Source organism: Emydura macquarii, unplaced genomic scaffold, assembly GCF_026122565.2.
Source record: "Emydura macquarii macquarii isolate MOO-44397 ecotype Brisbane River unplaced genomic scaffold, CSIRO-AGI_Emac_v2 contig_1002, whole genome shotgun sequence".
NCBI classification, from domain to species: Eukaryota; Metazoa; Chordata; order Testudines; family Chelidae; genus Emydura; species Emydura macquarii.
This window is the reverse complement of record NW_027131139.1, coordinates 178,284-247,721: the sequence shown is the minus strand read 5'-3', so window position 1 is coordinate 247,721 and position 69,438 is coordinate 178,284. Positions and strand designations below refer to the sequence as shown.

Sequence of the window (69,438 nt, the reverse complement as noted above, 5' to 3'; positions counted from 1 at the left end):
CTGTGGCCAGGCCTACGCACCCGATTCACCAACCTCCATGGCACAAAAGAGTTGTGAGGCAATGCTGACTCTCCCAGCCCTGCACCTCATGGGCAATTTACCCCCATTTACAGTAGGTGTAAGACACAACCCAATCAAAACTCATCACTCACACCTGTCCGTTTGCACACACTGGGTGCACCAATGGTTTGCACACTTTTCCTGGTGCCAATAACACAGCAGGGGCTAGGTAGGGGGGACTCAGGCCCATCGTTACTGGTGTTTGGCCGAAGCAGAGAGGGCAAAGCTTTGCCAGGGCCATGGCAGAGAGGCTGGATTTAGAGTCTTGCTCTCTGCACTTGGCACCTCAAGGGTTCTCAGGGTGGCAACTCCAGGGGACCTCCAGTGCTTACACCCCATCCTGTGCCGTGCTGAGTCACTGGGCAGAGAGCACGTGAGCCCAGAGCAGAGCCACTGCCGATGGTGACGACATGCAGGAGTAAAGCATGCCAGCCCTCTGCATCCCAGGCGTGCTGGGGCAGCCGCCCCCTCCCCTTCAGCCCCTAGATGGGTCTCTCCGGTGCAGTCCTAGAACCTGCTCTGCTGCTGTCCACTCTGCACTAAGGGCTCAGTCCCAGCAGCAGAGTCCTTCCCTCAGGTCCCAGAGCAGCTGTGCTCTGAGGTGGCCGCGCTGGCCACTTGCTTCACGACTGCATGTGGATGGAGGATGTCTCCTCACCCAGCTAGTTCAGAGCTGTCAGCTTTGTTCACAGCAGGACATGGGGCTGGGCTCTGAATGCCGCGCCTCTCCCTAGTGTCAGTGTCAATGTCCCACTCACCTGGACCCTCTCCCAACTCCCACAGTGGCAGAGCCTCTTTCCTCACAGGTGCCTCAATTCCCCTGCGCCTGGAGGTGGGTTGGGTGATGTTATCCCCCCTCGCCTCTTTGTCTGACCCTCGTGAAAACCTGGAAGTGACATTGCGTCCCCTGGTTTGGTTTCCCCGCTTGTCAACTGACCACCCCTTTCCCTGACCATCCCCCTCCCTGACCGTCCCCCTGCCTGACCCTCTCTGTGTCCAGTGACCAGAAAGAAACCACTTGTCTGTGCCCAGTCTTTGTGGCTGGTGTCACAAAACCAATGGCCACCCAGAGACAACTGGAGTATGCAGTGCTGAGAAAAACACTAGGTGCAGCTTGTGAGCCAGCAGGGGACATGCAGAGGGGTCACAGCATTGTTTTTGTGGAGGCCCTGTAGAAAGCTTGTTCACTGTTGCATTGGTTTTGGGCTTGCTCCAGCACTGTGGAGGGGTAGTTCTCTGTTTAATGTGGATGTTACAGGGTCTGATTCTCCTTTCCAGCTTTACAGGTGTGACAGTAGTTTGAATAGAGTTACTCCCATTTACACCAGGAGAATTTGGACCATTGATGTCAACAGAGTCACTCCTGATTTACACCAGAGTAGGCCAAAGGTGAATCAGGCAGAGACCAGCCTTGTCAGCCTCTGTCAAGGTGCCTCTGTGGCCATATGGCTGCAGAATCCAAGAGCTTCGTGGGCACTAAGGAATTTATGCTCATGAGAGCCTATGGAGCATGGAGGGAAGTATCATGCCCGTGATACAGCTGGACACGGAGGCCCAAAGAGATGCAGTGACTTGCCCAGGATCACACAAGGAGCCTGTGACAGAGCCAGGAATTGAATCTGGATCTCTTGCGTTCCAGCCCAGCACCTTATCCACCAGAACATCCTTCCCATCATCCAGGCTTGCAAAGTTGGTGCCACCTTGGACTCGCCTCCCCCATTCCTGTCTCAGCCCGAGGCCCTTCCCAAATCCTATCCTTACTCCCTTTCCAAGACTTGCTCTCTCAGCTCCATCTTTGCTGCTAAGACATGAGTCCATACTCAGGGAATTTCCCACCTTCACTATGGCTGGCTCCTCCAGACCTGGGCAAAACCAGCTCCCTGGACCCCATGGGTCAAGCTGATTGTTCTTGGCCTGGAGAGGCGGCAGAGGAGGCAGAGTTGTGGGGAGGAGATTTTCAGAGTTGGAAGTTTCAGGGATCAGAGAGTTCAGGGAACGAGGAACATTTTGTGTGATTAATAACGTTGTTTAATGCTCCAAATATAACATTAGAAGGAAAGCATGAGTTACGGGCTGGGGGACGATGCTGGGAGATCAGCTGGATCTCTGTGGGGGGGGGGGGTGTGTGTGCATGTGCAAGGGCCCAAGAGCCAAGGTACAACTGCAGAACCAAGAAATTGGGACTTCTGTGCTGATTCCTATACCATCCTCCAGTCTCATCCTTTTGCTGCAGGGGCTTCAATTTAACCTTCATGGGGCTTCAGCCAGGGAGACTGAAGCAACAGCATCAAGAGCTATGTGATCTGCTCTGCTTTCACCTCAGAGCCTAAATGCCAACAAGGTATCGCACTTAACTGTGGGACAAATTACCAGCTCCCTCCAGCAGGTTCCTGTGTCAGTGTGCAGATTCCTGCCTTCCTGCAGCCTCACCCACCCCATGGCTCTGTCGTGGCCCACCCAGAATTGCGGCCACATTCTGCCCAGATGTTGTTACGGGTCAGTGGTGGGTGAGTGATAGATGCAGCCTATGACATGCACTGAGATCCAGGAATCCTTCAGGACTAATGAATGCCAGGAATGTACATGGATCTGCTCCTTAAAGGGATGCACAGTGAAGACAATGACACAGCGGTCATGGGCTTTTGACTCAGATGTCCCAGATAAAATGACTGCACAAGGAGCAGAATCCAGATCTGGTGCAAGAAGGCGCAGGGTCTCTGGGCAAGGTTATGCAGAGGCGTAATTGACAGCCCTTACCATTGGTGGTTGTTGGCGCCAGGTGCTTCACAGACACAGTGAGAGGCAGTCCCTGTCCCGAAGAACTCACACTCTAAATAGACAAGACGGACTGACAGTGGGAGAAGGAAGTGTATAGTCCCCATTTTACAAAGCAGGCGGTGACTTGCCAGTGGTCACGCTGGGAGTCTGTGGCGGAGCTGGAACTGTCCGATATCTGGTGTAAACTGGTAATGAAAGGGCTGTAATCAGCAAAGCGGAGTAGCGTGCCCAGAGATGGCATTTTCTGGGTGTGCAAAATTATCATAAATCACATGCCAGGAAAACAGAAGGGCGCAGCAGGACACACTATGGTCAGGAAGGAGTGAAATGTGGCAGCCCTCATCCAGACAATGTGCTTGGGGCTGTATGAGGGAGGGTCTGCCCTGAGGGAGGAGCAGACTACAACCTCATCACGCAGTCAGAGATAAACAAGGCCCACTGGCCCACGTGCTGGCCCTTCCCTGTGTATCACCCTCCGCTCAGTGATCTGTGCTGCTCTCCTTTGCGCTGCACTTTCAGGGCCCATCTGCCTCCCACTCACATGGGTGTACATTGGGAATGGCTGCACGGATGTCACTGGGGTGATTCAGACGTAAACCAGGTGCAAGTGAGATCAGAAGCAGGCCCTCGGCTGGCATGTGCATTGCACTCTCTCGACAGCGAGGAGGCCAAAACCAGCCTCTGTGATCCCGTCCGGCAGTGCAGGGGCCCAGAAAGTAGCTTCTCAGTCAGGATTCTAGATACTGAAGTGATGGGGATCGAGTCAGATCCATGGATGGATTCCTGCGTGGCAGGGAGACAGGGCTGCTGGCTGCTACGTTCCTAGCCTTCGGCTTAGAGCGCACATTGTGCCTCTTACCAGGAGCAAGGGGGCGTGCGCTAACAATCTCGGTCACAGAACTGGCTCCAGGATTAGGGAGGCACAAATAGACCCTTTGCTCCCACCGCTGAGAATCTGGGTCTTAATGTCACTTGGCTACTTTATCATATCAGTGGTTAGCTCCCATTTGCAGCGGGAAGTTGTCCTTGGTACAGTTCTACCCGTGTAAAGTGCAGCCAGACAGGCCAGTGATGAGAGCCCCGCAAGCACTCGGGTGAGTCCATGCATTGAATTAAAAGCGTGGAGTGCAATAGATTTAACCAATGAGTTGTCCCTGTGGAGCTGCTTCCACTCAGCACTGGGAGTGCTCAGTCACTAGCAGAGCTGCTCACAACAGACCAGTTATTTTTCATGGGAAAGTATGTTTTGTTTTGTTTTGTTTTTTATTTCAAAGAAAAAATGTAATGGCAGAAATGGAAACTGAAAGTGTTTGGTTTTTGAAAAGTGTTTTTTGGTAACTTTCAGGTTTTGCTGGTTCACGGAAACACAAGAACATTTTGACCAAGATGAAAGTTTTTACATTTTTCTGGTCAAAACACTTTAGAGGGAGCAATGTCAAGTGGCGCTAATCACTAGTTCTGGGATCATTTTGTATCCTTAGGGGCATGTGCAGCTCAAGGTGTTTTTCAGTTTTGGCCAGGACAGGAGGAATTTCACCTCCAGTGCCCTGCAAATAAGGCCCATCAGTGATGGGGGGCAATGTACTTCCCAGTCCATGGGTCATGGTTCCAGTCTAATCTCATCTGTTTTGTGCTGCTAAGAATCAGGGCTCAATGTGGCTTCCTTAGGCCAGGTCCACACTTGGAAAATTGCCAGAGGGGTATTCTGGAGTAATTGTATCTCCTGTTGCAGACTAGCTCTGTGGTGAGTGGGCAAGGGGAGCCGAGCCCCTGGGCGCTGAATGCTAGCCCAGGGCAGCCCAGGCAGCAGCAATAGGTCATTGTTTGGGGAGGAAACATTTTTTCCCTTGAAAATCCCCTTGTTAGATGACAGCTCTTCTTTCTTTTGAGGTTCTTTTTGGCCTAATGATCTCGGTTTTAGGGGTGGGTTTCCGGGTTTCCCTCCCCAGCCTGGAGCGGTGCCTTAGCCCACGATGGGGGGAGGAGGCGGGTGGGCTATTTTCAAAGTAAAACACATGCCCTGTAGTGGGAACGTTTCATTCCCAGAGCTGCCAGGTTCTTGGTATTTTAATTCATGGGGGGCACCCCCCAGCCGAGCCCGGGGCGCTGTGAGCGCATCTCGCCCTGCCCGGAGGTGTGTCCTGACTCCCTCCCTGCCCAGGGACAGCTCCAGCGAGGGGAGCGCGCCGGCTGGCCTCTACCCTGGGCCCCAGTCCCCCAGAGGGGCGCCACATCCTGGGCATCACCTTGGGCGAGCCAAGAGAGAGCCCCGCAGATGGGGCCAAGGAGGCGCTCCCCTCCCCCGGGCTCAGCCTGGCCCCAGCGCCCGCTCGGTCCCTGTGCGCTCCGCGCAGCGCAGCGCAGCGTTGGGAGGTTTTACCCGGGCTCGGGGGCGTGGCGCGGCGCGGCGCTCGCAGGCAGCCCGGGCTGAGGCTTCTCCAGCGGAGGAGTTGCGGGTCCTGTGCCAAGCGCTGGAGCGTCTCCTGCGGTCGCTCCCAGGCCCCGCGGAGGGCAAGCGCAGCCGCCCGGCACGGAGCGTGTCTCCAGAGCAGGAAGCCGGAGCTAGCGCTCAGGGAGCGGGATCCCGGCTCCCCCGGTGCCCGGGGGGAGCTATGCCTTTGCCCAGGGCACTCGCGGGCCCCTGAGCACCCGGCCCCAGCGCGCCAGCCGGGCTGCTCCTGGCACGGCCGCACCGGCGGGCGCAGCCGCGGGACATGCAGGTCGGTGAGTGAGGCGCCGGCGGGTCGGACGGAGCGAGCCCGCTGCCGGCGGCCTTTCGGGCGGGGAGGCGGAGGGAGAGAGCGGAAAGGTCGCTGCGGAGTTTGCGGGGGACTGAGCAGAGCAGAGCCGCCCCGCGCCGGGCCCGGCTGAACGCCCGGGGTTTCTCTCCGCGCAGGTGGCCTGGAGCGGGCAGGGCCGGTGGCATGTCGGACCTCACCTCGGAGACTCGCCAACGCCTCCCCGCGAGCCGGGGGACCCCGCTCCTGACGGGCCTCGGCTCGACCTGCCCCTGAAGAAGATGCACCTGTTCCGGAGCTACAGCTACCAGATCCCGCTGCAGGACGGCGCGGGCAGCCTGCCCAGGGTACAGGGCATCCGCTGGGTAACTACTGCGGCTTTGCGCGGTGCTTGTGCTTGTGAGAGCTGCGGGTGTCCGTGCCCAGGCGCTAGCAGCGCTCTGCTGGGGGGAAGGGCAGGGAGGGAGGTGGTTTCTTGTGACAGGGTGGCCCTGGGTGCAGGGAGCTGGCAGGAGAAACGCAGATTAGTCGGGTCGGAGCAAGGCTTTGTTACCGGCTAGAGCCACTGCTGGAGCAATAACTCACCCGGCAACTGACTAGCAGAGCAAACCGACCCGGACATCGGCAAGTTCTTGGTGCCGGTGGAAAGCAGGTTCCGAGGAGTCTGTCTGAACAGCCGGGAGGGATCCTCTGAGAGGTGTTTGCCTGTGAGATACCTCTAGGGTTCCTAGGCCAGTCCCATTCCACCCAGCTGGAAATGTTGCAGAGTTCAAAGGGAATTGAACCTTGGGGGAAGGTGCTGGGGTGGCACTCTGCGTCCACCCCTCCCCAGAACAGACACGAGGGCTGCCGTGGTATAGACTGTCTCCTTCCTGGGCTGGGATTCTGTATTGCCCTGCAGTTTGGGGAGCTGTTTACACCGCCAGTGCACAGTGAGGGCGGAGGTGTAAACACGTTCTAATTTGGTGGTATCTGACATTCACGTGGCAATTGCTTTGTATGGCTGCACCTGACTGTGCCAGGGGCCAGGCAATGGGGAACTGGCCCTGATCCAGCAGGGAGAAAGAAGTTAGTCTCCATGAACCAGTCAAGGCTTGGCTCCTCTGCTGAGACAGCCAGTGAGGGGCCAGTTAATATCAGTTGTTATCAGTGACAACCAGCTAGGAACCCAACTGAGACCCAGCAAACTCAGCACACAGAGGGGGCCTCCAAATTGGGAGTCAAAAGTAATTTGTGGCAGTTTCCACTGCTGCATCCTTCATAGTCTGTTGGGGTCCAGGAGCTGGTGCCTGAGGGCAGATAGCACGGGCTGGGAGGGTGGGAGGGGCAAGGCTGGTGGGGAGCAAGCAGGAGGCAATCTGTGCTAGGAGCAAAGGGAATAAACCTCTGGAAGGAAGCCTGCAGAGTGAAATGTCAGCCACATACCCAGGATCCCTCAGCCAGATTCAATGCTTGCCCATGTAACTGGCCCCCTTCTCAGCAGAGTGCTCCAGCTGGAGCTGCTCCTCGGTCTCTGTCAGACTCAGCGGGATTCTTGTGCTTGCTACTCCTGGAAGCCTTGCGAGAGTGCCAACTCCGGGGGAGCAAGGGGTTTGTCCAGTACCATTGCCAGGTCTGCGAGGTGCCAAACGGTCAGTGCAGGGGGATGTGCAGGGTCTCTGCGGGCAGAATCTGGCCTGCAGAACCTTAACTCTTGATGATGGTGCCAGACAAGGCAAGATCCCTGGTGTGACTCTCTGGTCTCAGGATGCGGCTGCAGGGCTGGCAGTCAGGGAAACCAGCCTTCACTTGTACACTGAGCACAAGTGAGATAAGCAAGGAGCCCTAAGGTGTCCACTGGCTGCACTGACATTTGCAAAGGCAGTCTGATCTCTGGGCTGGACTGGCCGTGCGGCATGGCACTCACTCCCTGTGACTTGTTTAGTACAGGGTGATTTGGAGCAGAGCAAGGGACACCTCAGCAGACATGGCTCAGCTGTTAGTGAAAGCATTTCCCAGGTGATTGCCCTGGCTTGTTCTCCAGGTTCAGTCTCCACTGAGGCATGAAATCAGACCTGTGCTATTGTGCTTCAGTGCACAGCAGCTGTGCTGAGTATTTAAGCAATGTACTTGCCCATACCTTAGATTAGATTTAAGCCCTGAGCATGTGAACTGGGAACACTTCTACACCAATCTCTGCACCAGCAAAAACCCACACCATCTCTGCCACACAAGATGTTTCATGGGTGGGATTTCCCTTGAGTTTCAGCTTTTTCCCCCTTAAATTAAAACTGCTCCAACCTTTGCTCTGTCTCCCATTGTCCTCTCTGGGCTCTGGGAAGCAGAGAATAGCCCTAGGTAGTGCAGTGTGCCCCATTCCTGGCCGGTCCCTCTATGCAAGCGGCTGGGAGCAGGGCTGTACTCTAGCAGGGAGGACCCCTGTGCAGGAGGCATTCTTGGCATATCAGGTGTTTTCCTGAGTACAGTGACCACGGTGAGTTAGGGGCAGCATTTACGGTGGCCTGGAAGGTAGATGCTCAGAACACATGCTGTGTTAGCTGGCCCATCTCTCAGGTGTGTCCATGTCTGGATTTCTTTGCTCCAGGTTCCTCCCCCAGCAATGTCTCAGTAAGAGCATGTGACATTTTTCAAACAAAAATTTTTAATTGAAAAATGGCTATTTTTCAAATATAATTCTTTTTTGTGGAAAATTGTCCATTTTTGTTATTTTAAAAAAGTGATTTAAAAATCTTTTTCCTTCTTTCTTTCTTTCTTTCTTTCTTTCTTTCTTTATTTCCCCAAGACCTTTTAGAAAATACATACAAAAAGATGGGGTCTAAATTAACTGTTACCACTGTTAGGGTATTAACACTATTAACTGTTAGGGGGCTGGAGCACAGGACTTATGAGGAGAGGCTGAGGGAACTGGGCTTGTTTAGTCTGCAAAAGAGAAGAGTGAGGGGGGATTTGATAGCGGCCTTTAACTACCTGAAAGGGGGTTCTAGGGAGGATGGGGCTAGGCTGTTCTCGGTGGTGGCAGATGACAGAACAAGGAGCAACGGTCTCAAGTTGCAGGGAGGGAGGTCTAGGTTGGACATTAGGAAAAAGTTTTTTACTAGGAGGGTGGTGAAGCACTGGAATGGGTTACCTAGGGAGGTGGTGGAATCTCCATCCTTAGAGGTTTTTAAGCTGCGGCTTGACAAAGCCCTGGTTGGGATGATATAGCAGAGGTTAGTCCTGCTTTGAGCAGGGGGTTGGACTAGATGACCTCCTGAGGTCCCTTCCAACTCTAATATTCTATGATTCTATGATTCTATGATTCTAAGAAAGAGATCTTGGAGTCATTGTGGATAGTTCTCTGAAAACATCCACTCAATGTGCAACGGCAGTCAAAAAAGTTAACAGAATGTTAGCAACCATTAGGAAAGGGATAGAAAATAAGACAAAAAATAACATAATGCCACTATATAAATCCTTGGTATGCCCACACCTTGTATACTTCCTGCAGTTCTGGTCATCCCATCTCAGAAAGATATATTAGAAATGGAAAAGGTACAGAGAAGGGCAACAAAATTATTTGGGGTATGAAACAGCTTCAATATGAGGAGAGATTAAAAAGACAGAGATTGTTCAGCTTGGAAAAGAGACGACTAAGGGTATATGACAGAAGTCTATAAAATCATGAATGGTGTGGAGAAAGTGCATAAAGAAGTGTTATTTACCCCATCACATAACACGAGAACCAGAGGTCATCCAATGAAATTAACAGGCAGCAGATTTAAAGCAGACAAAAGGAAGTACTTATTCACACAATGCACTGTCACCACGTGGAACTTATTGCCAGGGGATGTTGTGAAGGCCAAAAGAATAAATGGGCTCAAAAAAGAATGAGATAAGTTCAGGGAGAATAGGTCCATCAATGGCTATTAGTTAAGATGGTCAGGGATGCAACCCCATGCTGTGGGTGATCCTAAGCCTCTGACTGTCAGAAGCTGGGAGTGGACGACGGGGGATGGATCACTTGATAATTGCTCTCTTCTGCTCATTCCCACTGAGGCACCTCACCTGGCACTGGCCATTGTGGGAAGACAGAACACGCTGCCAGATGGACCATGGTCTGACTCAGTGTGGCCCTTCTCATGTTCTTAAAATCATTCTTCACCCACCTCCGAAAATACCTGCATGGGGGAGAATGGCAAGAGGGGGAATAAGATGGTGCTTGATAAGTTTAGGAAGGCAATGATATGATGGGCTTGCCTGTGATAGCAGGGGACTGGACTTGATGACCCAGTCCTATGTTCCCAAAAGAAAATAAGGAAAAAACAAAAAATGAAAACAATGAATGAAAAAAGTTGAGGTCATTTTAAAAAACGCATTTTCCCTAAAAATTGCAGACAAAGAAATGGAAAATAAAATTCAGAATGGTTGAATCTGTCGAAATGGAAACAACTTGGGGATTTCCAGTATCGGTAGCAAATCACTGTTAGATCCCTGGCCTGACACAGATCTCAGCCCCTTTTGGTCCGGGTTCTGCTGCACCGGCACATGCCGGGCTGCGGGTCATCCCCTGAAAGGGTGCCAGAGTCTTCTTTCTTTAAACCTCCAGCACGTGGCCCAGCCCAGACCGAAGGGGTGGGTCTGCCCTTAATTTAAGACAAAACTGTGCCTGGCCTTTCACGGGGGGAGTGGTGGGGAGGCCTACAGGAGCTTTCCCTACCACACACCAGGGCTAATGCCAACAGCACCCCCAGCGCACACAATGGGGAGGAGGCAGGGGGAGAAGGTGGCCATGCATTGCTGCCTAAGGAGCTGACTCCCCTGTGCTCTCGGAGACCCACCCCTCATGGCTCTGGGTAAACAGCACAGTCTCACCCTCTCTCTGGGCCAGATTTCGCAGCTTTGAGTGTTTGCAGTTGAGCACCTCCTGCCTGTATGCTTTGCTGCACCAGGGCTGCAATGCATGTCATTGTGTGTGTGTGGAGGGGGGAAGGGGGAAAGGGAAGTCATTTCAGAGCATCCTGCCAGGCTCTGGGGGTCTGAGATCCCCCCCCCTGCCCCCACTTGTATGTTTCTTGCTGTGGCCTGGAGTCCCTGAACTCTGGGGTTGTTTGCTGCCCCAGCAAGAGCCTGGAGCCCTGGTTGCAGGTTCTAGGGAGGGGCCAGTGGCCAGGGCTGCAGAGGAAGGCATGGGTGGGCCTGACACTGGCTTCTTGCCATCATATTTGGGCTGCGGAAGGGCGAGGGCTTTCACAAGAGCCATAAGGACTGAAATAGCTTTGTTGTTGTCCCTGGGATCCCAAACAAAGGCCAGTGGGAAAGCAGAGCCACGGTCCCAGGGCTTGGCCAGTTGCCCAGTGCTGCCGGATTTCTGGAGACAGACAGGATCTTGAGGCCCTTGTAGCCAGTCAGCAGGAAGATGGAAAAAGGTGACTCCTTAGGAAGCTGTCTGGAGACAGCAGCTGAGTTGTTTGGACAAATTGGTCTGGGGCCAGGTGGGGATGCTCAGCAGATCAGGCAGGGAGCAGGCAAGTGGAGCAGCAGTCCTTACAGAGAAAGCTGGGTCGGGCTGGGCCTGGTCAGCTGGCTGGACAGCACTGGAGCACCCAGGCCCTGAGCAGGAGAGTGTGGGCAGTGTCATGGCAGAAAAAGGAGTGCAGCACAAACCTGCTTCGGACACAAAGGTCCCTTTGAGCCGTCTAGGGAAACCACTCACTAGGGATGTAACTAGTGGACCTGGGGGATCCAAAATATTTCTATGAGTCTAAGTGCCCAGTTCCTTTCCTTGTTCCTTGCCGGGTTGCAGATGGCTGCCAGGCACTGGTGAAAACATTTGTGAGTCATGAAAAGTATCATTGGTTTTAGCACTAGTGCTGCAGTGTGTGAAAACCCATGTTGGAAAGTGTGTTAGTTGCGCTTGTCTTTAAAATGGTTTCAGCTGGTTTGGAAAGGAGGGAGTGACTTGATCAGTGTCTGGGAGCCAGGACTCCTGGCTTTGGGGAAGACACGTCGCCTCTATGTGCCTCATCTCTTACATGAAGATAATGCTTTCCAGCCTTAGAGGACGGGCTATGTGTGATGCAGTACTGACCCTCTGATGAGCAGCGCTAGCGCCAGGCAGAGCATTGCTCTGTTTATGGGGCTTAGCTGCTGTTTCTTATCCCTCCTGCTGCCACCTGGGGTAACTCCCCACCTAGCCACAAGCCTGCCGCTTGTTTGTAAACATGTGCTCCACAATTACAGGTGCATTCCCTGCTTCATAGATCACTCACGAGTCTCAGGAATGTTTGTACAGGGAGTGACAGTCTCAGGACCCAGGAAGCAACTCAGGGGCTTGAGAGGACAGGAGGGTTTGGGGAACTGCTAAACCTGGGGGTGCTTGGGGCCATCTTTCCATGTGCCTTACCCAGGCCAGCTGAGGGGGAGAGCTAGCATCCATCCCCAAGACTTTGTAAAACATTTTTAAAGAGCTCAAGTTTTTGCTGTCCATGAGCCCTTTTGCTCCACCCCTGAGCAGAGGCAGCAAGGGCTGTTTGGCTCCTGTTTGTGGATTCCCTGTGGCTCGCTGGAGGAGTGGGCTCAGTTTTGTTGCATTTGATGATGCAGCATTTACCACCCACAGCCATGGCAGGGGTTAAACCCAGCCATCCAGGCCAGGCAAGGGAGGGCAAGAAGGAAGGAAAGGGTCTTTGGCTAATTATATTCCCCTTTGGACATCATTAATTGGAGGATCCTGTGACCCCGCCCCCATTTGCCTGCTGCTTGCTCTCTCTCCCCCTGTCCTTTGGGCACCCCCAGGACAGTCTAACACAGTTGTTCCCAGCCTGTTGGAGGTCAGGAGCCATTTGTAAATGTTTATGGCCTGTCTCAACCCAGTAAATAGCCTGGGGTGGAGGCCCTGCAGTGATTTCAGGATCTTGCACCTTGGGGAGGGTTGCATCCTGCCTGGCAGTCACCCGACAGTGGCGGTTTCTGCAGCTCCGGTGCTGTGGGGCTGGTTGGGCTTGGGCGTTGCAACCTACAATCTCTGGGGTTGCAGCGCCGCTCAGGTTTGGCCCCGACCCCCTGACTGGACCAGACTGGTGTGCGTGAAGTTGGGATCTGTCTCATGGGGTTGAGTGCCATTCACTCAGTTTTGGCCTACCCAGACTCCAGTCATCCTAGCGGCTGGGCCAGACTTGAGTGGTGCTGGAACCCCAGAGGTTGCAGTGCCTGGAGCAGGGAGGTGAGGCCGGCCAGTCCTATGGGACAGCAGCTACAGGAGCTGCTACACGACCCTTTGAAACATTCTGGCGACCCAGTTTGGGGTCCCAACCCACAGGTTGAGAAACCTGGGTCTAACGAACGGGTGAAGGGTTGGTGTGTTGCTTTTCCTGGAGAAGGTCGGACCCACGGACAATGGAACTGTCCCTGGGAGGGGAGTGGTGGAATGGCCATAGCTGGAAGGGTGAAAGGTGACAGGACAGGGGACAGGGCAGGGCAATCTCTTAGCCCTGCCAGCACTGCCCTGGAAAAGGGCTAGATGGGTCAGGAGCTGCTCACCCACCCCGGAGATGGGAAAGGTCCATGAAGCCATTTTCTCCTTCCCCTAAATGAATTTTGAACTTGAAATACAATGATGACGTGAGTTCCAGATTCTGCCTAGCCCAGTGCCTGCCCGCAGACCCCGGGCCTGTGCTGGGTGCAGCTCAGCTGCTGCAACGGCCTCTCTCGTTAGCGTGAGAGACAAGGTGGGTGAGGTAATGGCCGTCAGTGAGCACCAGGGAGTTAAGGAGGAGGCTAGCGTGTCGCCTGTGTGAACCCCTCCCTAGGCTGGGGAGCACTCTTGCTCTCTCACTCTCTGGGTTATTAGAAGCTCACTCCTGTCTCGTCTAATACAACACACAGAAAACCGGTCTGACAGGTCCCTTCAGCTCCGCTCAGGCCCTGGTTTACTCAGCACACGTGGCGCCAGCTGGCAGTAGATGAAAGATGGTATTTTTGCAGGATACGCCGGTGTTCAGCAGGGATAAGCCATGGCCGTGCAGGTTAGTGTGGTAGTGCTGCCCCTGGAGAGCCCTTCCCACCTCCCTGGGTCTGATTCTCCTTTCAGTCCCATCATCTCTACGTGAGTGCAGCTCCACTGACTCCAGAAGGGCTGCTCCGGATTTCCTCCAAGAGAAGCTGTCTGCATTTCTAGGGGCCTTGTGCAAACTGGATTCCCTGAGTTTGGTCTGTTTTTATTAAATCCCTCAAATCTCTCCTAAGCCTCTTCAATTTTATTGGGCAAACAGCTTCCACATGGGGTCCAGCCTCCTGGGCTGTGCCATGGAGATGGGACTTGTCCTGGAAACACTCAGGGTCAGAGAGGAAGCTGTTCTAGGAATGAACCCTAACCCCTGTGAACCATTACTGGGCAGTGAGGAACCAAGCCGAAGGTCTTGGAGACTGAACCGTAACCTACAGCCAGGCCTTGCAGCCCAGGGGCTTGCTACACAGCCGAAGAGCCTCAGTCACCCTTGAGCCCAGTGTGGTGTTTCCACTTCCCTGAGTGCGCCCGCTCTGAATCTGCCCCCCTGGTGCTGGGCAGCGGCAGGCGGTGCTGTCAGACATCAGGAGGTGCAGTAGCTAGTCCTGCTGGAGCTGCTCAGATTCAGGAATTGCACTGGCCAGGTGGGGAATCTCCCACTAGTGACTGGAGACATCGTTGAGCCAGTGCACCAGGCCCCATAAGGCCCCGTGAGGATCTACACAACGGCCTCACCTCTGAGCCAGGTACAGAGGAGTTCTGGAAGTGCACCAGGAACCAAGGGTAGAAATGGCCCTAAAATATTTGGGACTGTGTTGTGAGCTCCCTGGGCACATCGATGAGCACTGCCTTCCCTGGGACTCATGGCAGGAGTAACTGCCCCCCACTCCTCCGGGCCCAGACTGTGCCCAGCTCAGCCCTGTGTGGGCCAGCACAGTCCCCGCCCCTCTGCTCTGGGGCAGGAGTACATCACTTCCCCCTTTGCGGGGCACAGTTTACTGCCCCTGCAGGCCTGGCCAGCTCTTGCGGGGGAGGCTGCTGTGACAGAAGGCCACAAGCGTGAAGATGGCCTCACCCGAGGGGGATAGAGAGAGCCAGAGTTCCGCTCAGCATTCCCCCCCCATATGTTCCCACAAGGCTCTGGAGCCTGGGCATGGCTGGGGAGATCCAGCGTCATGTAAACTGCACAGAAGCTAGGCCAGTATTGCAGCTACCACCTGCAGTGCCTGTGGCAGACGGGAGGCAGCAGATAACAGATAACGATTTCTGAGTCATCACGATGTTCCTGGGCTACGCCCGCTCTGCTCACACCATGCTGCATGGGCTGAGTCAGCAGAACCGATGCTCTCACACCACACATGGGTCTGCGGGATCACGCGGTGCAGCTGCTGCCGGGAGCCTCATGTGTCGGGAGGTAGTGAGGGATAACGCTGTGCCTGATGCAGGTTGCAGTGATTTGCATTTTGCAGGGATGGTCAGAGACCGGGCTTGATGGGATCATGTGTGCGGAGCCTGCTTTTGCAGTGGAATTCCAGGCCAACTTGGATTATTCTGCACGTGATTTCAGTGCCAACGGCGAAGCAATGGTGGGCTTTGTCTTGGGCAGGCCTCACTCTTCACCAGCGTCATATCCCCCCAACCTGCATCTGGGCAGCACCAGAGCCCACTGGCCCCATTTTCTGTGCTGGGGCCCTGTGCAGCTGCCTGGAGAGTCCCCAGGGAGCAGGAGCCAGTTCTGCGGGCTGCTTTGTGCTGTGGCTGGGAGGGAGCGCAGGGGAGTCTGTGTTTAGAAGCTGTTGTTACTATGCAACATGTTTGTGTCTGGGAGGGCCCACAGGGTGCTGGGTCTCTCCAGGCTGACAAGGAATGTCTCCAGTCTCTGGGCCACTGAGCCCGGGCGGATTTTAGATTTATCCCATTAATTACACATGGAAACAGCCTCCTCTCTCAGTCAGCTCCCTGCCCCCACCCGTCAGCATCGTGTTGGACAAACAAACTGCTCCCCGCTGTCCGGTGCAGGAGCCTAAGGGACAGCCAGTCAGCACAGCTGCCCCACTGAGGGTGGAGGTGAGAGTCCGGCCCAGAGCGGGCTGAGGGCTCCACAGGGTAGCAGTGAAGACAGCCAGCCACCTGCCCCAGGGCAGGAATGATGGAGACCTTGAGGCCTCATGTAGGGCTCAGTGGTTTGGGAACTGAACTACTTGTCCCAGCCAGCAGCTGGAGAAATAGAGGGTGTAGGGGTGGACAGGGAGGGAAGGGGAGGAGACCCGTGAGCCTCCTGCCCCCGTAGATGGGAAGGCTGACTCTTACCCCAGCACCCAGGGGCAGGGCAGGGCAGCAGCTACACGTAACACTGAAATATCGAGGAAAGGAAATGGAAACTGTCTCCCAGCACTAGCTGTTGTCAGGGCAGAGAAGCAGCTCTGCATTGTCTGCACTTCTAGGGCAGAACTTCCTTCTGCGCCTCAGGCGGCCGCTGAGAAGCTCTCCTCTCGGGAATCCAAGAAGGGCTCCTGGCAGGGAACCTCCGCCTTGTGCCAGCGATGTCCTGGGTGCCAGGTAGGCTCAGCCTGACTCTGTGCCCGAGAACCCAGGAGGGAGTGGATATTGCAGAGCAAAACCGATGACCGCTAACAACACGCCAATCATTCATTTCTTAATCATTAGAGCTGCGCAACAATCTTCAGCCAAAGCTTTTGTTCGCAGAAGAATAGAGATTCAGTTTGAGTGGAACGCAGCAGGAAGTCACATCAATTCCAGAGAATTGTTTTGGACGAAACGAAAATAATGTAATTGACATGATACATTTCAGCGTTTTGGGCTAGAATCACCAAGGCTGGTAGGTGCTGGTCACAAAAACCTAGGAGAAGGTAGCAATGCTGCCTGTAAGCCCACTAGCCCAGTGCTTAGGGCACTTACCTGGGGTGTGGGAGACCCAGCTTCGAAATTCCTGCTCTGGAGCATGAACATGAACCCAGGTCTCCCACGTCCCAGGTAAGTTAGGGTGCTTACCTGGGGGGCACTTGGCTTCCGTCTCTGCTCCAATGATAATGGAACAGCTTCAGCAGGAGCGAACAGCAAATAGCCCCGTGATTAGGGCACTCACATGCAGTGTGGGAGACCCGTGTTCAGCTCAGCTCTGTCAAGTTTCTGGATAAGCAGTTAGAATATAAGAGCAAAGCATTTGTCTGTGTTCAGGTTTTATCCTACTGCCTAGCCCCATAGCCATGAAAGGAGTAGCAATAGCCATGTCCCTAGTGGACGTCATGGAAACTCTGGGCCTTCTCTCTGCAGGAGTCAAAACTCTGCTGGTGGGGAGGGGCTGTATATATTAATTATTGGTTGGTCAGGGTACGGGCAGAAGGGGGGAGTCCGGGTCTAGGGTTGGGGTCAGAAGCAGGGAGTTGGGGTTTGGGGAGTGAGGGGAGTCAGGGCTGGGAGTTTGGGGGGCAGAAGTGAAGAGCCAGGGTCAGCGTCAGGTTTTAGGCGTTGTAGCTAAACCTAAGCCTATGGCATCTCAGTATGTCTACCCGTGGTCTCCTGTAGATATTGAAGAGAAGAGAGGATAGTGGGGATCCCAGGGGGACCCCACAGGCTAGGACCTTTGGAGAAGGGGAGCAGCCAGTTACCCATCCCTGCTCTCTGCTCTGCTGGGGAGGAATGACTGAAGCGGCCGTCGTGCTGGGCCATTGACTGCTGCTGTGTCGTGTAGCTGGGTTAGCAGTGCCTTGTGGGCCACTTGCCAAAGGCTGTCGAGAGGCCCAGCAGTGTGAGCATGGGAATCTTGCCCGAGCTCGTGGCCATGAGGAGGCTGTCTTTGAGTGCCCCCAGAGCTGCACTGTGTCCTGGTCTGTGAGACATCTGGGATGTTGGCTGACATCCCAGTGGTTGGAGCTTGGTGGTCCCTACTTTCTGAGTAGCAATTGAGGTTGCCGGTGGGACTGTAGCTGGCCAGGCCTCAGAGTGGAGTGTTGTGTTGCTGAGCACAGGGCAAACTATTAGTTCCCCAGGAGCGTGGCAGGCTCCTGCAAGGCAGGCAGTCACTGTTCCCGTTAGGAGTGGGCATAGCTGTTCTGCGCCTCTTTTCACCAGCCAGGAGGGGCCTGGATCCGTTTCACAGGTTGTGGCTCTCATATTTTGCAGGGCTTCTTGAGCTCCGACACGTGATGGGGCCAAACTCAGCCGGGGTGGTGGGGCGGAGAACACTGGCTGGTGCGTGATGAAGAGTGGAATTTCCTTTCCCCGGGAGCTCCGTTCATGTTCTTTTGCTCTTGCCAGTGAGCTACCATGACAGCTCTTCCCCGGGGCTGAGCTCTGGGCTGGGCACGCAGGTTTGATTCGCTCTGCTGGCCGTGACTGTGCTGCGTTGGCAGTGGAGCAGTAGAGGGCTTGTTTTGCCGCAGTGGCAAGTCCTGTTAGAGTTGGTCGTGCTGCTGGCGCAGGGATCCAAGGTGAGATTTGGGCCTCAGCTCTTCCAGCTTTCTGCATGCGCATGTCATCGCTGTAGCTCACCTGTGAACCGCCTGTAACAGCCGCTAATACTTCTTTAAAAGCCAGATGAAACACTGGTGCCAAACAAAGTGGCGTGACTGGAGCCGGCTTCCAGAGCACAGGCAGTGCTTACTTCCAGGCACGGACTGTGGCTGTTGGTTAGTGCTGTTGGGAATCGGCAGGGTCCCTGCAGCTTTCTGAGAGAGGAGTGGGTGCCGTTCTAGATGGCGTCTCTTGCCCAGTGACAGGCTGGTGGTGCCAGTGCCCCTTCCGCTCCAGAGGGACTCTCCCACTCTCAGTAACTCTCTGACATACGTCCTGTGGTGAGTCTCAAACCAGACCTCCAAGAAATGTGAACTTTTCCAGAAAGAAGTGGGCTGTGTGGGCTGTGCCATCACCAAGCGTAGAGCAAACTGCAGGGGTTCATGGATCTGCGGGTGTCCTGTCCCCACTACGGCCTGTTCTGTATATTGCCTGTGTGCTGTGCTAACTCATGGAAAAGGGACAGCTTTGGGACTGAAGCAAAGAATGGGAAAATGTTTTCCAGCAACTGAACTCAGTGCTTCCTTCACCAGCTGAGACATATTCTGACCCCACTGCCACTCCAGCACTGTCCTGGAAACTAGGAGGCCGAGAAAGAGTATTTGTGACAGTCAGATTCTCTCTGCTGAAGAGGCACATGATGGTGTCATATGAGGCGATCTCTTGGCCACGACTCCTCTTGTCGTTTCCTCTTTGAGGAAGAATGCATCTTTCAGATCAACTGGACGGCTCGAAAGTGACTCAGGTCCCTGCAAGATAACAGGCCTTGCACTCACATCATTTCATCCTCATCTCAGAGATCTGGGGAACTCTGATGCCTTATTGAGAGGGCCATGTGTGGGGTCTGACTGTAAGGCCTGTTTAGGGAGGGAGGGGCGAAAACATCTGCATCGTGGCAGCACTGCCATGTGGCTTGCCTAGACTTGGTCAATCGGAGAACTAAGAAATCACATGACCATTTGCACTGCTGCTTCTGAAGTGCATGCTTCAGCCCCACAAAAGTGGGGTGTTTGAGAGCTTCCCGATGACAGTAAATGTCCCGTAGCATTGTTTGCAGCCATATGGAAAGGTGCTAGGGACAGAGCTGAGCTCCTGGTAATGGAATCACTCTTCCCAGCACCACTGATGGGTTGCAGGTCCGATGGGCCAGATCTTGCCCTGTGGTGCAGCAGCAGCAAAGATTCTGGCCATGGAGGTTGAGTATCTGGCGCCAAGATGATATCACAGTGCTGAGGGGATCATTCAGTCACATAGTGCCAGTGTAGAGATTCCTGCACCACCAGGCTCTATGCTGCCAATGGAGGGGTCATACTACACTGTTCTGGTCCTTGGCTGAGATTTTGGCCCCATCAGCCTAAGGGCTTCTCTAAGTTATGCAGGGGGGACTGGTCTGGTTCCCAGTGGTCCCAAGGCTGAGGAGAGCAGAGGTGAGTGGTGAGCTCCATGATTTGTGCACGAGTGGGTCTAATTATCCCCTGCCCTGTCACTCACACCTGTGCACATCAGGTGTAAAACACCACCGGACTGCAACGATGCTCTCTCTTGCACCAGCCCCTGCATTTCACATGCACTGTGCACAGGTGTGAATGGGGACACTCAGGTCCACTGGCTCTCGAGACACGACAGAGAGAAGGGAAAACCCCACCTGGTGCTAGTGTAAAGCTGCCATGAAGGAAGTGGAGGATCTCCCACCTCTGAGTCACAAGTTAAAACTACCAGCCACCTGGGAATCAGTAAAACGCTAGCAACGCTGCACTGAACTGATGATTGTCCTTCAGCTCGAGTACCCTGGTGATGTGCCGGTCAATGCTGCAATGCCCAGTCCAGGAACTGACGGAGTCACTTCTTTCTTACACTGGTTTTCCACTGGGCCAGATCCTCCTCAGCTGGTGTAAATAAGTTAAGCCTAGTGAGGAGAGTGGCGCTAGGGTGACTTACACAGCTGGGGATCTCGCCTGCTGCTTTTCTCTGGGAGATGAGAATCCAGCCATCAATGACCAGGCTGGTTGTAGTGCAAGGTGCTCCCCCTTCCCCATTGCAGTGAGTGAAAAGCAGATAAACCTTGTTACTGGCTCAGTGGGTGACATGAGCCAGCAGAGACACCGAGCCGATTGTGCAGAGCGTGAAGCCAGTGTCTGAAGTTGTTGCGGGGTCGCCATGGGAACTTGAGATTGACTCGCCTTTCTCTGCTCTTTCCCCTTTGCTCCTCATGCTGGCTACGTGGGAGCAGGGTGCGCTGTGTCAGGGCATGAGCTTTGCTGTCTTTTGGGGCAGTTATAAGCTGAGGCGTGTGCCCAGGGCCAGTCTGATGTGTTATGCCTGGTTTGTTCAGAGGCGGAGGGTCTGTCTCCACTGCAGCTGGGAGCATAGACAGACACACTGCCTGAGCTCCCGCACTAACAATAGCAATGGGGACGTTGAGGTGTGGGCTGTGGCTTGGACTAGCCACCCGAGTACATACCAGGGAGTCAGGCGGGCTTGGACTCAGATGACTAGCCTGTGCCGCAGTATCCCACTGCTGTTTTCAGCACACTAGCTCAAGCAGAACCACTGTGTGGCTGTCTGCCCAGGCTGGGAAACTCGCTTCCGTCTGCAGTGTAGACGTGTGTGGGGGCTGTGGGTATTGAGCTATCCCAAGACAGCCAGGCTATAAAATGTCACATGCTCAATCCATGTTACTTCAGCCAGAAGTTGTGGGCTGGGAGCAGGGACCCTGGGTGAGATTGTCTGGAGGGGGAAGAGGTGGAACTCCCAGGGGTGATCACTACAGTCCTTTCTGGCCTCAAACGCTGTGAATCTGTACAGAAATGCAGCAGGAGCCCCACGTCAGTACTGTAGCTTTGGGTTTCTCTGCACTGGGCACATTGCGGAAGGTCTTTAAAAGCTTATCTGTCGGCTTGGACATGTAGCCCTTCTACTGGTGGAGTTGGCAGCAACAGGGGCTGGGTTCAATATCTAGGGGTTCCTCTCAGCAATACCGAACAGAACATTGCTCAAACCCCACCCCCTACCCAGAAATCTGGGAAACTTAAACCCCACCCCTGGGCACCTCTAGGTGGCAATACTTCCCCACGCGCAAGCACTGAGTCTGTGCATAACATAAGGAAACTTTGATAGGAAAGGGAAAGGGAACCCAGCATGAATCTGGCAAAACACCACAGCCACGTTCAAAAGCCGTAACCATAGGCAAACACTCACCCCAGAGTACGTTGGGCAGGGTCCCTTGCTTCAATTTCCCAGAGCTGCATTTTGAGGTTCCCCATTTAGCCCAGCTCTTAATGATTTCACTGGGTAGTGGGGAACCTCTTTGCAGCTGCCTCTTCACTGGTTTTCACTGCAGCCCATCCCAGGGCTAAGGCTTAGCCCGGTTTGTCAGTGATGACAACACTGGCAAACACTGGGCAGAAACTAGCACCCTCCATTGAGTCCAGCCAGTTCTCTCTTCAAACACTAGAGAGCTCAGAAAGTATCTAAGACTCTTTCAGCAGCATCTGTCAGGCCTAGGCCCCGCCCGCTCTTATCATCACTGGATCCCTACCCCCTGCTTAGCGAGTGAGGTTCAGTTTAAAGTGACCCCTTCAATCAGTGCGGGCTTAGTCCAGTTCTGCTGCCCTTTACCCCTACAATAAGGAACAAGAACATTTCATTACCCTGCACTCAACACTAACGTGCATTATAACCCAGCACCAGCTGCAGCTGATCACTTTGGCACTGACTCGGCCTAGGATCACTCACAGCAGGAGCAGCCTGGCCTCAGCTCCTTGTGCTACCCCCTGCAGACCAGGAAACGGCACCTGGCTCATGGCTGGAGGAGCCAGACTTTATACCTGAGATAGCAGAGCAGTGAGCAATCTGGTTCCTGGGCCTGCACGGATTTCACAGGGCAGCATCCAAGCTGACTGTGGGGTTTTCCCACGCTGGGTCACAGGCCCTCCGTCTTCAGCAGGCACACTTCCGGGGGCAGAGCAGAGCCAGGCAGGGGCTGTGTCCGTGGGAGGCCGCAGGAAGCTGGGGTAGGGATAGTGTCCTGGAGGGGAACTGGCCCGACATTGTTTTCAGCCATGCACTACGAAGACTTGCAGCAAAGAGCCAGTGCGAGAGCCTGGTGCAGGGTTTGCAGCCAGACTCCACCTTTTAACATGGGTGTGAAAAATTGGAGGATGCAGAGAAGAGCCACAAAAATGATTTAAGGGCTGGAGAACGTGTGATAAGGAGAGAGTGACCGAGCTCAGGTTGTTGAGCTTGTCCCAAAGAGGACTGAGCGGTCACCTGAAATGGTGGACAGTAAGAGGCTGTTGAACTGAGCAGGCAGCCGAAGAACAAGAACCACTGGCTGAAGCGGAAGCAGACAAATTCCAGTGAGGTACAGCTGTTTAACAGGGAGAGTGATTAGCCACAGGACCAAAAACCTGCCAGGGCGGGGCTGCAGTTTCTATCTCTTGCTGTTGTCACATGCAGACCAGGTGCCTTTCTGGAAGAGGCTTTAGCCAAATGCAGGTTATGGGGCTCAGCACAGGGGGACTGGGAGACATTCTTTGGCCTGTGTTCTACGCGAGGTTAGTCTAGATGATCTAATGGTCCCTTCTGGACTTACACTCAGCACAGGGCAGGCCCTAGGGGCGGGCAGGCGGTGCAGTTGCCTTGGTCGCCACCTTCTAAGAGTCAGACTATAGCAGAGGGGAGGGGCCCGTCCCAGAGCTGGTGGGAGTCAGGCTGTAGCGAGGGGGAGGAGCCTGTTTTGAGGTCTGTTGGTCTGGGTGTGGAGGCCTCTGAAAACTGTTCTCTGACGTGGGTGTCAAAAATGGTGAGACGCCTTGGGCCAGCCAGCCCTGACTCAGTGGATCTATGAATAAACCCACTTTCCTGGCGCGTTTGAATGTTGATCAGGTTTTGGATTTCATCAGATCCTGGCTGTGAGTCTGGCCTCTGGCGCAGCCCGTGGGACGCTGCGGGAAATTTCCCTAGTCAGGAGAGTGGTTCAGCACCAGCCTGGCCAGCCCTGTCCCAGCCAGAGGTCTCCATCCATTCATCCCAGCTGGACAGCCTGCCATTGGTCCAGCCCCCAAGGCAGTGTGTGTCGTCACCTTGCCACTGATGTCGTGCTATCGTGGCAGCCAGTGTGTGACAGGCTTTGGGAGGCCTAATTCCTCAGCAGAGGCCGGGTGCTCTGTGGGTTGCAGCAAGACAGCGGCTGTGTGCGGGGAGCTGTTCTATGATCACTCCCCGGCCACGCCAGGCCAAGCCACGCAGCTGTGTCCGAACCACTGGCCCTGCCCACGGGGCTCTGCCACCGCTGTGAGCTGGGGCATGTGCAGAGCTAGCAACAAATGATAAAAGGGACTCTCCCCCCCCCCCCTTCCTTGGTACAATCTGATTCCAAGCAGCCCTAGGATGAGCCCCTCCCCCTCGCTACAGTCTGACTCCCACTGGACCCAGGATGGGCCCCCCCACACACACACAATCGTCTGGCTCCTGCTGGTCCCGGGATGGGCCCTACCCCCTGGTGCAGGTGTCTGGCTACCCTCCCTCTGGACACAGGCTAGCACCAGGACAGGTCCCTCCCCCTGGACTATCTCAGGCAAGGACGGCCCCTACCCCAGAATGCTGGTGACTAGCTCCCACGGGTGCCTGTGGTGCCCCTTGCCCAGTCAGTGTCAGTGCTGAACTCCCTTCTGGCTCAGGTCACCCAGATGCCATTTTCTCTCTGCACTGGAGCTCTCTGACTGCGCCCCTGCAAGGAGTGCCTGACTCCCTGCAATGTTCCTGGGACCCCTTCCTCCCTCCCTGTGTGTGATTACCTCTCCATGCCTGTTACTACACAGCACACCCCCTGCTTTTACTTAGCACCTCACAAATCAGCCCCCTGCAAACTGCAGCTCCTCCCCAGGACCTGGCACCACAGAAGCATAAAGTCACAGAAATGTCGGTCATCAAGTCCAAAGCCCTGCACTGAGGCAGGATCAGGTAAACTTAGACCGTCCCTGACAGGAATTTGTCCAGCCTGTCCTTAAACTCCAGTGACCGGGATTCCACAACCCCTGGGAAGCCTGTTCCAGAGCTTAACTATCCCAAGAGTTAGGAAGCTTTTCCTATGATCTAACCTCCGTCTCTCTTGCTGCGAGCTGAGCTGATTCTTTCTTGCCCTCCCATCGGTGCACATGGAGAACACTTGATCATCGTCCTCTTCGTAACAGCCCTTCAGAGATTTGAGGACTGTTATCAGATTGCCCAACCGTCTTCTTTTCTCAGAACTAAGCATACCAAGTTTTTAACCTTTCCTCTGAAGTCAGGTTTTCTAAACCTTTTGTCATTTTTCTTGCTCTCCTTCGGACTCTCTCCAATTTGTCCACATCTCTTCTACAGTGTGTCACTGTGATGAATTGGGAATTATTGTCATCTTTTTATGAATCCTATGTGTGCCTCCATTTCCCCTCTGTGCTGCAGGGTTACCCTAGGGCAGGGGTCGTCAATTATTTTTTGTCAAGCTCCAAAATTCTTGATTAAGGTATGGTCAAGGTCCAGACTCCAGAGAAAACAATCATAAAAAATAACAATAATAATGATGATAATAAGTAAACAAAAAAGATTTGGGGTCCGTTCAGGAGCGTCTGGCAGTCCAGATTTGGCCCGCAGTCCACCTATTGAGTACCCCTGCCCTAGGAGGTAGAAAGGGTGGTTTGCTCCTTGCAGAGGCTCAGAGACTCGGGGGCGGGGTGTGTGAATGGCTGTAGCCCTCTGGATCTTCGGCCCCATATCTATGGAGGTTTTGAGAAGACAATGAGCCCCCAATGAGGGCTGTGATACCTAGCAACCAACCACTTTGGATGGCCCAGCTCTCAGCAGGAAGCCAAGCAGTGTTTGCCCAGCTAGGGAACAAAGGCCTGTGGAGGTGCCAGGGGATGGTTGAGCATTGGCTGCTGAGGGCTTGTGGGCACACGTGAACTGGGACAAAGAGAGGTCAGAGGCCAGGGCTTTGGGCTCCGTGCTGACCAGGATGGACTCTGCTGTGTCTTTCTTTCTCTGTGCTAACTTCCTATGCTGTGTTCCAGTTGACTAATAAACTCTTCTGTTTTACAACGCTGGTTGGGTGTCATTGCAAAGGCGGATGGAGGAGGTGCACTGCTCCCTAAGATCATTCAGGTCTCCTGCAGGGCTCTGTCTCAGGTGATCTCGCTGAACAGAGCCATGGTGTGAAGCAGAGGTACTGACGGCCCAGATTCAGCCTAAGGAGACAGTGAAGCTGCGTGACTTACTCTGGAGGAAGAGTGAGACCCGTAGGGACTCTGGCACACTGAAGGGGTCCTCCCAGAGATTGTTCCAAAGCTGGGACTATAGCTCTGGTCCTGTGGATCTGTGACAGGCACCCAGAACTGGACCCAGTATTCCATCTGAGGCCTCACCAGTGCCAAGTAGAGTGGGACAATTACTTTCCGTGTCTTACATACAGCATTCCTTTTAATACACGCCAGAGTGATATTAGCCTTGTTCACAACTTCATCACATTGCTGACTCATATTCGATGTATGATCCACTATAACCTCCAGATCCATTTCAGCAGTACTACCACCTTGCCAGTGATGCCCCATTTTGTATTTCTGCATTTGATTTTTCCTTCCTAAGTATAGTAATTTGCACTTGTCTTTATTGAATTTCATCTTCTTGATTTCAGACTAATTTTCCAATTTGTCAAGGTCATTTTGAATTTTAATCCTGTCCTCCAAAGTGCTTGCAACCCCTCCCATCTTGGTGTCATCTGCAAATTTTATAGGGATACTCTCTATTGCATTGTCCAAGTCATTAATGAACATATTGAATAGTACTGGACCTAGGACTGGCCCCTGCAGGAACCCACTCGATACGCCCTCCCAGTTTGACAGCAAACATTGATAACTGTTCTTTGAGTACTATCATTGAACTAGTTGTGTACCGGCTTTATGGTAATTTCATCTAGACCACATTTCCCTAGTTTGCTAATGTGGGACTGTGTCAAAAGCCTTACTAAAATCAAGACCTATCATGTGTACAGCTTCCCTTCTATCCACTTGGCCAGTAACGCTGTCAAAGAAGGAATTTGATTGGTTTGACATGATTTGTTTTTGACTAATCCATTCTGGCTATTCCTTATAATCCTATGGTGCTCTAAGTGTTTATAAATTGATTGTTTAATAATTTGTTCCAGTATCTTTCCAGATATCGAAGTTAGGTTGACTGGTCTGTAATTTCCTGCATCCTCCTTGTTCCCCTTTTTAAAGATAGATACTATGTTTGCCCTTCTCCAGTCCTCTGGGATCTCACCCATCCTCCAGGAGTTCTCAAAGATAATTGCTAACTGTTCCAAGAGTGCTTCAACTAGTTCCTTAAGTACCCTACGTTGAATTTCATCAGGCCCTGCTGACTTGAATATATCTAATTTAGCTAAGTATTCTTTAACCTGTTCTCTCCCTAGTTTGGCTTGTGTTCCTTCCCTCTTGTTGTTAATACTGTGTTGATTATCTGATCACCATTAATCCTTTTAGTAAAGACTGCAACAAAATAGGGCTTAAACCATCAGCCTTCTTGATGTAATCTGTTATTATCTCTCCTTCCCCACTAAGCAGAGAACTTTCCTTCATTTTTCATGGTCCTTGTTAGGTATAACTCATTTTGTGCCTTAGGCTTTCTGATTTTGTCCCAGTTGCTATTCTTTTGTTCTCCTCCTTAGCAATTCATCCATATTTCTTCTTTTTGTAGGATTCCTTTTTGATTTTCAGGTCATTAAAGAGCTCATGATGGAGCCATATTGGCTTCTTACTATTCTTCTGATCTTTCCTTTGCATTGGAATAGTTGGCAGTTGTGTGTTTAATATTGTCTCATTGAGAAACTGCCAGCTCTCCTGAACTCCTTTATCCCATAGATTTTCTTCCCATGGGACCTTACCTACCAGTTCTCTGAGTTTCTTACAATCTGCTTTTTTGAAGCCCACTGTCCTTATTCTGCTGCGCTCACTCCTTCCTTTCCTTACAATCATGAAATCTATCATTTCCTGATCACTTTCACCAAGATTGCCTTCTACCGTCAGGTTCTCAACCAGTTCCTCCCTGTTGGTGAGAATTACTTCCTCCACTTTCTGAAAAAAATGTTATCCCCAATACATTCCAGGAGCTTACTGGAAATGTTGTGTTTTGCTGTATTCCTTTTCCCACAGATATCTGCATAGTTAAAGTCCCCAATTACTACCAGGTCTTGTGCTTCGGATATTTCTGTTATTTGTCTTAGAAATACCTTGTCCACTTCCTCTTCCTGATTTGGTGGTCCATAGTAGACCTCTACCATGACATCACCCCTATTTTTCCCCTTTTTATCTTTACCCAGAGACTTGCAACTGCTCTACCTCTCACCTCCTTCTGGATCTCAGAGCAGTGTACGTGCTCCCCCATTTCCCCGCTGCCTATCCTTCCTGAACAAGCTATGTCCCTCTCTGCCAATATTCCAGTCATGACATTTATTCCACCCAGTCTCTGTGATGGTAATTAAGACATAATTTAGCTTCTGTACTAAACTTCCCATTGTTCCTGTTTATTTCCCATACTCTTTACATTTGTGTATAGACAGCTGAGATGTTTAGTAGATCCCTCCCCTCATTTCCCTCTTGTTGCTCCTATGACCCTATAGTAATTTTCCATGTCTTCCCCTACATAGAGCCCTTTGTTAAGGCTGCCTTTCTTATGCTTACTTGTGGGCTTTTGTCACTTTCCCCCTTTAAACCTAGTTCAAAACCCTCCTTGCTAGGTTGGCGAGTTGGTGCGCAAAGTTGCTCTTCCCCTTCTTGGTCAGGTGGATCCCATATCTGTCCAGCAGACCTCCTTCTTGGAACAGCATCCCATGGTTGAGAAACCTGAAGCCCTCCTGTTGACATAATCTGTTCAGCCTTGCATTCATCTCCAAGCTGCACGTGTCCCTGCCTGGGCTCTTACCCTTAACTGGGAGGATGGACAAGGACACAACCTGTGTCCCCAGTCGTTGCACCATGGAGGAGCTCGGCAAGTCTATGCCACTGGAATGAAAACACTCGATCTGAGCACATCCTGCCTCGGCCCTTCTGAGGCTGGCCTGGGAGGAAGCTTCATCTACTCCCACTGGCCTCTGCATGGAAGGATGGTCCAGTGGTCATGGTACTAGTCTGGGAGACCTGGGTTCATGTCCCTGCTCTGCTGCAGATTCCCTGTGCATCCTTGGGTATGCCTAAGCCACTCACTCTGTCTGGCCCTCAATTCCCATCTGTAAAGCTGGGACAACAGCCCTGCCCCGCCACACACAGGATGCCGGGATAAGAACATAAGAACAGCCATACTGGATCAAGTCAATGGTCCATCTAGCCTAGTATCCTTTCTCTGACACGGTCGGTACCAGACGCTTCAGTGGGAGTGAACAGAACAGAGCAATTATAGAGTGATCCATCCCACTGTCCAATCCTAGGGTCTGGCAGTCAGAGAATTTAGGGATACACAGAGCATGAGGTTATGTCCCTGATTATCTTGGCTAATAGCCATTGATGGACCTTTCCTTCATGAACTTATCTCATTCTTTTTTGAACCCAGTTATACTTTTGCCTTTCACAACATCCCCTGGCAATGAGTTCCACAGGTTGATTGTATGTTGTGTGAAGAAGTACTTGCTTCTGTTTGTTTTAAACCTGCTGCCTGTTAATTTCATTGGGTGATCCCTGGTTCTCATGTTACATGAAGGGGTAAATAGCACTTCTTTATGCACTTTCTCCTCACCATTCATGATTTTATAGACAAGGGATCGGCAACCTGTGACATACGTCCCAAAGGTGGCCCGCGCAATGATTTTGAGCAGCATGCAGCGCCACTCTGGGCCTCAAGCAATGCAGCTCCCTCCTTCTGGCCCCGACCCTCTTCCATGTGGGCCCAGCGGGGTGCCCCAGCTGGAGCAGTGCAGCGCTACAGCCGCTCCCCATTCCAGCCCCACCCCTCTCCCAGATGGGCCCTGGCTGGAGCTGCGCCGCTCCCAGTGCAAAGCAGGCAGGGGCTGGGAGAGGTTCCTGGCCAGTGCCAGTGGCACGCCGACATGGCCCCTCAGCGCATTTAGGGAGCCGTGTGAGCCTTGGGTGTAGAGGGGCCAGGCAGCCCGGGAGGATCTGCCCCCGCCAGAGGGCCGCCAGGGATGTCAGTGGGTGGGCAGCTCCTCAGGGGAGGGCCTGGCCGGTGCCCCTTCCCAGGCTGGCACCTGGGGTCATGGCCCCCTGAGTACGCCACTGCCACCGCACCCCAGCGGCACCCGCCACCCCCGCAACGGGGGGGGGGGGAGGGAAAGGGGAGAGCAGGAAACAGTTCTGCAGGACCCCCCGCCACTGACAGAGGGACGCGAATACAAATAGTGGCCCCCAGGCACCAGAAACCCCATGAGCTACTGGCCAAGGCACTGGACCCACAACATGTGGGGGAGGGGCAGGGGAAGACTTGGCACGCCCCGTCCCAAAGGCTGCTGTTATCGACCCGTGTCATAGCCCCTCAGTCGTCTCTTTTTCAGGCTGAACAGTCCCAGTCTTTTTAACCCCTCCTCATACGGGAGCTGTTTCATGCCCTTAATCATCTTTGTTGCCATTCTCTGTGCCTTTTTCAATTCTAATATATCTCTTCTGAGATGGGGCGACCAGAATGAGGCCCGCTGACAGCAGTTCTGGACCCCAGAGCAGAACAGTCAATGGCCCCCCGAGGAAGGGATGGCTGAGGTCTGAGTGGGCTTCCTCCAGAAGCTTTTACTCAATTATTACACACCATGCAGGTTCTCGGGCGGCGGAGGAGGTGGTGGTATCTGCTACTCAGCTTCCTGGTTCCCTTGGACTCCCCAGGGAGTTACTGATGAACCCGGGAGGCTGAGTAGCCGATACCACCTCCTCAGCCGCCCGGGAACCTGCATGGCACATAATAAATAAGCTGGGCTCAGGGGAGGGGCAGACAGTGCGAGCGGTGGGGGCTGTGGGGCAAGGGGAGGTGTGGAGGAGAAGAGGGTATGTATCTATCCTTCCATGCGCCTCGGCCCTTTTTAATCCCTGGGCCCCTTGGCAATTACCCCCTTCCGCCGCCAACCCATTGGCGGGCCTGATCAGAATTGTATGCAATATTCAAAGTGTGGGCCTATCATGCATTTATATAGTGTCATTATGATATTTTCTGGGTTTTTTATCTGTTCCTTCTCCTTTGAGGGACGGTCCCTATCTGCATTCCACACATGGGTGTGCATGCGCCTCATGTGCCTGAGTCCAGATGTTTTTTCAAGCAGTTGACCCATTGACCCCCACATGCACAATAGCTTTCCTCGTACTCCCGAGCGAGGGTGTCGGGGTGGTGCCAGTCGATGCCACTCCAGTTCCTCCTCAGCAGAACTCCAGTTCTGCATAGCTAACTATCAGGCTCTGCTAGCTGAGTGTGACTTCAACATGTACAGCAGGCTGGCATAGTTTAAGGACAAGCTCCCTGCAGATGACCAGGTCCAGTTCCAAGCCTTAGTGGACGTGAGGAAATTGGTGGTGAAGGTGGCTCTCTAGGTAGCGGTGGAAGCAGCTGACAATGCATCCTGTTCCTTGGCCACGGGACTCACGATGCGCAGAGACTCATGGCTTCAGTCTTGAGGACCTCCCTTTGATGAAGCCAATCTTTTCAATGACAAAATGGATGATTCCCTGCACTCCCTGAAGTACTCACACTCCACTCTGCGGTCCCTGTGAATCTGTATCCCAGCACCCAGGGTGCCTACTGCCTACCAGGTACCAACCCTACTACCAATGGCCACCAGAACCCTCTTGGAAATGGCAGAGCGCTTCCCAGCACTGGCCTCTGCTACTTCCTCGACCCTCTTCCAGCCACAGGCCAAGGGTCACTTTTGGCATGTGGGTTGAGACCTGCGAGCCACTTTCGATGCCAACTATCTCGCCGCCTGCCATCTTCGGCAGCTGCCTTGCCCTCTTTGCCCACAGTTGGGGCAAGATCACCACAGACAGTTAGGTACGGGAGATCATCCGTCATCGATACTCCTTAGAGTTTCTTTTCTTTCCGTGTCATCACCCTCCCACCCAACCCCCTTTGGGGGATCCTCCCACCAGTTGATTCTTCAACAGGAAGATGACTCCCTGCTCCTCAGAGGTGTGATAAAAGGCATCTCTCCACAGTACTGGGGGATGGAATTCTACTCACCATATTTCCTCATTCTGAAAAAGGGCGAAGGATGGAGACCCAACCTAGATCTCTGTCAGCTAAATAGGAAGGTGAAATTCTGAATGATCACATTGGCATTGATAGTTTGCTCCTTAGGAAGGGAGCATGGCTCGCAGCTCTCGACATGCAAGATGCATAGTTCCATGTGGGCACCCACTTGTCTCACAGGAAGTTTCTCCATGTCATAGTAGGACACTGACACTACCAGTTTCACATCCTTCTCTTCAGCTTAGCGACAGCACCTGGGGTTTTTACGAAGATGTTCACAATTGTAGCAGCCCAGATGAGATGCCAGGGACACATGGCATTCCCTTACCTGGACAGCTGCTCCTACTGCAGCAAGAAGTTGTCTCTGCAATCCAGTCTTTGACGCCTCCTGGCCTCCCTCAGGATTTGTGTGAATGAAGACAAGTGCCTTTTGACACCCACACAGACGATACATTTTATAGAGGCAAGACTGCATGGGCCTTCCTCCTGGCAAACTGCGTCTCTGCAATCGCCTGATCGCCCACATTTGCTGCAGGCCCCACACCAAAGTCTTCCAATGCCTCTCTGTCTTGGGGCACATGGCAGCCTGCACCTACATGACACCCCTTGTAAGACTACACCTGCAGTGAGTACAGGCCTAGCTCCAGGGACCCCATCGACTCCAGATTCACCATTCTCACCCACATTCTGGCCTCTCTTGCTTGGTGGTCTGATCTGTCCAAGGTCATGGTTGGGACCCCCTTCAATGCTCCCACACTGAAGGCCACCATTGTAACAGATGGGGTGCCCATCTAAACCACCACACGGCATAAGGTACATGGTCTCTGCGGTAAACCGGGCTACATGTAAACACCCTGGAACTCAGGGTGATCTGTCTCACCTGTAAAGTCTTCCTTTTCCTCATACGCTCTTTCCATGTACAGATCCTGTCAGTCAACATCACCACGGTGGTCTACATCAACAAGCAGGAGGGGAGGGGGCAGATCTCACTCCCTTTGCTCTGAGTCAATTAGGCTGTGCAATTGGTGCATCAGAAACCAGGTGACCATACAGGCTGCGTGCCTCCCGGGAGCTCAGAATTCCCTAGCAGACACACAGAGAAGGACTTTCTGTGCTCCACTTACAACTAAATCATGAATCGCCTTTCCCCTTGTGGGTTCCAGGACTAGCTGCTCTAAGAAGCAGTCATTAATGATGTCTAGAAATTTTATCTCTGCATCCCCTCTTGAGGTGACATGTACCCAGTCAATATGGGAATAGTGGAAATCCCTCGTTATTATTGAGTTTTCTCTTATTGTAGCCTCTCTAATCTCCCTGAGCATTTCACAGTCACCATCAGCATTCTGGGCATGTGGTTAGTAGTATATTCTTACTGCTTTACTCTTATTATTCAGGCCTGGAATTTCTATCTATAGAGATTCTATGGTATAATTTTATTAATTTACCATTTTTACTGTATTTGATTCTATGCTTTATTTCACATATAGTGCCACTCCTCCACCAGCGTGACCTATTCTGTCATTCCTGTACATTCTGCATCCTCATCTTACCATGTCCCAGTGATTTATCATTGGTTCACCAAGTTTCTGCGATGCCTGTTATATCATTATCCTCATTTCATACCAGGCACTCAAACTCACCCATCTTCGTATAGTAGAACCTTGCGGACAAGAACACCAGAGTTATGAACTGACCAGTCAACCACCCACGGACATAGCTGGGGGTGTCACTGCCCCCCCAAACAGAGTTGAGGTGGGGGAAACATGCAGAGTCATATACCACTGCCCCACCCTCTGCCTGATTTCTATGAGTGCTGAGCTGCCCAGGGCTTGCTTTGCTCATCCTGCTGGGGGGCTCGGTTGTTCCCACATTGCACCTTCCCTGGGCATATTTCTGGCTCGCTTGGGCCAGGGCAGGCGGGGAGCAGAGGAAATGAAACAGAGCCGCTGCTCCTGTCGGGTAAAGGAGGGTGGCCACTTTGGCTTGCTGCCTCTGCAGCTGGATGCCATCTCCTGGGTCCTAGGGCTGGACCCCGGTCATCTCCCTTTCTATGGCCATCATCCTGGCCCCTGTACAATGATGAATGCCCGCGGTGGGGCAGGGCAAGGGGGTAGGGTTTTTACCTGGACAGTCTGGTTTTTGGCTTCAGTATCCAGGTGCCATGTAGGGTTACCCGGTGCCTGGTTTTTGGGGACCTGGCAACCCTAAATGGCACCCAAAGCAAAAGCCTGGTTACCGCGGTGGGAGGAGGGGCGGGGTCATTAACCTGCACCAGCCCCTGCTCAATGGCGGGGAAAGGAGCAGGGCCTTGGGGGAAGAGGTGGAGCAGGGGGCAGGGCCTCGAGGGCTGGTTACCAGCAATTAGAAAGGTGGCAACCCTAGGGTGGAGCAGGGAAAATGGGGGAAGGGGGCTAGGGTAGAGGGAAGAGGTAGTGGGGAAGGAAGGGGTATGGGATAGGGCAGAGAGAAGAAAAGGTGATAGGGGAATGGGGTGGGGGAGGGGGATGTGGAAGGGGATAGAGGCAGGGGACAGTGGGGAGACAGGTGATAGAGGAAGTGAGGGGAGTGGGAGGCTGGCATGAGGCATCCCCTTGGCAGCAGCAGCAGCTGGTCTCCCCCTTTAAACTGGCCCAACCCCTCTCCCAGCACTGGCAACCCAGCTAGCACTCCAGGTGGGTGGAGAGAGCCAGTGTGCCTCTGGGAGTGGCTTCAGCCCCCCAGATATCGCAGTCAAACTACACCTATGGGCGCACACCTCATTTGGAACTGGACATATGCAATCAGGCAGCAGCAGAGACCAAATAAAACAAATACTGTATGGCTAAGCAAGAGGGCAAGCAGCCGGAAATGCAAACGTGTCACACTTTCAATTGACACAAAGCTAGGAATATTTCAAAAAACTCGACAATGATGTTAGCCTCAGCAACAAAGCAGTAGAATGTGGTATTGGGAAATCAGCTGGCACTGATATTCAGAAAAGCCAGGAAAAAATAAAGCAATTTGCAAAAGAAGCCAAGGACAGCCGAGCAGTAGAAAGCAGGTGTATTGTATGCAAAGCTGCTGCTACTGCTTTTGATAAGGCAATGCGTCTGTGGTTTACACAAGAGAGATCAAAGGCACTCCTGTAAGTGGTGTGATGGTTACAGAAAAGGCAAAGTTACTCTACCGGGAAATGTATGCAGACAAAGATGAGGAGCATTTTAAAGCAAGCACAGGGTGGCTCTGTCGGTTCAAAAATCAGCATGGAATATGGCAATTGGGGATGCAAGGAGAGTCTCTGACAGCTGACGTGAATGCCGCCAGTGAATTTAAAACCACTTTCCAATCATTTATTGAACAGCATGGACTTACCTGGGACCAAGTGTGTAACTGCAAGGAGACGGGCCTGTACTAGTGCCTGCTTCCAAACAGGACTATGGCAGACAGTTCAGAAAAACAGGCGAAGAATTCAAATCCAGTAAAGATCAGGTCACGCTGATGGTACTGCTAACGCAAGTGGGGATTTCTGTCTCCCTTTGGTGTTCATTCACAGAAGTGTGAAAGCTCGCTGCTTTGCAAACGCACTATGTCAGCTCTACCTGGCCATTACTACCGCCAGCACACTGCTAAAATGGATAACGGCATTTTCTCCAACTGGTTTTTTAAACACTTTGTTCCACTTGTGAAAGACTACCTTATGTCCAGATCTTTACCTCACTGAGCTGTGCTGCCGATGGATAATGCTCCATCTCTCCCTGCCAATGAAAATCTATTGACGGAAGGAAGAATTTGGTGTTTGTTTTTACCATCAAATGTCACAAGCCTCATTCAGCCAATGGACAGAGGCTGTCTGGAAAACATGAAACCTCAGTACAAGCAAAACCTCTTACAGCAATTATTATTGGGATCAATGCAATCGGGATCTCACACAGCTCTTTGTAAATAGCTGACAACCAAAGATGCTGTCTACATGTGTGCCGAGTCACGGAGTCAGGTTGGTTTTGTCTTTGAGACGCTCGTGGAATACACTTTGGCCAGGTATTGATAACACTGAATCAGATAATTTGGAAAACAATGATCAGACGGAAATAAATCAACTACATTTTTCTGAAGAGCGACTGCTTTTGGATCTCACCCCAGAGGAATGGAGGAATAGCTAAATGTGGATAGACATGAGAACGGACTCCCTATTCTTAGTGGCTATGAGGTAATTGAATTGGTGCAAGGGACAACACAACAGTGACATTGATAGTGACAGTGATGACAAGAAGGGGGAGAATGCCAAGGAGATCCCACACATGCAAGCAGAAGAATGTTTCACTTCCTGTCTTCAATGGCTTGATGCTACACCCATGGATCTAATGATGCTTCAAGAGCCATGCACACTGGCAGCAAAAAAGTGTGTTAGCCGTCTCAAGCAGAGTACCATTCAAGATTTTTTCAAGTTTTATCCTGTAGTACTTAAGCAAGAAAGTTGTTTGGACAATTTTTTTTAAATTGTCATTATAAAGACTAGTGCTGGTACATTTTGCTGCAGCATTTGTTTAGTGCTATTGAATGGACATTTAAATTAGTAGGCTTTTGTGTTGGCTTTTTTTTTTCATGGATAACAAACACTAAAAAGAAGCACGAGAAATTACTTAAAGTTGAAATACAGTAGTGTGTTAAGTGTAAACTGCTAAACAAATAAAGGGAGGGTTAGAAAAAAGATTTGGTAAGGCAAAGAAACTGTTTCTGTGCTTCCTTCATTTATATTAAGATGGTTAAAAGCAGCATTTTTCTTCTGCACAGTAAAGTGTCAAGGTGTATTAGGTCAATGTTGAGTTGTAAACGTTTGAAAGAACACCCGTAACGTTTGTTCAGTGCTCCGAACGTGTCAGAGTTAGGAACAACCTCCGTTCCTAAGTGTTCGTAACTGAGGTTCTGCTGCAGTTAGACGGCTCGCGTTTGTCTGCAAGTGCTTATAAAATGTCTCCATATTTAGTTGTCTGCCTTCATGTGATGTAATTGGATGAGACTTTCTTTTCTTTGAGTGTTTGTCTTCAGTTTCCACCTGTCCTATATCTACTTCTATCCTCTCCTCTTTACTAGGATATCGAGTATCCCCTTTCATAAATCCTCCCTTAAGGGATGTCTCTGTCTGAATTACATGCCCCTCCACACCTGTCGGCTTTCCCCCAGCCCTTAGTTTAAAAACTGCTCTATGGCCTGGACTTTGCTCTCTTACCTTGCAGCCTAAATCTGGCCTCCAAATGCATTAGATTATGAGGTGCTCAGATATCACAACGGTGGGGACTGGATAAGCCCCTTAGACAGACAGGCCCTGGGATAAGCAGAGGAGAAGGAGCTGGCAGGTACACCACAGCTGTTGAGAGTGACAGAAGCAGCAGAGCCTGCCTGTTCCTGTGTGGACTCCGTACAGCTGTGGCACTGGGCAGCGGGCTCACAGCTCTACCGACAGCCCACACTGGACTACTTTGGGGGTGGGGGCTCCCAGAAGTAGCTGGCTGTAAGGATGGAGCTGCCACAAGCACAAGGTTCGGGTTGAACCCTCTAGTAAATGTGTACGAAGCAGATAAGGATCTCTGCAGGCAGCCCTGGGCACTAGCCCCTTGGCATTAACAGGAGGATGCCGAGTTAATGTTTGCAGAGATCTGGGGCTGCAAAAAATTGCTTCCGTTCCCCTGCCCTGCAGCTCTTGTGTCTCTCACTGCTGTGCATAGAGGTGTCGGATGCCAGCTTAGGCCCTTTCGTGGTATGCACCCGCTCCGCCCAGCTGGAGGAGTCACTGCGTGGTCTGCAAAAGGCGAGAGTCGGGCCCTGACTGTTGTCACCTGAGTGCCGGAACCCCATGCAGGGGCCAGGAATGCTCCCACAGAGCCACGCTGTAGTGGGATTGGCTAATCCAGCAGCCTTTGCTTTGCCCAGTCGCTGCCAGCACCATGTGCTGTCAATGCAGGCTCTGCCAGGCCTCAGAGTACAAGAGCCAAAGTCTCTGCTGGTGTAAATTGGCACAAAGAATTTGTCCCAGAGAGTCTCCTGCTGCTAAAAGTGAGCTGGTCCCACAGACATGAGCCCTGCCCACCCCCAGCTGGCACTGGCAGAGGCTGCTCTGCACAGGGACGTGTTTGTTCCTCCCCCCAAGCCAGGGTCTAGAGATGCATGTCAGAGCAGCACACTGGAAGCAGGGCCTTGTCTGCAATCTGGCGTAGGGTGAAACTCTGGACTTTACCCATGAAATGGGGCCTTTTGCCCATGCTGCTCAGGCAGCTGGACAGGGCCAGGGCTGAGGGGAGGCCTGGGAAGCAGAGAGCGTCTGCGATAGAGTGGGTTAATTATCCCTTGCCCATCACTGTGGTGTCTGACTTGCAGGGCTGGGGCCCTGGTGCTGCTGGCCCTTCTGCAGCCCCAGTGTTCTGGGGGGAAGGCCACCACGGACCCTCTCCAAGTCCGCACAGGATGGGATGTGCTTGCTCCAGGGTGCAGAGAAGCATCCAGGCCCCTGTGGCACCTAAGTCTTCTGCCCAGGGGCACTGGCACCTCCACAACACCACCTCAGTGCAGCTAGTTTTGCTCTTTGCTAGTGCACTGCTGGATTGGCTCTGCAGGTCTTGGCCTCACTTCACTCCCGGTGCCTGACTGGCCTGTCTCCCTGCAGGCACCGGGAGGCCAGCTCAGACTGCGATGCCCTGCACTGGGTCTCCATTGCCGGGAGCTGAGCGCACCATGCCCGCAGCGCCCCTGGCAGCCAGCACACTTGTGGTGTTTGCTGTGTAAACACACCGGTCAGGTGGTTTGGGGAAGCGGGAGCCCTGGCGAGTAACCTTGCACAAGGCTGGGAGGATGTATGAGGCCTGTCCTCAGCAGAGGAACAGTGATGCTTCCTGCCCATCACCTTGAGTGGTGACGAACTGTCTAGCAAAGGGACCTCCCCATTCCCTATATTCCCATGGGAACAGATGGGGAGCACTATCCTTCAGCAGCATGGGGCTTCCATGCTTGGGTCTGGCTGGGCACAGCCCCTCTGGAACATCCTATTACCCCCAAATTTGCCCAGTCCACCTTGCCCGGTTTGTTCCTGTAGGACCCAGCTCCCTAGATATTGTTTAGCTGATGGATGTCCTAGGTCCCTCAGCAAACCCTCATGAGCCAGGCTGGAAAGAGTTCAGTGTCCGGGTGCCATGTAGCAGGGTGGGTTTCCCCAAGGAGATTCTGTCTGACCATGGGTCAAACTTTATGTCCCGGCTGTTCACCGAGCTGTGGACGTTATGTGGGGTGAAGCAATTAAAGACCACCCCATATCGCCCAGAAGCCAACGGATTGGTAAAGAGATTCAATGGGACTCTAAAATCCATGCTAGGGATGTATGCATGCAAGAGAGGGCAGAACTGGGACAAATTATTGCCATTCCTGTTGTTTGCATACAGAGAGGTGCCTCAGGAGTCCACGGGATTTTCCCCATTTGATCTTTTCATATGGGAGGAAGGTGAGGGGGTCCCTAGACCTCATTAGAGACTCCTGGGAGGGAGGCACAGAGATAAGGAAGGGCCAGTGACTGAATATGTGCAGAAGTTCAGGAAGGAGTCGAAAGATATGATGGATATGGTCCAGGTGAACTTCGAAGACAGTCAGGCAAAACAAAAGGCGTGGTATGATAAAAATACTTGTAAACGCTCTTTTGTAATGGGCGACCTGGTCCTGGTGTTGAACCCTATGAGGACATGTAAGATGCAAAATATATGGGATGGACTTATGAGGTGATAGAGGTGTCTGAGGACACCTACTCCGTTAAGAAACCCCAGGACAGCGCTGTTCCCCAATGGGTGCATGTAGAATCATAGAATCATAGAATATTAGAGTTGGAAGGGACCTCAGGAGGTCATCTAGTCCAACCGCCTGCTCAGAGCAGGACTAACCTCAGCTATATCATCCCAACTAGGGCTTTGTCAAGCCTCAGCTTAAAAACCTCTAAGGATGGAGATTCCACCACCTCCCTAGGTAACCCATTCCAGTGCTTCACCACCCTCCTAGTAAAAAACGTTTTCCTAATGTCCAACCTAGACCTCCCGCCCTGCAACTTGAGACCGTTGCTCCTTGTTCTGTCATCTGCCACCACCGAGAACAGCCTAGCCCCATCCTCCCTGGAACCCCCTTTCAGGTAGTTAAAGGCCGCTATCAAATCCCCCCTCACTCTTCTCTTCTGCAGACTAAACAAGCCCAGTTCCCTCAGCCTCTCCTCATAAGTCCTGTGCTCCAGCCCCCTAATCATTTTTGTTGCCCTCCGCTGAACTCTCTCCAACTTGTCCACATCCTTTTTGTAGTGGGGGGCCCAAAACTGGACACAATATTCTAAATGCAGCCTCACCAATGCCGAATAGAGGGGAATAATCACTTCCCGTGACCTGCTGGCAATGCTCCTCCTAATGCAGCCTAATATGCTATTAGCCTTCTTGACAACCAGGGCATACTGCTGACTCATATCCAGCTTTTTATCCACCATTACCCCCAGGTCCCTTTCTGCAGAGCTGCTGCCCAGCTCGTCGGTCCCCAGTCTATAGCTGTGCATGGGATTCTTCCTTCCTAAGTGGAGGACTCTGCACTTATCTTTGTTGAACCTCATTAGATTTCTTTTGGCCCAATCCTCCAGTTTGTTTAGGTCACTCTGTATCCTATCCCTACCTTGCAGGGTATCTACCACTCCCCACAGCTTAGTGTCGTCCGCAAACTTACTGAGGGTGCAATCTACCCCATCCTCCAGATCATTAATAAAGATGTTGAACAAAACCGGCCCCAGGACCGACCCCTGGGGAACTCCGCTTGTGACCGGTTGCCAGCTAGACATGGAGCCATTGATCACTACTCGTTGAGCCCTATGCCCTAGCCAGTTCTCTATCCATTTTATAGTCCATTCATCCAACCCATACTTCTTTAACTTGCCGATAAGAATACCGTGAGAGACCGTATCAAAAGCTTTGCTAAAGTCAAGGTATATCACGTCCACCGCCTTCCCTACATCCACAGAGCCAGTCACCTCATCATAGAAAGCAATCAGGTTGGTCAGGCATGACTTTCCCTTGGTGAATCCGTGCTGACTGTTCCTGATCACCTTCCTCTCTGCCAAGTGCCTTAAAATGGATTCCTTAAGGACCTGCTCCATGATTTTTCCAGGGATTGAGGTGAGGCTGACCGGTCTGTAGTTCCCTGGATCCTCTTTCCTCCCTTTTCAATAGGTTTAAGGCTTATCACAGCAGGGAGGCCATGGTAAAGATAATCTGCTGTGCAGAGGGGGAAGCTGAGGCATCAGGCCTCATTGACCTGTTGGCAGAATGTCAGTGACTCAACCCTAGAGGATATTGACATCTGCAGTGATTTGACCGCAAGCGAGAGGGCGGAAGTGGTGTTGGTGCTGCAGGAACACAAAGAAGCGTTTTCTAATAAACCAGGAAAACACCCCTGCTGAGCCATAAGATTGTCACAAACAGGCCAAAACCCCTTCCCAGCAGACCCTACCGGGCCACTGGCTAGGTACAGGAGCAAATCAAGGCAGAGGTGCAAAATATGCTAGACCTGGCGTGATCAGAGTCTGACAGCTCATGGGCATCGCCTGTGGTGCTGGTCCCAAAAAGGGACAACACTGTAAGGTTTTGTGTTGATTACAGGAAACTCAACGCTGTTACAGTGCCTGACGTGTACCCCGTGCCTGGGATCGACGACACGCTGGATACTTTAAGCAGGGCCAAATACCTCAGTTCTTTTGATTTGACTCGGAGATATTGGCAGATCCCCCTGGATGCGGATGCTCAAAAGAAAACCTCTTTTGTTCCCGGTACAGGACTTCATGAGTGCACAGCGCTGCCCTTTGGTTTAATCAATGTAGGCGCTAGTTCTCGGGTGCTGACCGGATAGCAAAGCTTTGGAAGGGCACACGCGACTGACATTGCTGTATTCAGCGATACTTGGGCTGAGCACAGGGAACAGCTGGCGACCGTGCTGTCATAGCTCAGGGAATCAGGCCTGACCATACAACCCACCAAGTGTAAAGTGGGGGCAGCCAAAGTGCCAAGTCTCCCCTGACCCTGTAAAGGTAGAGGCTATAGTGGAATGGCTGCGCCCCGAACTAAGAAGCAGGGTCAGTCTTTCATTGGTCTAGCAAATTATTCCAGAAGGTTTGTGTGGGTTCAGGGATATTGTGTCCCCGAGCACAGATTTGTGTAAAAAGAATAAGCCAAACAGGATTGACTGGACCAAGACATGCCAGGGGGCATTTGATAAGGTGACGAAAATCTTATCGGAGGGGCCTGTCCTAGCTAGCCCTGGCTTTGATAGGATGTTTTGAACTGTGCACGGACGCCTCCAGGACTGCATTAAGTGCTGTGTTGATGCAGTCAGGGGAAAATGGCAAGAAACACCCAATTGCTTTTCTAAGCAAGAAGCTGACTCCAACTGAACAGAATTATTTGGCTGTAGAAAAGAAATGTTATGCCATAGTATGGGCAGGTAAGCAACTGAGGCCCTATCTGTTCAACAGGAAATTCAGGACCCTGACTGAGCTTTCCCCACTAATCTGGCTAAGTAAAACCAAGGACTCCAACTCCAAACTCCAGTGCTGGAGCATCACACTTCAGGAATTTGAAATGGGAATTGTGCATGTTAAGGGGACAGAGAATGTTGTAGCCGATGCACTGTCCAGGAGGGAGGACTCTGGTTTACTGCCTCCGGATTAGCCAGTGGCTAGCCCTCCTGTAGTGCTGTAAGAGGGGAGTGTGACACGCTGTGCCCTATGTACACCCCTGTAGTGTAACCGGGTACTGTCTCCTGCAAAATATGTCATGTGAGGTGTTTTTGGAGCGCTCGTGACATACTGAACACTATTGTTATGGTGGCATGTTTCCTCTGCTGTGTCATATCCCCGAATGTGTGTCTCGCATGGCGTGAACAGATGCAGACAAACACAAGCTGTGTTTCCACAGCAGAGGCATGCATACAGGAACAATGGTCTGGCCTAAGCACCTGTGAGCACTTTGGCTCAAGCGAAAGAAATCGTGGCCATTTCCGGACATGCCCGATACCTGACCCCAGGGGGTGTTGAGGAAACTTGTTAAAAGCTCAGACGTCTTTGTCTCAGGTCACTCCCCTGGAATCTATCTTCCAAGCAACCTCAAAGACTGGTAACTACCATGGGGGGTGGGGGAGATTGGTTGCCAGATGCATTGCAACCAGCCGGTGTGGTAAACTAATGTCATAGATTGAAAGAGACTGGAATATTAATCTTCGTTTAGGATCTGAGTTATCTTTTAGTTAATTGTGATTAACTCCTTGACTCATTATTAATCTTTGGATTTATATTAATCTGACTTGGATTCACTTAAAATCTTGCTGTAGTCAATAAATTTATTTGTTTGTTTTATCTAAAACAGTACATGTGGATTGAGAGGGTGCAGAGACCTCACTTAGAGTGACAGAGCTGGTGCATAGCAATTTCTTTGATAAATTGATGGACCAATGTAAATGAGTTTGCAGGGTGCAGTGTACAGCACTGAATCCTGCAAGATGGCAGTTCCCGTGGTTGCATCTGGGACTGGGGTGTTTGCTGGGAGTCTATCCCATGAGTGGCTGGCCGGAAGTGCTCCTTCACTAGGTCAGAGACTGATTACTCGCAGGAGGCTGGGCGTGGACTGACCCAGGAGTTCACATAGCAAAGTGGGGTTAGTTGGGGCCCAGGAGTGAGGAATCGGGGTGACACCGCTACACACCAGTCCAGATAGCAGGGGGGGAACGTCATACTGAACAACAGGGTTTCCACCCTGTCACTGTCTGGTCCGTTCCACTGACAAATAGGCCTTACCTCAGTGAATGTTTCCTGAATCTTGCGGCTGGAACAATTAAAGAGCCAGGGAATTCGCCCAGGCTTTGATGGCACTCAGGAGCACCTGAGTTGGCCCTGCAAACCTGAGCAGGAGATGGGGGAAAGCTGAACAGCTGAACCCATGGCCAGGTGCTGTAGGCAAAGGTAGCGGTGCCATGGTGCACGTGGGCACGGCTCACAGATTTCATACTTCAAAGTTATTCGGAGATTTTGGGGCCTGCAGACAAACATCGCACAAATACACCGTCCGCAACATTCCATGTGTTGGTTACTGTCATCAGCCAGTCAGGGAATAGAAACCATATTTGTGATGTAGAGCAGGAAATGGTAATACCAGACCCAAATAGACCATTAAAAACAGGCACTTCATTGGACGGGGACACAAGACACATGCTGTTGTTTCTGCTGTCTGCTTGGATGTCTAATGTAAGTTGCCAGCCTTCTATGAATTGCACATTTTAGGATCACACATACTTTCTGTGAATGAGATTGGCAGAGACCCTGGGGGGTTTTCGCCTTCCTCAGCAACATGGGGCATGGCTCACTTTGCAGGTTTAAACAAGAGTAAATGGTGGATTCTCCGTAACTGGAAGTCTTTAAATCCTGCTTTGAGGACGTCAGTAACTCAGTCAGAGGTTAGGGGTCTGTTGCAGGAGTGGGCGGGCGCGGTTCTGTGGCCTGCAACGTGCAGGAGGTCAGACTAGGTGATCATGATGGTCCTTTCTGGCCTCAAAGTCTATGAGATATCAGCGTTCCGCACGTATAGCGCAAGCAAAACCTGCATGCTCAAATGCACATGGAAAGTGAGTGTGAAGGCTCATGAATGCTGCTGAGACACGACTCAGGTTTGACCCCCAGCAAATATAAGTATGTGTGGGAGGTGGGGGACCGGAGGAGGAAAGGTCTGGGAGAGGATGGCAGGGCAGGGCTGTGATCGAGGTGCACGTGCCTCTTGCTCAGGATGAGAGGGCTGGTGCCAATCTCTGCTTCAACTGCTTCTTGCAAAATATCTTTGCAAGTGGTGGGATCTTTCCAGAGCTGAACGAGCCGGGGCGGGGCAGGGCAGGGCAGGGCCAGGCTAGGGCTGGGAACAGAAATGCTGAGGGTTCCCACACGGCCTTGTCCCAGAGAATTGCCTGCTCATTCCATTCTTAGCCACGGGAAGAAGCTCCTTGACCCGCAGTGCCCACGACAGGCAGGCCAGGCTCAGCTGGGATTCCCTGGCCTCGGCAGCACTTTGTATTGCGACCCGGTTTCCCTTCCCCGGCAGGTCTGGAGGCTGCCAAGGCTAGCGGGACCGAGCAGCTGGCCCACAAGAGAGATTGGGTTCTGCTCTGATTGAAGCCGTGGCATGGTGCCAGTTTGCAGCACCCTGGCTGCAAGGGGGCAATGCACTGCTCTCGCTGTTGCTCCGAGCTCTGAGCACTGGGACCTTTCACAGCTTTCCCTGCTGTTTCTTTTGCTTCCTAGAGCTGTACCGGAGACTGATAAGCCTGGCCAGATCCCTGCACAGCTGGGGTATTTGTGAGCCAGCTGGAAGCCAGGCTAGGACCAAAGATCCCATGGCCCAGAGACTGGCCAGCAGCAGCACCAAACCCCCCATAGCCAGAGAACTAACTTCATAGCCCCAGGCCTCACGTAGGGGTCCGTGCACAGTGCTGAGCACTGGGCTAAGCCCTGCTCACAGGTCCCCAGGCAGCTCCCTGAGTTGAGAGCAGAGCAACAGACAGAATTGGCTGTAGCCATGCACCACGCTGGCTAACAAGCAAAGCTCTGTCCCAGCTGGGATGGGGCTAGAGGGCAGCTCCTACACTACGGGGCTGGGTGGACTAGGTAGATTGTGTTTGGGGTCAGGCGGTCGTGACTTCTAATCCTGGTTTTTCCTCAGGTAAATCACATAAGTATCCTGTGCACCAATGCTCCAATCAGATGAAAACAGGCTGCTTACCTTGTATTTAAGTGGGGAAAAAGCCCAAAGAGGCTGTTTGCAAAATTGTTACCAATAGCAGCACAGTGAGCAAAGGAGCAAACGGCACCTGTCTGGTGGCTGGGTGACTGATCTGATACCAGCAACAATGGGCTGTTCTAAAGTTCATTCTCCTGCCAGTGCATTGCTCTCCAATCAGAAGTAATTGCCCACTTCACCCACCACACATGCAGCTGCTGCGGGGTGGGAAATGGCAGCTGTTTAACAGGGAATCCCCACGGGGAGCAGCCTTGCTTGGCATCTGCAAGGACCTCTGCAGGTCTGGCTCTCCAGATGTAACTCAGGAGTCGAGTCAGTCAGGAAAGGCCCCTCTGCCCCCCAGGGTAGGGCTGGGCGAGCTCTGCTCTCAGCACGTGAACCCTGCCTTTTCCAGCAAGTGGCTGCAGGCTCTTGAGACCGCGCTAGGGATGGGATGTGGTGCTGAGACCCGGCTGGCCCCTTCAGCAACAGGGCTCCGAGGGCGGGGTGTGGAGGGGCCCGTTTTCCATTGACTGAGGAACGTTTCTGTCCTGTTGCTTTCCAGACCCCGCTCACTGACAGCGAATCAGTCCCAGACTGTGGGCAGAGCCTGACGCAGGTGAGTGGGGCCATCCTGGCTTTGGGGTGCCACCCCCCATCACTGGGGGGGTAGTTCTCCCCTGCGCAAAGAAAGCAGCTCAAAGGGCCCTTGCTGCCTGTTGGTCTGGGAATGCCCCTCCGCTCCTGCAGGGTATCACATGCCATCCCTGGGCTCATTTCATCTTGCTGGTCTCCCATGCAAGCTGTGAGCACGACGGGCGAGCCGACGTGGAGTGATGCTAGCGATGCCGAGTGCCCGGCCCTGTGCCCAGCTGCCTGACTGCTGCCGCTTGTTCACCCCCAGGCACACGCAGAGAAGATTTGGAGAGCGGGCAGACTCCTGTACAGCCACCTTGTGAGCTCCTGCTCCGGCCTGATCCGCGATCACAAGCACCATCTCAGGCACCACAGGTGGGACGGCCCCGCCTTGCGCCCATGGCAGTGCCTAGCTATGAGGCAACCTCGCGGGGCGGCTTCTGGGGGCCGGGGACGGAAAGACAGGTGGGACGTCACGGCCCTATCCCCACTGCCAGAGAGGGAGAGACAAGCACGGACCCCCCAGGCCTGGTGCTTCCTACCTGAGAGAATTTAATGTCGTTCAGTGTCTGTGTCCTCCACGCAGCCCTGCCCTCCTACCACAGCGCCTGCTATCCCAGCCCTGCCCCCACCCCCAGCTCTGCTGATGCCCCCTCAGCCCCCTGCTATCTCAGCCCTGGACTCTCCCTGCCCCCAGCTCTGCTGGTGCCCCTCAATCCTGACCCACATCCCTTATATTCCACAAATGCCGCACAAAACTCTTTGCACCTTTTCTCCTGCCCAGGCTGGCTATGCCAACCCTGGATTCCCCAGGTCACTAGTCCCATGTCACCCATCCATCACCCTTTTCCCCCCTGCAGGCAGTGCTGCTCCGGGAAGGAGCTGGTGGACTGGCTGCTCAGCTCAGGGCTCTCCATCCAAGCGCGGGGCCAGGCCATTGGGGTTTGCCAGGTGCTGGTGGATGGAGGAATCCTGACTCACGGTGAGAACCACAAAGGATCTGGGTGCTTCCAGGACTCCAGCCACCTCTGCAGTGCCAGGCTGGGAGCCCGGTGGAGCAGGCTGGAGAACATATGGAATCTGGGTGTGCCGGGGCCTGCGTGGTGTCTGGAGGTGCAGGATGGAGCTGGGAGCCATGTGGAGTTTGTCAGGTTGGGCCAGGACCCAGCAGGGCAAGATAGGCCAGGGGCTGTGAGGGCCCGGTGGGTAGGCTGGGGGCATGCGGTGGGGTGGGCTGGGGCATGGTTGGCCAGGATGCAGCAGTAGAGGTGTGCCAAGGCCTGCCGGGGTCCTGGTGGGGTAGGGTGACCATATTTCCTAAAGGGAAACAGGACACCACGTGGGGCTCTCCCGAGCCAGGCCCCGTCTCCCTCGGGTGCGGCTTGCCTGAGCCGTCCCCTCCCTCCTCCGTGTGGAGCTGGCCCACGCCACTCTCCTGAGGGCTCCCCGCACCCATCCCCGTGCGGAGCTGGCCCCAGCTGCTTGCCTGAAGCTCCCCCTTGCAAGGCTGGCTGGAGATGCCTGAGCCCTGCCATGTGGGGCTGTTGTTGCCACTTGCCCTTCCCCCAAATGTTCCTCCGCACCCTACTTTTTTGGCAAAATTGGCCATTTGCCCCATGTGCTCTCGCCATGCCCATGCCAGCTGATCCATTGGGAAGAGCAAATGGGACAAAAAAGTCAGGGCATCCGGGACAGGGCTTAAAAAGGGGACAGTCCCAGCCAAAACGGGACATATGGTCACCTATGGTGGGGCCACGTGGTGTCAGGCAGAGAGGAGGGGCTGGTGGCTGTGCCAGGTGGGCCAAGACCCGGTGGGGTGGGGTGGGGTATGTCAGGAGCTGCTGGAGGCATAGTGAGCAGGGCAGGCTGGGAGATGCACAGGTCCTGGAGGTGAAGGGTAGGCCAGGGACTGCCAGGGGCCTGGTGGGGCAGGTTGGCATCACGTGGAGTCTGACAGGGTGGGCTGGGGGCTGGGCAGGGTATGGTGGGCAGGGGTGCCAGGAGCCTGGTGGGGCAGGCTGGGGCCATGTGGGCTCTGCCTGGGCACGCGTGGCTGAGGGATGCAGGGGGGGGGCTGGGAACCCCGTGGATGTGTCAGGATGTGGTGGGCCAGGATCCGGCAGCTGGGGTGTGACAGGAGCTGAGGGGCTGGTGAGATGGGCAGAGGCTGCATGGGTGTGTCAGGCTAACGCCCTCACCGAGCTCTGACTCCATGACTGGGCTCTGTGCTATGGGGCCAGGCACCTCTCAGTTGTCAGGCCATGACAAGGAGAGCAAGGGGGGAATTGCCTGTGCACACGCATCCCTCACGCCTACACGCATGGCATGCGCCATGACCCTAGTGCCTGTTCCCCCCAGCTCACGCTTGCCCTTGCTCTCACACGGGCTCACAGCAGCTCGTGACCTGGCCAGGCACTTTGCCGGCCAGGCCCATGCCCACGCACGGTATCTCACATGGGCTGATACTGCCATGTGGCTCTTTCCCCAGTGAAGCAGGAGTGGCATTTCCAGGACAAGGAGGCCCAGTTTTACCGCTTTGCTGGGGGGGAGCTGAGTCCGGAGCCTGGCACCCGGGACGCCGAGGAGCTGCTGGAGGCGCTGGCCTTTCTGGCCCAGCTGGGCCCTGATGCACTGCTCGCCATGGCCCTGCGCAAGCCGTGAGTGTGCCACATGTGCCCCCCATGCTGGGGGAGGGCTGGCTGCCCACCAAGAGCCCAGCCCCTGTGCCACGCCCTCCCCAGAGCTGAGCTGCCTGCCACGAGCAGCTGGGCTCAGTGGGCCAGACTCCGGGTGAGATGCAGAGGGCGCTGAGTGGGCCATCTCAGCCCATTCCTGCCAGGCCCCTGTGGTCTGCCTAGATCCTGGAATTGTCCTGCCAGGCTGGGTACATGCAGGGGGTCAGTGCCTCAGCTCCAGATCCTAGACACACAGGCACCCCTAGACAGCACCTCGGGAACGGGGCTTGGACTGAGACCCACCCCACTGGCTGGCCAGGGCTGCCCTCGGGTCAGGGGGTTGCCCTCTGCATGGGACCATGCGTCAGGGGGCTGCCCTCGTGTGAGGCTGTGCCCTGGCTGGGGGAGCTGCTCTCGTGGGGGGGTGCCCAGCTCAGGGGGCTGCCCACAGTGTGGGGCCCTACCCGGGATGGGGGTCTGTGCCCAAGCAGGGCCAGTGCCAGGCTAACACGTTACCCCCTGTCTCCACCCCAGCCCCGCCCAGCGCACACAGGACGAGCTGGAGCTCATCTTCGAGGAGCTGCTGCACATCAAAGCTGTGGCTCATCTTTCCCACTCGGTGAGTGCTGCTCCCCCAGCCAGCCTCTGCTCCCCCACCCCCTCCCCCCCGCCAGCCTCTGCTCCCCTCCCCCCGCCAGCCTCTGCTCCCCTCCGCTCCCCTCCCCTCCCCACCACCAGCCCCTGTTTCCCCCACCACCTGCTACCTCTACCCAGCCCCAGCCTGCTTCCAGTCATGGGAACCCTGTGCCTCTGCCATGCCTTCTTGCCCCCTGTGCTTCCCCCGTCCCCCCTACCCCAGCACTCTCTGCCCTCTTGGCCCCCTGGAGATCCCCTACCCAACCCCCCAGGCATCTCACTGGGCACCCCCTGTTCCTCCTGCCCTGTTCTGCCAGGCATGCCCGGTCCCTCAGCACACCCTCCCTCCCACTGACCCCCAGCCCAGCCCCAATATGCTCATCTCGCTCACCCCAGGCCACAGCCCTCCCCTGTGCCGGCGCAGCGCTAAGGGGTGTCTCTCATTGCAGGTGAAGCGGGAGCTGGCCTCCGTGCTGCTGTTTGAGTCACACCCCAAAGCGGGCACCGTATGTGAGTAGCACAGCCTGCCCCAGCCAGTTCCTAGCAGCCTGGCCCCACGAGGGGGGTGTCCTGCGCTCTGCCAGTGCCACCCCCTGGGCTTCCAGGGCGGGGTGGGCAGGATGGCTTTGCATATCAGTCCTGATTCCTGGGGCACCATCATGCCCAGCCTGGTGCTTGGCATCCTCTGACCAGGGAGTTACACCTTGGAGATGCAGGAGCAACCCATTGCAGCACCAGGCACTGCCCCGTCGTGTGCCATTGCCTGGCACCGACCTCAGGGCAGACTGACCAGCACCAGCGAGGGCAGTGACTTCCCCTGACGCCCACTGCAGGGCTCCAATCCCCGGGGCCCCCTTTGCCCAGCAGGCCCTGCAGGAAGGGGAGGGAGGAGCCCTGTGGCTGTTTGCTGAGGTGCAGGTCCTGAGCACTGCGCTCTCCAGGTTCCTGAGTGCTCAGCGGGGGCGTGGCTGGACACGCTGGCATTCGGCACTTGGCACAGCCCAATCCAGCTGTGCTGTCCCACAGACCCTCATGGCTTGGGGGATGGAGTTGGCCAAAGCACCGGCCCTCCCCATATCTTCATGCCCCCAGGGCTGGGCTGGGCTGGGCTGGGCAGCTCCCCTGTGACACAAACAGCCCCTGCGAGGCTGGGATGTGCTGTCCGGATCCCTGCCGAGGGTTCCCTGGACAAACAGTGGCTTCTTTGCAGTGTTCAGCCAAGGAGACAAAGGCACCTCATGGTACATCATCTGGAAGGGCTCAGTGAACGTGGTCACCCATGGCAAGGTATGTGCTCCCCCACACGCCTACTGGGTCTCACCGCCGGGATAGAACCGGACCTCCAGGCTCCTCCCCCTACAATCCCACCGGGCCTAGGGTGACCAGGCAGAGTGTGGAAAAGCGGGACGGGGGGGGGGGGGGGGCGGGTAATAGGTGCCGATATAAGACAAAGCCCCTGACATCGGGACGTCTGGTCACCCTGAGTGGGCCCCACTGCTGGGACAGAACCAGGACCTCCAGGCTCCGTCCCTTGAGAGCAGCCAGTGGAGCCTGTGCATCTGGGCCAGCGTGCACAGCACCTCCTGGGCTCCCTGCACCCCAGCCGGCAGCTGACGGTGTGGGAAGCTGGCTTCTGACCCAGCTGCCACTCCAGGGCCTGGTGACCACCCTGCACGAGGGGGACGACTTTGGACAGCTGGCGCTGGTGAACGATGCCCCCCGAGCTGCCACCATCATTCTTCGGGAGGACAACTGTCATTTCCTGCGTGTGGACAAGCGAGACTTCAACCGCATCCTCAAGGTGGGCCCAGCCCCCGAGCCATGGGGCCCATACCCCACCCCAGGGGCCCAGCCCCCGAGCCATGATGCCTAACCCCCACCCCAGGGGCCCAGCCATGGGGCCCAGCCACCTGCAGAGGGCAGTTCTCCTGGGTTCCCCTTGCTGCTGCCCCCGTCAGGCTGGCTGTGGGCATCAGGGCTGGCGCCTCTTTGGTCTGTGGGTGACACCCATCTCCCATCACCAGAGCCCGATGGCCCTGTGTCCATGCCACACCAGCTTGGGTCTCTGTGCAGCAGGGAGGTGTGTGTGTGGGGGGGGTTGGCTGACACCATGGCTATCCCCGGAGCTCTGCCCTGCCCCACTGAGTCCTTGCTGCAGGCACATCTGCAGTGCAGCCCCAGCTGCAAGGAGGCTGTGTCCATTCCCTGCTGTGTGGCCCTGGCCATCCGTGCCCTTGTGCCCTGGGCCTGGAGTCAGGGATCCAAAGCCCAGTACTCTGGAACAGTCCCTGGGAGGACCCCTTTAGTGCGTCAGCCCCTTGGGGACACGCTGTCACTGGGGTAAGCCCCTTGGCTTCACTGCCTCCTGGGACTGAACCTGGAGCCTTCAGCACCCCTGCGTCATGCCATGAGCTCCCTGCAGCGAGGCCGCCCAGCCTGGACACCAGAGGGAGACTTCGACCTTGTCTTCACTTAAAAATAAATCGAGCTAATATAGGTTGACTAACAGCCACTGCTGCAATCCCTGCGGAGGCTGATGTCCACACTGCTTTTCTTGGGTTAGCGCAGTGCATCTTCACCAGGAGCACTTCCACCAACCTAAGGGGCAGTGTAGAGAGCTGAGAGCCCCGACTCTCAGATCCCTGCCAGGAGCACACAGGCTCCCTGAGGGCTGTCCCGCACTCCCGGGTTCTAGCCGGGAGCCAGGGAAGCGGCCTGGGCCTTCTCTATTACCTGCTCTCTGCCAGAACAGCCATGTCAATTTCACGGCTCAGCTGTGTGACTGACAAGGCTGGCTGGGCTGGGAGCAGGTGGAGTTCGGGACAGAGAGTGGAGACCAGCAGCTCTGGCTTCTTGTCCTGCTCCCAGCCGGGTAGTGGGCTTCAGCCTCTCGCGGCTCGGCCAGTCCTGGCTCACTGCTGGAAGGTGGGCACCAGCATCCTGGGCTTGCAGCAGCCCTGGGCTTCTTGCCCTGTTGTCAGCTGGGAGCTGGAACCAGCTGCCCCACAGCTTTCTTGTCAATTTCCACCCCTCCCTGCAGTGTTGAAATTGACAAGAATGACAGCCCCACCAGCAGTGTAAGGGAAGGCAGTGTCTACATTGACAGTGCATCACCCCAGCTCTGCCGACCAAAGCCCTACACCTCTGGTCCAGGCGGTTTTACTTTGTTGTAAAAGCAGGCAGTTTTGTCGGCAGGGGTGGGGGTGCTTGCAGTGTGTACACCAGCACTGTTTTGTCAACAAAACTCTAGTGTAGACCAGGCCTTTACACCCAAAGGGAGCATTGCATCCCCAACTTCCTTAATCTGGAGTGACTCTCAGCCAGCAGTGTAGAAGCAGAGGCATTTATTAGATGTCTGGAACACAGCGTAGAAAGTCCTTCGTTAACACAGAGAACAGAAAGTTACAACAAAGTCCATCTGGGGCAGATGGCCAGAGCCTGCTCTGACCCCTCTTTAGTCCCAGTCCAGCAGCCTCTCCTCCCTCCACCAGCCCACACTTACCACCACCACCTGGCCCCTCCTCAGTCCTTTTGTCCTTGTTCCCTTCCCAGGCAAACATTGTCACCTGGCCTCCTCTTTAGCCCTGTGTTCTCCAGCTGGTCTCACCCAGTTGCTTCCTGTGGAGGACTCCACCATCCATGGTCCTTAGTTGCTAGGTACCAAATGCCCGGGCGACTGGAGTAGTCATTGTCTTCTCAGCCCATGCCCCAGCCAGCCAAGCCTCAGTCACAGCAGGTTCTCTGCAACCAGTAAATGGCCTTTCTCCCCACCTAGTTAACTATGCACCACATAGGGGAAACTGAGGCTCACACAGCAGTCATCCAAAATATTATGAAAACATCCCACTCCATCACACATGGGCACTGATGCATGGGTGCCCACCTATGGCCTGCCTGTCACCCCACTCCCTTGGCTCTGTCCATCATCGCTGATGTTCTCCCTGGGCAGGGACGAGCCATGTCCAGCCACAGACCGAGCGGGAGCCGCCCATGTCCGCTCTGTTATCCATGTTGGGTGATCAGGCAGCTCAGTCTCATGGTCCATTTTCTGCTGACTCTGGCTCTCACTGGCTCAAATCCATGGAGCTCCTGGGCCTGATGCGGGTGTCACCAGAAACCGCTGCTGGCAGAGAGCAACAACCAGGGAACCAGACTCGATGTCTTCCCGCGTGGGGCTGCCTGATGCTCCTGCCCATTCTACCCTCATTGACCACCACCCCACCCCGGGACAGGGCAGGGCAATCACCAGTGCGAGCGGATCCTAGTGCAGGGACCACCTGTCACAGGGACAAGCTGGGACCTGGGGGTCCTGCTGCATCTCCTCCCCAGGAAGGAGGTGGACCTTCCTTCCTGCCCCCACTCCCACCCCTCCCCAGTCCTTGCACTGCCCATCTCGGCTCCTGCCCCAGACCTTGCTCCGTTCCTGCCCCACTGCAGTCCTTGCCCCTGCCCCAGTCCTTGCAGTGCCCTGCTCATCTCACTGGGGCAGTGCAGCGGCAGCACTGATGCTGGGGTTCTCTAGGATGTCGAGGCCAACACCATGCGCCTGAAGGAGCACGGGAAGGTGGTGCTAGTGCTGGAGAAGAACCTGCAGGGCAGCGGCAGCAGCAGCCAGTCACCGTCTGTGGGGAGCAGTAGGTACAGCGGCTTCTACCCCATGGGGGCTTAAACCCTGCCAGGCCTGGGACCAGCAGCACCCCAGGGTCCAGGCAGCAGCAAGACAGACTGGGTTGATCCCAGGGAGATTTCACTGCGACCCCAGGCTGCCTCACACAGCTCCCCTCCCACACCCCATCTCCTCCCTCTGGCAGGGTCCCGCTGTCTGATGCAGCAGGATGGGGAGCCGTTGCGTCTGCTTCCTTTGGCCTCCCAGAATCTGCTCTTCAAAGGAGCAGTGGTGCCTGTTGCAAAGGATGCTGGGATACAGCTGAGCTATGGGCCCCAGCTGCTAGATTGGGAGCATGTGTGAGGCAGGGGGGGGCCACTGGCGGTTCTGCTGGGCCTGTGTGGGCTGTGGCTCAGCCACGTGTCTGTGGGATGGGGCTCAAGACCCTGGTCCTGCGGGAGTCTGACATGCCGGGGATGCTCTGTCCTCCAGGTACTCGGTGATGGCTGGGACCCCCGACAAGATCCTGGAGCATTTGCTGGAAGCCATGAGGCTGGATGCAACGTTCTCGGACCCCGTGGGTACGTGTGGGCTGGCTGGGCTGGGCTGGCCACGGGCCCAGACACACACCCATGAATACACGCTCCCATGGATACATGTGCACCCAGATACACATGCACGGATACACACGTGCATGGATGCACATCTGCCCGGACATGTGCACAGATACACATGCACACAGATGCACACTCAGGGATACATGCACACACAGACAGAGCTTCTCCGAGCTGGGACGCAGTGCCATGCACCAGGCTCCCCCAGCGCTAAAGGGAAGCGGCGTGCTCAGCCAGCTAATAAAGCAGAGACTGTCTTACATCCTCCCCACAACTCCCTAGCCCTCAGGGGCAGTGTCAGACAGAGGAGCTGCCAGAGCACGAGGGGCTGGGGTGGTTGGGGAATGATGGGAGCACAGGGGGCTGGGATCGGTTGGGGGATGGGAGTGCAGGGGGCTGGGATTGCTGAGGGGATGGTGGGAACAATGGGGGTGAGGTGCTTGGAAGGGAGATTGTAGGAGCACAGGGGGTTGAGGTGGTTTATGGGTGAGGAGCTGGGGTAGTTGGAGGGGAGATTGTGGGAGCATGCTAGGCCCAAAGCCCCCCTGCCTGGGGACTGCTGCTGGGCCCAGAACCAGTGGGTCCTGCCTGGGGTGAGGGCCCTTTAACGCGTGCTGGGCTGCTGTCTTTCAGATACCTTGGTTGGGGATTTCCTGCTGACTTACAACGTGTTCATGCCGACCGCCCAGCTCTGCAGAGCCCTGCTCCACCAATATCCTTCTTGCACTGCAGGGACCAGCACCTCGCGGGTAGCTGGGGAGGGGGTGGACCACGGGGGTTTCATCCTGGCCAGCACTAAAGACAGAGAAACAGACAGAATCTGAGAGGAGACAGAACCGCTGGGGGGTCTGTAGCTCTGCAGCCTGTGCGTTGTGCACTTTAAATGTGCAAGGACTCTGCTGTCTGAAGAGACAGGCCCATTCTCAGGGCTGACTGGCCCGGCGCCGGTGCCCCCTCTCATGCTCACTTGGGGAGACCCAGATCCTGGTTCATTTTTCTGGTCTCTCCATCTAAGTCTACATCCCTCTGGCTCAAAGCACCTGCTGCCCAGAGCCAGTCTGCACGGAGCTGCACATTGCACAGTGCCTGCACAGGGATTGTATGCAGAGAGCAAAAGCATCACAGCTGCTGAGCTGCTGACTAGACAGAGCTCCTGGCACGTGGACGTCTGGGGTCTGGGATGTGGAATGGGGTGAAGCCATTGGCAAAAGGGCAATTCTATTGTAGCTAGCAGGGTGCCGTGCAGTGGGTCTGATCGCCCCCCGTTGTGCCTCAGGCACACTCTGCAGGTCTCCTCTCCCCACATCCTGTGCTGCGGGGCTGATTGCTTCTGCTGTTCTCTGGGTGCACTCTGCATGGCCCCATCCCTCTCTGTGCAATGGGGCTGACTGCCCCCGGACATGCCCTGCAGACTTGCTGCCTGTCCCCAGCACACGCTGACCTAGCAGCTTCCTTGACTGGCCCCACTTTCCATGCGGAGCCGTCAGAGGGTTCGGAGCGGGAGAAGGCTGTCTACTCCCTCAGCAAACGGCAGAAGATCCTGAGGCTGGTCAGCCAGTGGGTGCTGCTGTATGGGCAGCTGCTGCAGGCTGACTACAGTGCCATGACCCTGCTGCAGGTACCCGAGGGGAGCCAGGGAGGAGCTAAGTGGCACACGGGTGGGGGAGGGTGGAAAGCAGTGGGCTCAAGGAGGCTGACATCCAGGGGGAAAACGAGGCTGGTCCTGGCCATGCAGCTGCTCAGCTCTGTCCCCTGCCACCCGTGGCCCCTGTTCCTTACACTTCCCTTGCAGGTGGGGATGCAGCCTATGGGGATGCAATTCCACAATCCAGCACCAGGGAGCACTACCCCAGGAAAGATAAACTGTCCCCTGGCTACTGCCCCGTGCATAGCAGGGCCCCAGACACGGAACCTGCCCCCACCCCAAGGGATTTCAAGGCCCTTGCATACGGTGACCTCAGGTGTCCCAGCAGGTGCTCTAGAATCACTGCCCTGCACGGGGCAGCCTTGGTAGTGACCAGCCAGAGCCTTTGTCCTTCAGAGCCTCTCAGACTTCGTGAGCCAGGATCCTCGCCTGTGCAGCCTGCTGCGGGACCAGACGCAGGATCGGCGGCGGAACAGAGCGTGAGTCGCCGCCCCGGCTTGTCGCCCTACATTTGAACCCCTGCGGCCCCATCTGAGCTGGGCGCAGTCCACACCTAGCCAGACCTCTCCCGTCCCATGGCCGCTCTTCCGTAACTGGAGCCGTGTCTGTGCCTCACGGTCCTGAGTCCCAGGGACGTGGCCTTGGCCAAGCCGGAGAGGCTGCAGTGCAAGGGCATGCACAAGGGGGGACGAGCAGGTGCATGCCCCCCTCAGTAATCAGCAGGGGCACAGAGCTCCTCCCAGCCCCGGGGCCACAGCAGGGGGCGATAGTGAGCTCCTCCAGCCCTGGGGTCACAGTGGGGAGGGTGAGCAAGCTGCTCCGTGCCCTGGGGTCATGGCGGGAGCTGACAGCTCCTCTGGCCCAGCCTCGGGGCACACAACGTGACCTTCCAAAAGGGGTCACATTACATTCCCGCACACGCCTCTGCTGTGGTGTAATCCGTGCTGCAGCGATTGGCCCCCAGGACGCTTGGGTCCTAGTCCCAGGATGGATGTGCAGGGTTAGAGTTGGGGCGGGGAGTCGAAAGCTCTGCTCTGCCTTCTCCTCCCAGCCCTGCTGCTGACGGTGTGACCGCTGGCCTCTCTGCACCACGGAGGGAGTGGGCGTGGGAGGCGAAGGGACTTGTCCGCAGGCTCTTGGACAGGCCTGGACAACAGGCTCTGGGGAAGGGGGAACTTTTCCGTATTATCGGGGGCCTCTCCCAGTCTCTGGTATCTAGGTTCCCTGCTGAAAACGAGGGGTTGAAAAGCTCTGGGGGGGGGTCAGTGCAATGGTGGAGATGCTCCACACTGGCCGTCCATTAACTCGTGGCTGTCGCCTCTGCTGGGGGGCAATGTGGGGCTCCCGGGTGCGGTGACTGCAGTGAGCAGCGTGCTGATTTGTGCCCGGGGGGGCACAGCTCTCGGAGGCTCACCCGTGTGTGTTTCTCCTCTTTGCAGCCTGGAGAACGGTGGTGGAAGCACGTCTCCACAGCCCAAGGTAGCCGACAGCCCAACAGCACCACGTGGCGCCTGCTGCCCCTCTCCTAGGGGCTTGGATGGGTGGGCAGGAAGCCAAGGAAACCCCCCAAAGGGGAGTGACCCTGACACAGGCAGTGGGTGATTGTGTGGGGCTTTGAGGGCCTGGCTCAGCTGAGTTGCCCTGTGGGTCTCAGAGGGATGCTGTCCCCTTGGGCTGTGAGCATGGAAGATGCCAGTACCTGCCACCCAACACCCCCTGCTCACACCTCTTCGTTGCCCCACCCCAGGTGCGGAGCACAGTGAACTGGTTTGCCAGCCTGGAGGATGCTGCACTGAATAACAGCTATGCCATCGGGGCCCAGGACAAAGGTAGCAGCTCTGCCTCTACCCCTCACACACGGGCGCACGCACACCGCACAGACAGACTGCTTCCACCCCGTCACACACCGCACAGACAGACTGCTTCCACCCCCTCGCACACTGCACAGACAGACTGCTTCCACCCCTGTCACACACACACCGCACAGACAGACTGCTTCCACCCCCTGTCACACTCCACACAGACAGACTGCTTCCACCCCTGTCACACACACACCGCACAGACAGACTGCTTCCACCCCCTCACACACACACACCGCACAGACAGACTGCTTCCACCCCTGTCACACACACACACACACCAAGGCTCCTAGAGATCCAGGCAAAATCCTGCAACTTCTCAGACATCTGCAGAAGCAACATCACCCCCCCAACACGGTTGCCCCCACGCTCCCAGAGGCAGGGCCCTGTTCAGAGCCCATAGGGACTTGCTGCCAGGGCTGCTACTCTGGGGCCCCAGGCTCCCTCCCAAGGATCTCACAGCTCCAACCTGCTGCCAAACGGGGCTCCCTGCCCCAGAGGGTCGGGGGTCATTGCTGCCCTTGGCTGGCTGGGTCCTGGCCACGGGGGAGTCTCACTAACATGCCCCCTCCCTGCCCCAGTGCCCTATGACATCTACAGAGCCAACCACTCCTGCATCTCCATGGTGCTGCCGGTGAATGCCTCAGTGCGCGACGTGCTCCAGTCCCTCGCCCGCCAGGATGGCGGGCACGGCGAGCGTGTGCTGGTCAAGGTCAACTCAGCAGGGGGTGAGTTAGTGGCACGGGGCTGGCGGGAGCTGGGAAGGTTGCCCTGGATCAGGAACCCCAGAGGGGTGAAACTCCGACCTTGCAGTGGAAAGCACGTTCTGTCCCCTCCCCCCACCTCCCGCCAGCTGCACTCGGGCAGCGCAGCCCCTCCCGCCTCCTGCCAGCTGCACTCGGGCAGGATGTCCCTGAAGTTGCTGGAGTGGAGGGGGCAGTAATGGGGCTGCGGGTGTGGGCTGCATCCCCTTTAGGCAGTGGCTGGCTGCCTGCTCCCCCACCTCCCTGGGCTCTGCCAGGGATCTGTAGCCTGTTCACCTGCCCAACTCCTTTTCTGCAGCAGCGACCTGGACCCCCCACCCCCTGCACCGCTGCCCCTCTCTGCTGCCCCCAGGCTGCAAGGGCCTGCAGGTGTTCGCCTGCCTATCCTGACCCAGCTGCTTCTGCTCCCTCCTGGCCCAGGCGCTGCACTCCCGGCTCTCGCCCCTCAGCCCTGACCCCCTGGGCTGGGATTCAGGCTGCATGGCTGATCTGCGTCCTGCAGAGACCTCACAGTCCCACCCCCAGCCTGTCCCCTCTGGAGCTGGAGATGCTGTCAGGGCTGCAGGGAGTGGGGTGCTCCATGCTGCAGCCATGGTGTGTCCTAGGGGGGACTCCCCAGAGCTGGGATGCACTGTCCTGGTGTGGCCCAGCCTAGTGTGGCCCATCACCCGCGCTCTGGGGGTGACGGGGATTGGGCAGGGGATCACCTCCCAGCCTGTGAATTCACATGGGGACAAAGAGGGATGCCAGAGTGACCAACCCTGAAATCTGCCAAGCCCCTGTCAGGCAGCCCTTGCCCAGGTTTGGATTGCCCCACGTCTCCTCTGAGCCCCACGGCCCAGTCACTGCCCCTCATGCTCACCTGTGTGCATGCGAACACCGCCACCTGATGGCCATTGCAGGAGTAGCCCCTGACGGTGCTCACTCTCTGACAGATAAAGTGCGGCTGCAGATGGACACCATCGGCGTCTACACGTCCCTGGGCCTGAACGAGAGACTCTTTGTTGTGACTGTCCAGGAGCTCCACACCTTGGTGAGGACTGGCAGGGAAAGTGGCGTTCTCAGCCAGCTGGAGACCCCAATCCCATGAGCTCTGAGCTCCGGGGACAGCTGGTCCAGCATAGATGCCACGTGGGGACCGCTGCCCATTATGGAGAAACTCCGAGCTGGGAACTGGTTGTTAAAGGCTGTGGAGACTTCAGGCCCAGCTCTGCACCACACAGGGCCTGGGTAGCCAGGCCTTGGGTCAGTGCCTCTGCCCCACGGACTGCTGCACTCTGCCCCCAGTGACAGGAGCTGCATCTTGACCTGTGGCATGGATGGCCCAGGGACTGGCCCCTGTGGCTGGGCTGCCCATGGGGCTGGTCCCCATGGCCAGGTTCCCTGGACGTTCACAGCCTAAGATCTCCCATTAATTTAGACAACGGCTTTTACCAGCTCCTTTCACCCCATCAGCTGGGCAGGCTCCTGCCCGCAGGACTGCCTGGCTCACCTGCAGGCCATGCAGGGCTAAGGAAACGGGGGCGTGTGACATTCTCTCTTCCCCTCCACCCAGAACCCTCATCCTGAACAGCTTGGGCCCACCATTGGCTCCTCAGAGACCCTAGACCTCATCAGCTCCAAGGACTTGGCCAGTCAGCTGACGGATTACGACTGGAATCTCTTCAACAGCGTCCACCAGGTAACGGGCAGTGTCTGGAGCCCGTCACAGGGGCAGTACGCCTGGGGGTGGAGAGCTGGTGTGCTTGTGGGTCAGGCACTGGACTGGCTCTCCGGAGACGTGAGTCCAGGTCCAAGCCCTGAGCTCTGGCTCTTGTGTGTTGAAGGTGGAGCTGATCTATTACATCTTTGGGCAGCAGACGTTTCCCAGCGCGACCACGGCCAACCTGGAGCGCGTGATGCGGCGCTTCAACGAGCTGCAGTACTGGATCGCCAGTGAGGTCTGCCTCTGTGCAGAGCCAGGCAAGCGAGCCCAGCTGCTCAGGAAGTTCATTAAGCTGGCTGCACAGTGAGTGACTTGCCTCCAGGAGTCCCGGCAGCACCCACGCTAGCCTCTCCACAGAGGCAGCCTGGCACGGGGCCCTGCAGTGCCTGCTGTGCTGTCCAGGCCAGAGCTGGCAGCCGGCCCCTGAGTAACGGTATGTTTCATTTCAGCCTGAAGGAGCAGAAGAACCTGAATTCTTTCTTCGCGGTGATGTTTGGTCTGAGCAACACGGCCGTGAGTCGCCTCACCAAGACCTGGGAGGTACAAACCAACGCCCGGGCCCTGCTGCCCCAGCTCACATCCAGCCTGGGAAACCGCCCCCAGGCCCTGGGACCAAAATCAGCATCTCCCTGCTGGGCCCTGACAAGCGAAGGAGGAGCCTGTCCCAGGACAGGGGCATTTAGCATGTCCAGCTCACCAGGCCACTGGCTGAGGTGTCAGCCTAAGACGCAGGACATGGGAGATGGTAGCAGGGGCTGAGGGCCATGCTACCAACAGCCTAGGCAGAGTTCACCTGCCACTGGGCGATGGGCCGGAACCAGACCCCCAGGCTCAGCTATACAGAGCAATGGGTCCGAATCCAAGGTTCAGTTATACAGAGCAATGAACCAGAACCAAGGTCCCAGTTACAGAGAGCAGTGAGCCAGAACCAGGGCCCAGTTATACAGTGATGGGCCAGAACCAGAATGCAGGGCTCAGTTATACAGAACCAGAACCCCGGGACAGTTTGGATCCGGCCAGTTCTAATATTATTATTCAGCTTTTGGGTCCAGGGTGTTAATCCAACTGCCCTGGCCAAAATCCAAGTACTGCTCACCCCTCTCAATGCCCTCCCATGCGCTCAGTCAAATACAGATACAGACGCTTTCTGTGTTCCACCCCAAGGGACTGCATCTCAGTGCTGGCTGAAACAACCCCTGTGTCTAGTTTCTGGGCCAGGGCCTGTCTTCCTCACGCGCAGAGATCCCATGAGAATGGAGGGCAGTTCGGGGTGCCCCTGGCCTGGCTGCGGAGAGGCTGTGGGGGACCAGCCCCTCCGCGTGGGGGAGGCTGAGAACGTGCACTGTTGTGATCTGTGACGATCAGGGAGGAGATGTGGCACCTGTGTGAGGAGTATGAGAGGGTTGTGGGCAGGGGCTGGAGGGTTCCCCGGGGACTCGGGGGGATGATCTCACCTCTCTCTGTCTCACACACAGAAGCTGCCGCATAAAAGTAGGAAGCTGCACTCGGCGCTGGAGCGGATGCTGGTAAGTTTGGCTCCCTTTGCTGGCACCTTCCCCTCCCCACATGACTCCTGCAGATGGCGGGGACACCCCTAGTCCAGATCGCCGGCTGCGTTGGCCTAGGCCATACTCTGGCCCGTCAGGTGAGCTAAGCTGCGTTGGGCTGGGTCAGGGCCTGTGGGAGGGGCCCTTTGGGAGAGTCCCGGCTGGGGCAGGAAGGGGCACCCCCCATCTGTGCTGCATGCGTCCCCAGTGAGGTGCGAGGCCAGTGGCTGCCAACCTTTTTGGCTCAAGGGCCACAAATATCATTTTTACAACCCTGAAGGGCCACCAGTCTCCGGCAGCACCAGAGGGGAGGAGTTTAGCGAGGAGGATCTCTTGTCCCCGTGGCTGCAGCAGGGAAACCATTCGCTCCACCTGGGTCCCTAGGCAGTGGCTCCCTTCTGCAGCCAGGGGGACAGGAGATCCGTGCTCCCCTCCCTCTGGCTCCAGCAGGGGCCCAGCGCCTAGGGACCCAGGCAGAGCGCTTTGCCGTGCTCCCTGCTGCAGACGAGGAGGGGAGTGCTGATCTCCCGTCCCCTTGACTGCAGCACGGAGCCTGCACCAGCAATGTGCTCGGCCTGGCTACTTAGGCAGTGGCTCCCTTCTGCAGCCAGTGGGAGGGGTGCCCCGGGCCACTCTGAAAGACTTCTGGCCCTCGGGCTATGGGTTGGAAACCATGGTGCTAGAGGACTCCATCTCCGGCCTCCTGGTGTCAGAGCACTACAGGGGGAGCTGTGCTAAGCCCCCTAGTCACGGGCGATCCCAAGCACCCTGGGTGTGAGCCAGAGTGCTGGCCCCAACGCCCTGGCTAAATTCCAATCAGGGTGAGGACTTTCTGCCTTCCAACTTCCCCCGGCAGCATCCTCCGGCTGCAGCGTTCCCTTCCCTTCCTGCCCTGCCCTGCTGATTGGTGCTGCAGTGAAATAGCCGCTGCACTCCACCCCAGCGGTGCGAGGGGATCCCTCCGGCCATGAGGCCTGGTTCATGGGCGCAGGGGTGCTGAGCTCTGACCTGCTGGGGGCCTGGCCTGCAGCCGTGGCCTCACAAAGGTGCCACCCTGGGGGCCAGTCAATGGCTCCTGCACTAAAACCCTTGTTCTCCTTCCAGGATCCCTCCTGGAATCACAGAGTCTATAGACTGGCCATAGCCAAACTGACCCCACCCATCATCCCCTTCGTGCCCCTCCTTCTCAAAGGTATGGGGCAGCTGGGCAAGCGCTGGGATTTCAGGGGGGAGGGGGTCTGGAATTGGGAGGGTCAGGCAGGAACTCTGTTCCCAGGAGAAATGACCCCTCCCACAGGGGGTTTGCAGGGATCCCATCCCAGCATTGGGTCCTGCCCCTCCCAGGGAGGCCTGATTCTCTGGGCACTAGCGCCCAGTAAAGGGCAGGCAATGGGGCTTCTTCTGGGTCAGGCACCTGCCCTGGGGATCCCAGGAAACTCCTCGCTTGGCAGGGCACTATGGCTACTGAAGGGGACAGCATGGCTCTGTCCCGCAGGGCCAGGGCTCCATCCCATGGGGGCTGGGCTCCATCCTGCAGGGCCAGGGGACTGAGGCTCCATCCCATGGGGCCAGGGCACCATTCTGTGGGACTGGGGGACTGAGGAATTCAATTGTCTGCAGTTGGGTCCAGCCCCCTAAGCCCTCCATCCCTTTGGCCATGGGGCCAAGCCCTAGACAACAGTGGGTTTGGCTGCTGTTGGGCTGCTCCGTGGGGGCACTCTCCATTACTGACCTGGGTTTGTGGGGCGGTGGGTGAGTCTCTGGGGGAGCCCAGCCCTGTCCAGTGGAGGAGAATTGGCGGGATGGGCTCAGCACAGGCTCAGTGGGCCCAGCCATAGGGTTAGAGCCCCCCATCACTGGTGATGGCTCTGGGGTGTTAGCTGGCGCTGGTGGGAGGAGGCTGAGCCGGGGCTGGGCGTGGAAATGGCATTGGCACCGAGGTTTCCTCTTTGCAGATCTGACCTTCATCCACGAGGGCAACCGCACGCTGGCAGAGAACCTCATCAACTTCGAGAAGATGGTGAGCCAGGCAGAGCCTGTCAACCCTCGCGCTTCGGGCCGGCCAGGCCTGGCCCTGTTCCCTGGCGGCTGGGGGGCCTGGTGACGTGAAGAGCATTTCCACCGGGAAGTGCCGCACAAACACGAATTAATTTGGGGCTCCCCAGCAGGTGCATCGTGCTCACGAGCCCCATTTTTCTGGGGCGGAAGCCAAGGCGCAATTAGAACTCAGCTGTCCTGGCTCCTGGCCCCCTGCTCTGACAGCCCGGCCTGTCTGGAGGAGGGAGTTGGCGTGGGAACACTGCTGAGCATGCCCATGCGCAGGGGCAAGTTGGGGCCAGCTGGGACTGGCTTCCTTGCCCCCGCAGGGAGGCACTCCTAGCCTGCGACTCCTCTGGCCCGACTGCAGCACCCCAGCAGGGCATGGCTGGCCCCACCTCCCCATCCTGCAGTGCTGCCCCAGCTGCCCTACTGCGGTGCACCTCCCCTGGGCCCGTAGGGTTGTGGATGTTGCCCCTGGCCTTTTGCTGCGGTTGCCTGGGTGATGGATGAGCAGTGGGCATGTGCTGGACCAGGCAGCTGTGCCCCCCACCCTCGCAGGCCACTTGCCTTCCAAAGCAGTGGGAGGGGAGGAGCTTTAACTGCCTGGGGGGGAGACGGTGTGTTTGCCGTGCCACCTTGGCTGGCCAGTGTGTAACCCCTGTGCCTTGCCTGCAGCGAATGATGGCGAAGGCTGTACGCGTCATCCACCACTGTCAGAGCCACACCTGCGGTGAGTGCACGCCAGGGCATCTGGGGCAGAGCCAGCACCCTTCAGCCAGTGGTGCAGGCTGGGTCGGGGCCTGGGGGTCGTGGCAGGTAGCATCTCCTGGGAGCCAAGCTCTGGTTCCTGTGGGAAAAGGCGCTTTGCAACCCACCTCCAGTGCTGGGGTCTGCCCTGCAAGGTTACAGCCAGGGGTGGGGGTGCAAGAGACCAGGGGTCTACAGAAACTGCCCAGGAAGCACTGCCAATAGTCTGGGGTTTAGGAGGAGAGGACACTGGGCTGTGTGGGGGTGGTGGGGACAGTGAAGGGGAGATGGGGGCATCAGAGCAGGGGGGCAGAGGATGGGGGATGGGAGGGGTGTGTAGGGGAGCAGAAGGCCCATCGGGACGGGGGGCAGAGGGTCGTGGGGGAGGGGTGGGTAGAGGACAGGGGCCCATCAGGGCGGAGGGCGTTGGGGGAGGGGTGTGTAGGGGAACAGGGGGCCCTTCGGTGCAGGAAGCACATGCTGTGAGTGCCTGACGTCCTGTTCTGTTCTCCCCTCCTAGCTCCCGTCTCCCCGCTGCGGAGTCGCTCCCCACAGCTGCTGGAGGACCCCCTGGCCATGCGGATCTCCACCTGTACGGAGCCCCCCCTTCCTCACCCCGAGTCCCCCGTGCCGCTCCTCGGGACGCCAGCCGCTGGGAGGGAGAAGTGGGAGCATGGGGGGTGGATGGTGGGGGAGGTTAAGCCAGTGCTGCCCCCTTTCCTGGCCTGGGTCGTGTGCACACAGGCCGGGCAGCTCGAGTTGCACCTACCCCGGGGTCTGCCAGCCCCAGCCAAGCCAGGTGCCGTGTGCGGCGATGCTCTGCCTCCTGGCTGCCCCCCATGGACTCGCTCCCACTTTACAGCTGTGCTAGTGCGTGTGAGCGTGAGCAGACCCCCGCCCTCAGCAGTTTGGGGACTAGGGGGGTTCCAGGTGCTTCGGCCTATGGCCATAGCAGGGGAAAGGGGCCAGCCCCCGAGCTGGGCTGGCTGCATTCTCGCCAGCAAACCCGCAGGTGAAGGCTCCTGCAGCTGCAGATGTTCCCATGTCCCGGGGGCCGGGGCCTGCCCCCCTGCTCCTCATTCCTGTTCGCCTCCCCTGCCCCCATTCTCCCTGCACTGACGACCCAGGGATCTCTCTGCAGTGTCAGTCAGTCTGATTCCCTGGGGCGCTGTGTCTGCCACCGGGCCAGCATGGCACCGTTGGACTGAGTCACGGCACCCTCGTGCTGTCTCTCGGAGCCCCCTGGGGGAGGGGAGAGCAGTGCCCTCCCCCGTGATGACAGCTGGCAGCTTGCCCTGCAGCACCTGCTCAAGCCCTGTTCAGGAAAGGACCCCTCGCTGCTCACCCAGGAGCAGCCCCACCCAGCGCCCCAGCTCACTCACCCACCCCCGTTTGAAAGAGTTGGAATAGCACCTCCAGGGCAGCCCCACCTCCTGCTCTGAGGGCCCAGCCCCTTTGCACATAGTGACTGTTCTCCTCGCCTGGGATTCTGCTGGATTCTTGTCTGGAGCCCAACGCCCCTTACCCACCCTGCACCCTGGGCTGCACCTGACCAGCCCTCAGGGGGACAGGAGCAGCTGCTGGAGGAGCTACGCGCCCGAGCCTGGCAGCTATTCAGCCTCGCACTCCCAGTCCCCTCCCGCACTCACTCCTCTCCTCTGCTCCCGTGATCCTGCTGGAGTGTGCATGGCTTACGCATGGCCCAGCTCATCAGGGCTCCAGCTTCTAGTGCTGCTTCTGCCACTGACTCGCCCTGGGCCCTTGGGCTAGTCCCGGCCCCAGTCTGGCAGGATGCTCCTGGGGGTGGGAATCTCACTCAGGATCTCCTGGCTCCCAGGCCTATGCTCGTTCTAGCCCAGAGGGTGCTGAGGCCCCTGCTTTTCCCACTGTTCATTTGTGGGAATGCTCCTGCAGACCTGGCTTTGAATTCCCTCTCTGTGCAGCCCAGCCCAGCCCCTTCCCCACCCTCCTGGGAGCAGCACCCACCAGAGCAAGGCAGGAGCTGCACTGCCAGCTTTCCCTGCTCTCACCCCTCCTTACCCAGAACTAGAGCCAAGGTGTGGGGCAGTCAGGGCAACACTTTCCTGTGCTGAGCTGTGGGCTTTAGCCAAGACTGTCCACCCCCTCTCCCCGGCTCTGATCTGGGGCTCTTTCCTTGCAGGTTCTGAGCAGTCCCTAAGCGCGAGGAGTCCTGCCTCCATGTGGACCTACCTGCAGCACCTGAAAGCGATCGACAACCAGAAGGAGCTGTCCAGGCTCTCACGGGAGCTCGAGTCCTGACGCTCCGGATGAGGCTAGAACTTCCAATGGGCACGCGCCTCAGCCCACCAGCAGCACACTGCCCCTGCCTGGCTGCCATGGGGCAGCTATGCACCCCCTCCATCTCCCGGGAGAGGGCTGGCCATGCATTGCTCCTGCCCCTGCATGCAGAGGGACCCACTGCAGCCAGTCTGCCAGGCCTCGGGCCCAGCCAGGAGCAGGGGTCACTCAGGCTGCACTGTTGCTTTCGGACTTGGAGCCAGCTGTCCAAGGCCCAAATGATGGCTTTCAGCTCACACAGCTTCTGCTACGGAGAGAGACGGGCAGGGCCGGAGGGGAGCGAGGCTGGACGCTGTGGCTTTACCCACTGCCTTCAATAGAAATATTTTTTTGTACCCAGGGATGTTTCCCTTCCTGACCCTGTGGCAGTATCTGCGGCATGGAGCGTCCAGCCAGGGGGAGGAGGGAATGCAGCTTCTCTGCTCAAGCGCCTCAGTTACAGCCGTTGCAGAAGGGGACAGCCATCAGGCATGTCCGAGGCTGGACCTTGGCTACAGCCCCCACTGCTGTGTGGGGGGACCCGTCTGGGCTAGGATGGGGCTGCTTAGATTGTGCCAGCCAGAGCTCTCCTGCAGACAAGGCACTGGGCACTTCAACCCCTGCTAGGCCGGTGGAGGTACAATACCTTCAGCCTCAGGCTCCCCTGGCATAGCTGAGCCCATGCCAGAGAACGGCTCTAATGCTAGTGCAGGCATGGTAGTAGATGGGCGTGCTGCACTGTGGTTGCCAGGCCCTGCCCAGCTGTGCCTATTAGGGACAGAAGCAGGTGGTGGATTTAGAAGTGGGGCGTATTGGAAGCAGGAGCCGTGTAGCCTGTCCTGACATTGCTCCACGGGGTGTGTGTGTGGGTGTGTGTGGGTGTGGTGTGGTGTGGTGTGGTGTGGTGGCAGGATGGATTGAAACGTCCGTCTAGTTCCAAGAGCAGGAAGTAAAAAGCACCCCCCACGCCTCCCACCCCGCTGCAGAGAGAGGAGGCAGGAGTTCCAGGGGACGCAGCTCACTGCTGGCCAGGGCGGGCCCCGGTCCCAGTGCTCCAGCCCAGCGGGACGCTGGAGTGCAAGGGCCTGAGGGGCCAGTGCTGAGGGGGCTGGCCAAGGGCATCACGTGAGCTCCCTGGGAGTCAAGGCCTCAGCCAAGTGTTCACTCGCCTCTTTAATTTAGTAACTGCCCCACGGCTCAGCCCGAAGGCCCCTGGAAAGCTGGGGCAGAGCAGGCAACGCCCCGGAGAGCAGCAGCGGGGGTGAGGCGGGGGTGGGGGGAAGAGGAACCCAGCAATGCCATTCCAGGAATCACCACCTGCATGACACAGGTTGAATGTCTCCCTCTCTCCCAGGGGTCGCTGGTCAGGCGCTCACACCACTCCCTCCCCTCACAACCTGTCTGTGTCTGGACTCCGCACCGCAGCCAAGCCCACTCTGGGGCACAAACCCCAGGAGACATCCCCCCTGCCTGCTGCAGGAGGCACTGTCCTCGGCTTACAGCTCCTGCCTCATTTGGTGCCAGGGCCGCCTAGCCCGAGGGCAGCTCTGGGCTCTGTTGCCCTGCAGCTCCGGGCAAAAGGGTCCCACACTGCCAGCAGGGAGTGCTGGCCTCATGGGCCCTATGAGGGAAGGCTCCCAGCAGGGAGCAAGGCCCTGGGCCACCTAGCTCATTAGCCAGCAGCCTGAAGGCTGAGGGAGAGTCTCTGCCTGACCTAGGCCTCCCTGGGTGCAGGCTGGGTGGCTGGGATCAGCTGTTGCCAGGGTAGGCTGGACTTCAGCTCTGCAGCTGGAGGTAAGGCCCCAGCATCCTGCAGCAATGGGGACCTGAGCTCAGCACCAGAGCGAGAGTTGGGCAGCAGCTGCCCTGAGGCTCTTACAGATCAGCAGAGCTGGGCTCAGGTCAGCGGTGCCTCCCCTAGGCAGTGCCAGGCTGGGGATTCACTCTGAACTGGGCACACACTAAAGGGGGACACTTGGGGCTGGCGCCAGGCCCAGCAAAGCAGCATTTCAAAAGGACTTTTACAAATATTGATTAGAAAGCAGCCAGGCTGGACCACCCCGGGGCCTGTGCCAGCCAGCCGCTGCCGTCAGCCTCAGTGACCCCACGAAGGGCTATGGCGACCGCACAGGGCTACAGGGCAGAGAGCGGGAAGCACAGCCGGGTGGGTGAGCTATGCCAGGATGCGGCGTTTCACAGACACTTCCACCCTCCAGCCTGGTGAAAGCCAGCCCCCTGGCCCCCAAAATACAGCGTGTGAGAAACAGCCCCTTCCCCACCCAGCCTGAGTGGAAGCTGAGCTCAGTCTCCAGGCCGAGGGCTGAGCCTCCCTTACCCAATCCAACGAGCGGCCTCTCCTCCCATGGCTCTCAGCTCAGCACACAGGGACCAGCCCACCCTGCACACTGGGGCTGGGAGCTCTGCACTGGGAGCAACCTAGAGGGTGGGCTAAAGCTACTGGTCATGAGGGATGAGCTCCAGGACAGCGGCTTGCTCCCAACCCCCAGCCCAGTATGGCACCATGGCTGCATGGTCAGCACAGGGCCCCTCGAGTGGCTCAGCAGGGTGGGAGACCCC

At 56.0% G+C, this 69,438-nt stretch overlaps 1 protein-coding gene across 3 annotated transcripts; it reads left to right on the top strand.

The window, feature by feature from the left end:
* The first annotated feature begins 46,037 nt into the window (after window positions 1-46,037).
* Window positions 46,038-67,214, top strand: RAPGEF3 (Rap guanine nucleotide exchange factor 3). Of its 3 annotated transcripts, XM_067544576.1 has the most exons (25): window positions 46,038-46,100; window positions 46,590-46,707; window positions 48,214-48,382; window positions 48,935-49,019; window positions 49,486-49,546; window positions 50,247-50,323; window positions 50,691-50,837; window positions 53,559-53,674; window positions 54,135-54,223; window positions 54,890-54,968; window positions 55,724-55,874; window positions 56,298-56,380; window positions 57,341-57,380; window positions 57,649-57,730; window positions 58,342-58,488; window positions 59,460-59,557; window positions 60,080-60,205; window positions 60,351-60,532; window positions 60,679-60,769; window positions 61,705-61,755; window positions 62,881-62,968; window positions 63,732-63,796; window positions 64,492-64,546; window positions 65,084-65,155; window positions 66,725-67,214. In XM_067544576.1, exons 3-25 carry the CDS (start codon window positions 48,366-48,368, stop codon window positions 66,841-66,843), a joined length of 2,121 nt encoding a protein of 706 aa, XP_067400677.1. In that variant the 5' UTR covers window positions 46,038-46,100; window positions 46,590-46,707; window positions 48,214-48,365; the 3' UTR covers window positions 66,844-67,214. The 3 variants fall into 3 exon arrangements, with proteins under 3 accessions (XP_067400677.1, XP_067400676.1, XP_067400678.1); XM_067544575.1 differs by lacking the exons at window positions 46,038-46,100; window positions 46,590-46,707; window positions 48,214-48,382 and having other exon boundaries at window positions 48,946-49,019; window positions 53,559-53,670; XM_067544577.1 differs by lacking the exons at window positions 46,038-46,100; window positions 46,590-46,707; window positions 48,214-48,382; window positions 49,486-49,546 and having other exon boundaries at window positions 48,986-49,019.
* Window positions 67,215-69,438: the final 2,224 nt, after the last annotated feature.

Coding starts and splice junctions, on each gene's coding strand:
- RAPGEF3 (XM_067544576.1), top strand. Junction 50,324..50,690: donor ACGTGGTCACCCATGGCAAG/GTATGTGCTCCC, acceptor CTGCCACTCCAG/GGCCTGGTGACCACCCTGCA. Junction 53,675..54,134: donor CCGTCTGTGGGGAGCAGTAG/GTACAGCGGCTT, acceptor TCTGTCCTCCAG/GTACTCGGTGATGGCTGGGA.